The sequence below is a fragment of the Chamaea fasciata genome, unplaced genomic scaffold, assembly GCF_029207755.1.
Source record: "Chamaea fasciata isolate MVZ Bird 193981 ecotype frontalis unplaced genomic scaffold, bChaFas1.0.hap1 SCAF_2, whole genome shotgun sequence".
NCBI classification, from domain to species: Eukaryota; Metazoa; Chordata; class Aves; order Passeriformes; family Sylviidae; genus Chamaea; species Chamaea fasciata.
Window position 1 is genome coordinate 52,671,659 of NW_027094087.1, and position 72,089 is coordinate 52,743,747.

The 72,089-nt window shown below is 40.2% G+C and overlaps 1 protein-coding gene across 5 annotated transcripts; it reads right to left on the reverse strand.

The window, feature by feature from the left end:
* Window positions 1-5,309: 5,309 nt before the first annotated feature.
* On the reverse strand, window positions 5,310-48,259 carry RNASEH2B (ribonuclease H2 subunit B). 5 transcript variants are annotated; one of them, XM_066176120.1, is made up of 11 exons: window positions 48,107-48,259; window positions 37,035-37,106; window positions 33,997-34,104; window positions 31,604-31,680; window positions 28,951-29,068; window positions 22,954-23,018; window positions 21,617-21,722; window positions 18,434-18,512; window positions 17,597-17,639; window positions 12,538-12,618; window positions 9,836-10,578 (listed from the first exon to the last, which is right to left on the reverse strand). In XM_066176120.1, exons 1-11 carry the CDS (start codon window positions 48,186-48,188, stop codon window positions 10,471-10,473), a joined length of 939 nt encoding a protein of 312 aa, XP_066032217.1. In that variant the 5' UTR covers window positions 48,189-48,259; the 3' UTR covers window positions 9,836-10,470. The 5 variants fall into 5 exon arrangements, with proteins under 5 accessions (XP_066032220.1, XP_066032217.1, XP_066032216.1 ...); XM_066176119.1 differs by having other exon boundaries at window positions 28,951-29,071; XM_066176121.1 differs by lacking the exon at window positions 48,107-48,259 and adding an exon at window positions 42,400-42,467 and having other exon boundaries at window positions 28,951-29,071.
* Window positions 48,260-72,089: the final 23,830 nt, after the last annotated feature.

Here is a 72,089-nt window from a genome sequence, read left to right on the forward strand (position 1 = left end):
GTTGAGGTTCTGGTAAAAGAGATAGGCCAAATGCTGAAAGAGTACATTTCCCCAGCTCATAAAAAACCCTCCCCCTGCCCCGAGAAGGCAGAAACTGATGGTGCAGCAGTGGAACCCACAGATGTTACAACTGTCCAGGTTCCAGCTAAACCACAAGGGCAGCCACAGCCAGCAGCAGTCGCCCCTGTGGAAACAAAGAAGTGTAAAGTGAAATCGTCAGATCCTGATATTAAGAGTAAGAAAAGAGAGTCCTCACAGTCCACAGAAGAGCCACAGGTTAAGATCATCACTAAGTCCCTGACATATGAAAGTCTACGTAATCTGCAAAAAAATATTGCACGACGAAGACGTGAGGCTTATACAGCCTGGCTACTTCGAGTCTGAGACCTTATGGGTACAGGTGTGCAACTAGATAGTGCTGAAGCAAGGAATTTAAGACCCTTGACCCAGGACTCAGGTATAAATCAAGTATTTGTAAAAGAGCAAAAGCCCCTTCCCCTTTAGAAACGACTTCTAATGAGTGTGAGAGAGAGATTTGTCCACAAAGACAGAATGCAAGAGCACAACAATAGAATGCGATAGAAGACCCTTGAGGAAGGAATCCAACAGTTAAGAGAAGTGGCAGTATTAGAAGTACTTTTTGGGAAGACCGGACAGCATGATAATGACCCCGACAAGGTTAAATGCACAGGGCACATGTTGTAGAATCTGGCAACTCATGGACCATCCCAATACGCCACATTCATCGCAACAATTAATGCCGAAGATAACCGAGAAACAGTGAGTTCTGTTGCCAACAAGCTCAAAAATTATGAAAGTATGATCAGTGGCCCAATGCAGGCTCATGTCTCTGCGGTAATGAAAGAACTCAAAGAAGAGATGAGGGAAATGAGAGAAAAGATGAGAAGGAACAGTTCCCATGTAGCACCGGTGCGAGTCACAGGCCCCAGAATCAGAGCCCAACATTCCCCAGCGAAAGAGAGAAGGTACACCCCTCGAGCTGACCTGTGGTTTTATCTGCAAGACCATGGGGAGGACATGGGAGCGTGGCATGGGAAACCTACTTCTGTCCTGGCAGCACGGGTACGTAAGCTCAAGGAGAGAAACGCTAACAGAGGGAGTTCCACTAGAATGAAAGTAGCCTCAGCCTCCCATGAGCAAGCTGCCAAGTATTACGGAGGTGAGAATGCTGTGTCAAATTCCCTCGAAAGAACCTCTACCATGTACGTCCAAGAAAAAAATAATAACCAGTGCTAGAGGAGCCCTGCCTCTAGCCAAGAAGAGGCACGAGAAAATCGGGTTTTTTGGACTGTGTGGATTCGATAGCCTGGCACATCAGAACCACAAAAATATAAAGCTTTAGTAGATACTAAGTCGCAGTGTACTCTAATGCCATCAAGACATGTGGGGGCAGAACCGATTTCCATTGCCGGAGTGACGGGGGGATCACAGGAACTGACTCTGGTTGAAGCCGAGGTAAGCCTGACCAGGAAAGAGTGGCAAAAACTTCCGATTGTGACCGGCCCAGAGGCTCCATGTATTCTGAGCATAGACTTCCTCAAGAATAAATATTATAAAGACCCCAAAGGACTCAGATAAGCTTTTAGAATAGCTGCTGTGGAGACAGAGAACATTAAGCAGTTGAACACCTTGCCGGGACTATCAAAAAACCCATCTGCAGTAAGACTCCTGAAAGTAGAAAAACAACAAGTACCTGTTGCCACCTCGACAGTGCACCGTCGGCAGTATCGGACAAATCGAGACGCCGTGATCCCCATCCACAAAATGATCCGTGAGCTAGAGAACCAAGAGATGGTCAGCAAAACCCACTCACCCTTCAACAGCCCCATCTGGCCTGTGCGCAAGTCTAATGGAAAATGGAGACTAACTGTAGACTATCGTGCATTGAATGAAGTGACTCCACCGCTGAGCGCTGCTGTGCCGGACATGCTGGAACTTCAGTACGAGCTGGAGTCCAAAGCAGCGAAGTGGTATGCCACTATTGACATTGCCAATGCATTTTTCTCCATTCCTCTGGCTGCAGAATGCAGGCCTCAGTTTGCTTTCACCTGGAAGGGCGTGCAGTACACCTGGAACCGGCTGCCCCAGGGGTGGAAACACAGCCCCACCATCTGCCATGGGCTGATCCAGGCTGCACTAGAGAAAAGTGAGGCTCCGGAACATCTACAGTACATTGATGACATCATTGTGTGGAGAAAGACTGCAGCTGAAGTGTTCGAAAAAAAAGAGAAGATCATCCAAATTTTGCTGAAAGCCGGGTTTGCCATCAAAAAGAGCAAAGTCAAGGGACCTGCCAGAGAGATCCAGTTCCTAGGAGTAAAGTAGCAAGATGGACGGCGGCAGATCCCCACTGAAGTCATTAATAAGATCACAGCAATGTCTCCACCGACCAGCAAAAAAAAAACACAAGCTTTCCTAGAAGCCATAAGTTTTTGGAGAATGCACATTCCTGAATACAGTCAAATCGTGAGCCCTCTCTACCTAGTTACCCGCAAGAAAAACAATTTCCACTGAGGCCCTGAACAGCAACAAGCCTTTGCCCAGATCAAGCAGAAGATTGCTCATGCAGTAGCCCTTGGCCCAGTCAGGACGGGACCAGATGTGAAAAATGTGCTTTATTCTGCAGCCGGGAACAACGGTTTGTCCTGGAGCCTTTGGCAGAAGGTGCCAAGGGAGACCCGAGGCCAACCACTGGGATTCTGGAGTCGAAGTTACAGAGGATCTGAAGCCAACTACACTCCCACAGAGAAGAAGATCTTGGCCGCCTATGAAAGAGTTCAAGCCGCCTCAGAAGTGATTGGCACAGAAGCACAACTCCTCTTGGCACCCCGACTACCAGTGCTAGGGTAGATGTTTAAAGGAAAGGCTCCCTCCACGCACCATGCCACCGATGCCACATAGAGCAAATGAACTGCCCTCATCACACAGCGTGCCCGTATTAGAAACCCAAATCGCCCTGGGATTTTAGAAATAATTACAAACTGGCCGGAAAGAGAAAACTTCAGTTTCACGGACGAAGAGGAGCAAGTACAAGTGACACGAGCTGAAGAAGCTCCTCCATACAACCAACTGCCAGCAGAAGAAACACACTACGCTCTCTTCACTGACGGTTCCTGTCGCATCGTGAGAATGAACCGTAAGTAGAAAGCAGCCGTATAGAGCCCCACACGACAGGTTGCAGAAGCCACTGAAAAAGAAGAAAGATCAAGTCAGCTTGCTGAACTCAAAGCTGTTCAATTAGCCCTTGACATTGCTGAAAGAGAGAAGTGGCCAAAGCTCTACCTCTACACTGATTCGTGGATGGTAGCCAATGCTCTGTGGGGCTGGCTGGAGAAGTAGAAAAAGGCCAACTGGCAACATAGAAGAAAACCAATCTGAGCTGCTGATGAATAGAAAGACGTTGCCACTCGTGTAGAGAAGCTGCCTGTGAAAGTCCGCCATGTAGATACCCATGTTCCCAAGAGTCGGGCTAATGAGGAACACCAAAACAACAAGCAAGTAGATCAAGCTACCAAGATAGAAGTGTCAAAAATAGATTTAAATTGGCAACACAAGAAAGAGTTGTTCCTAGCCCGATGGGCCCATGATGCCTCGAGTCATCAGGGCAGAGATGCCACCTATAAGTGGGCCCGAAACCGAGGAGTGGATTTAACCATAGACAGTATTTCTCAGGTTATCCATGACTGTGAGACATGTGCTGCAATCAAGCAAGCCAAGCGAGTGAAGCCCTTATAGTATGGTGGGCGGTGGTCCAAATATAAATATGGGGAAGCCTGGCAGATTGACTACATCACCCTTCCCCAAACCCGCCAGGGCAAGCGTTATGTGCTAACCATAGTGGAAGCCACCACTAGATGGTTGGAGACCTACCCTGTGCCTCATGCTACTGCCCGGAACACCATCCTGGGCCTAGAAAAACAAGTCCTGTGGAGACATGGCACCCCTAAAAGAATCGAGTCAGACAATAAGACTCATTTCAAGAATAGTCTTATAAGCACCTGGGCTAGAGAACATGGCATTGAGTGGGTGTACCATATTCCTTATCATGCACCAGCAGCCAGGAAAGTTGAACGGTGCAATAGCCTGCTTAAAACTACCTTGAAAGCACTAGGTAGGAAAACCTTTAAGAATTGAGATACTAATTTAGCAAAAGCCACCTGGTTAGTGAACACTCAAAGTTCCACCAACCGAGCAAGTCCTGCCCAATCTGAGCCCTTGCAAAAGACAGACAGAGATAAGGTTCCAGTGGTACACATGAGAAGTATGCTAAGAAAAACTGTTTGAATTAATCCTGCCTCCAGCAAAGACAATCCCATCCGTGGGGTTGTCTTTGCTCAGGGACCAGGTTGCACCTGGTGGGTGATGCAAAAGAATGGAGAAACCCAATGCATACCTCAAGAAGACCTTGTTTTGGGGTAAACTATCCATGACAATGTGGCTGCATCCATATTTGCATATATATATATGTATTTTTAATAGTTAAAACTCAATGTAATATGTTTGTATGGGAAAAAAATTCAGGGTGGATAATGTTGGGAGTTGGGTTTGTTCCTTCTTTCTCTGGGGAATTTTTTCCCCACGGGTTGCCAAGGGGACCGGGTGTTAGATACTTGAGAGTGCTTGGCTAAAACAAAGAAATGGACAAAAGGTAGAAGAGAGAGATAACGCAAGTAAAAGACACAGCTTGAGGCAGCTGCGTGCTTTTTCTGCTTCCGAGTTCGAGAGACGCGTGTCGGCCGCTCCTCGAGGATCTCAGCCGCCGTTTTTTCTGCCTCGCCGTCGAGCTGCTTCAGCGCTGCTCCTCTTGCTGCAGCGTGACCCTGCACTCCCTGCGCTGCCGGGACATCCTGCCCCTGCCTGCCGGGACACCCTGCCATCCCAGCTACCAGCCCGGGACTTTTCCACTGTTCCAACTTGGTGCTCTGAAGATCCTGCAGGGACACCGAAACCAAACTGCTCTGGGTTTTGTGAAACAAAGCCCTCAAAGTTCTTGGTACTGTTGTCGTTTGTCATTAATGCTGTAGTTGTTTGGTGGGGGGGGGAGTTTTTTTTGTGTTTGTTTGCTTTGTATTACATACTAGTAAAGAACTGCTATTCCTATTTCCCAAATCTTTGCCAAAGAGCCTCTAATTGTAATTTTACCTAGCAGATACCTGTCTTCCTAAACCAAAACAGAGGGTAACAGCATCAGTAGCCTGACTGCACCGCCTTCTTCTTTGCATTTCTCTGTGATACTAGTGAAGAAATAATCAACAAATTATTCCAAAGGCATTTATTTCTTTCTTGTACATGAATTAGAAATAAAATCTTACAAAAATATGGAACCACATACTGAAATATATCATCTTAATTCATATACCAAGCATTTTTTAATGTAAGCTAGAAAAATAAAAATTTCACTTTGGACCCATATAATATTCCTGCAGTATTCCTAAAAACAATGTTAAAATAAATATTTTTTCCTTAAAAAGGGAAAGTGCACACTGGTTCACCAAACTAACAAAAATACTTCAGTGCAAATTCCTAAAATAGGCATTGAGATTACATTTCCTTTCATATATGATTTCTAAACAGGTTTTTCATATTCTGAAACAGAGGTGAATAGAATCAATTGAAAAGAAAGTTGAATAAGCTATGGCCTCCATCTTGGAATTCAGTTTTCAGCAAGGTCATAATAAACTCTTCTTGGAATTCTTCTTTACTCAAAGTTAGGCAAAATTTGCTACAGTTGATGTAAAATATTCTTTACATTTTACCTAGAACACTTCAAATACATTCAAGCTTTACCAAGCATTTCAGTCACTTGCTGTAGGTGTCTGTGAACTGGGGTCAGAGTTGGAATTTACAGAAGTAAATATTCATTCTGTTCAAAATCCTGTCAATTATTAACTTTAAAAAGTTCTCTAGCAAAGAGTCATATATTAATAGTAGTTTGATATACAGTTATTTAAGTTAAGAACATCAGACTGCATTTGACACAAATCTCTTCAGGATCTCATTAGCATCCACTTTCCACATGTTTCATGTAGACTCAGGCTGACATTTTGGTTTAAACTCACTCCACAGAAAGTGTCACTTAGATCAATAAAAAAAGGACAATAAGGTTTTTTGTTTTGTTTTTTTTTTTAACCTGAAGAATTACATAGGTTTTGATTTAGTTCTTAAAACAAAATGCACCTTATTTTATACATGTTTGTAATGCTTCAATCCTTTACAATAAAAGAAGTAAAATAAAAATTACAGCATCTCCATCTGCCCTTCTGAACACACAACCTACCCGAAGCTTTAGCACTTAAGAGTCAGACTGTCCACACAACCTGAGCTAGGTGACACCTTCTGTAAAACATGTTAGCATTGGAAAAAAATTGTGTAAATCAAACTCAGTTAAATAATTTTTAAAAATCTAAAGGCCCTAAAAAGAGTCAACATTGAGGGTTTTTTCCATTTTGGTTGATTTTATGACTGAAAACTGGACCTCTCATCCGAAAAGGCCACTTTTCTGAATTTGGATAGATTTTGAAAAAGAAAGAAGAAAATTGCATAGAACATGCTAAACAAACATATTTTGCTATACAGCTTCTAAAACTTGTGATTACGGTCACTAAAAACATCAATTCTATTACAAAAATAAGTACAAAAAATTTAATAGAAAATCAAATATTTAGGACTTGCTCAAGGATGCAGTTGGTCTGACCTTGCAAAATACTTGGGCAGGTGCTTAATTTTAAGCATATGAGTCATTGTGCCAAGAGAGATTTTATGGTGAACACTAATGCACAAATATTAGACTGGGTCTTCCACTTCAAGATAAGCATGGACCTAAGTGCTTTGCTGGATATGGATCAGGATGCTCAGCACCTAACAAGGCTTCAGGCACTGATCCAGCAAAGCACTTACTCACACGAACAACACGTCTGACTTTAGGATCACTGCTCATGTGCTTAACATTAGGCGTGCTCGTAAGTGCTTTCCTGGAAGGGCCCGATAGACCAATCGTGTGTAAGCTATAAAATTTGAAGCGGTGTATGTTTAACACACCGCATATTTAACAATGCTAATCTGCTGAGATTTGCTTTTTCTTGGAACAGGGCATGTCTGATGTCAAGCATTTATTTTTCAGAAAGTGCGTAAAAAAAGCCTTCAAAAGCATCTTTGTGATTATGGCAAGCTACAATAATATAAGTGAGTCTCCTTATGCTCCTTTCATTTCTTCTTTGTACATCTTTTCTCAGGCATCTACAAAGGAAAGAGAAAATCCTAGTCAAAAAGATTACTTTATTCAAATAACCATCCATGCATTTAATTTTGCTCCAATAAACATCACATCAGATGCAATTGAACACCTGAAAACAAGCACAACTGAACCCTTCCAGATTTCAGATCTGAATGCAAATTCTGCCAACGATGCCACCTCTTCCACTGAAAATATTCAAATCACCAATCACTTCTAGAAATAGAACTACGTTTATTACTTAAGACTGAAAATGATGTGCTAGTTTGACCCTTACAAATCCCTAAGTCAGCGCTTGTATTTCCCTGTTTTCCATGCCCACTCATGACAACCCATTTTTCATGCAAAGTCTAAAAAAGTGGAAATGTAAGAGCTATTTAATCCCAGATAAACAGCTATTAAAGCATCACAGTTCATCAGATATTTACATGAACATGCAGAGATGTCACGTTAACCCAGAAAAAGAAATAAAGTAAGACCACATTTCTATAATAATGCTGGCATATTGCTCCATACTACGCTAATCAAGGAAGAAATAGCAAAGCAGCACTTCATAAAGACCTACTGCTACTGCTGGCCAGGCAGGGTAACTATATTTAAATCCTTATTGTGGTAGGAAATATTGTTTTATGCACTTGGTATCATATGTTCTTCGTAACTTCTTACAGCTACAAGTTGAGGAAGTTTCAAAGTTACTAAATGTATTTCATGCTTTCCTAAAGGGAAAAGAGTTTTTGTTTTCATGTGAATGCTCTAATGGTTTTTGGAAATGGCTTATTTTTTTTGTCATGCACAAATTCCTGCTCAACAAAAAGCAGAGTCACTAATAAAATTACTATTGTGGTAAGTTACAGCATAGCTGACAGCTGAAGTCGAGATGTGGCACTAAGGCAAAATGCATCCCCGCACAGAGGAAGAACTCTAGACTTAGTCCTTGAGCACAGCAGCAGATGTGAAAGGCATGTATAGAGCAAGGAAAGAAAACAACCTGGTACCCCAGATCAGAAGTCAGCACAAAGGCCTCTCATCTCCATCAGATTTGTTCTCTCTCTGTCCCAAATTCTGACCAGAGAAACTGGGACTTCTTCATAGAAGGTTCTTGAACAGTTCAATGAAAAGGTGCATTTGCAAAATTTATTTCACAAAACTTCTGAACTGTTAAAACCCAAACCTCTAAAACTAGCATGTTTAAATATCTAGAAGAGCTTCTACCATGTATCTGTTCAGCCCCATACTTCCTGTATCCAACATAATTCTCTCCCATTCTTGGTTTTCCAACAAGCACCCATCCAATGCTTGTCTGCTTTCTCAGCATCTTCTAGTGCTCAGAGGTGGCTTTTCATTAATACACAACTCTTTTTTTTTACCAAAACACTCCCTAACTTGTTGCTTACTGCACAGAACTTCTCCATTAACAGGACAAAATGTGCCAGTTCTTTTTCCTTTTTTCCCCCATAGCATTATCCTGCATTTTTGACAGGTGTTTTTCAAAACTGCATCCCTTCTGCTCATATGAATTTGGGAGGTTTAATGTTTTCTAAAATAGAGCCCTTCCAGTTCATAACCACAGTTGCTCATTCTGCACTCATCAAACACTATTTATTATCAGAGATAATAATTCTGTAGATTTCCAAGTATTTTCTTCTATCTGGAATTCTAACCGTGCTGACCCTCTGCGCATTTACAAACTACATCTGACACTTTGTAAAAAACACCAGTTTGAAAGGCCTACAAAACCCAACGATGACTACAAAACTGCACAGAACACACAGCAAAGCTTCACTTTCATTTCTGGTTGGAAGAGAGCGCCACAGAGCTTCTTAACCTAACAGACACCACTGTAATCCCAGGGTTGTAAATGACAGCAAGTAAGTCTGAAGCGGAAAAATGGCATAGTTACTCAAAAAGGGGGAATTCCCAATTTCTCGGAAACTTGCATTACCAACAGATACAAGCAGATTCTCTACTGAGCTGAAGTAGAAAAGAATGATGTGTTTTAAGAGTGTATTTCAAAAACACACATTGTAGTTGAGCCACAGTAATGGCTCAGTACAACAACTAGTGGATGACATTGAGTGTTGTGCAGAACTGGCTAGATCTGTACAAATGATCCCAGTGACTCCATCTCTTTTTCAATTCTGTGATTGAAGGAAGCTGCAACATCAGCTATCACTCTAAATACACAGGAATACTCTGTAATGATGAAAAAACACAGAAAACAGTGGATTGTGCACTTTAAGTGTATCCTACCTTGTGCAAAACTTTGTAAAATTAAACCTTATCTAAGACACTTAAGCTTTTGCATCCAACGCCAAACAGGGTTCTTAAAAAAAAGCTTCACCCATTCTTGCCTTTAAATCAATTTTTCCCTGATTATTTACATAAGAACCTCTTGACCTTGGAACTAAACATAAAAATACCCCCATATCAATATGTGCTAAGAGATTTATCATGTAAAGCCAAAGAGATGCCAGAACTCTTAAAGGATTAAAATATTTACACAGGAAAATACCAAAACCACTTAAAAATGTGCTGAAACCCAACCTAACTCTTGAAGCATACAGCAAATATAGCAAGCACAAGTTTGTTACACAAAGCACTTTATTGCATTACATGCACACTGACATTCATTGCCATTTGTTTCCAGCATATTGAAAACCACCCAAATCCCAATACAGAGAGTATCTTTGCCTCAATAAAATGCCACCAATGACAATGCTTACATCAGCACTTTTACTTCTGTCAAAATAAAAATGCAATGATCCCATCCTACTCTGGTGTAATACTGGGTAAAAAACTTCAGAAAGTTTTAAAAAAATAATGCTCCTTATGAATTAAAAAAAAAAATCATCAAAGGTGGGCAAGTTTTCAGCCTAGAATGAAGTGTAATGGAGAAAACTGTGGTGGGCTTGACTGGGCTTGCTCTAGAAGGAGTAACAGCCCAGTATGGTACCCTGCTAAGCCTTTCTTCTCAGCTCACAGCACAATGCAGCTGAGCCATCTTCCCAATCCAGGCTGGAATATCTGATATCATGGTACTGCCTTGTCCCACTAAGGCCCAACAGCTCTGTGCTCTGCCAGCTCACAGACCTCTCCATCACACTCCACCACGTACCCAGACATGCCCTGCATACACTATACTAACAAAAAACTCCAGGAGACATCTTCAGATTAACATAAAAATAACCACTGTATAAAATTCTTTCAAGAACAAGTCTTTATTTTGATGTTTTAGGTTTGGAGCTGAAGAAAGCAGAAATGGATTTCATTCCACTCTTATCAACTTTGGCAAGAGCCTTCTGTGCTGCAGACATCTTGGTGTTTGCCTGTGAGTGAAATGATAAACAGAAACAGTTAAACAGCATCTCCATAGGGGGGAAACAGATGCTACAAACTCCTAAATACAGAAGTCAAGCAATAAGCTGAATTGCTTTTTTAGTATATAGCCGTAAAGACAATGTTATGCAGGCTTTGAATTGTAGGCGAAAAACATTAAAAAACGAAATTGAGATTATTCAAACTGAAGAATACTTGTCATGAATTACTTAACCTCAAACAAAGACAGAAAACAAACTACAAGGACAAGGAGGCGAAACATCTCTCCTTTCTGCAGAATGAGGTATCCCAAATCAAACGTTTACTTTGGGATAAACCCTGAGTGTATGTTAAGAAGAATAATGCATGCAATAGAACAGATGCATTCTGTACCCTCCGACTCAATCTCATGATTATGCTGTCAGCAGGCTGAATTACAGACCTGCATTACGGATGATGAATAATTCACACTGATTTACTATCAAAGACTCTATGCACAGTGAAATAAAGGGAAAAGAGATGGAAGAACTAGGAATGAAGAAGGTAACTAATGTTTGCAAAGCACTTTTGAGGCCACAGGGACAACTTCCCAGACCTCTACACCTAAAACACATTTTATGAACCACATTTTATAGAGCTGACCTCTTTTCTTTCTTGTATTTGAAAGCGTTATGTTTTAAATCTCTAGCTGCTTTCCCTATTAAGAAAACTTTGCATTGACCTTTCTTTATGATACTCCTCAGTCTGCAGGACTTCACAATAACAGTACTTGGGATCAGCTAGATGGTTATGGATATGATGGAGATAGGCAACAACTGTATGATTGTCTGTGTTACTCTACAAACAAAACTACTGCCAAAGTATTTTAAAAAGAGTAGTACACTGTACAGAGTCCAAGGGCTATCTTTTCTTTCCCAGATTCCCTCATCAATGTGCTTCATTATTTCAGAAGTAAATCATATTTAATGTTAAAATGAATTATCTCTCCTCAGTTTATTTCTATCTTTATGCTAAGTTCAAAAGCTATAGTATATAATGTGGGGAGGGGAAAACATGCATATTTTAAACTATTTATCACCTTCACTTAGAGGGCAATCCTCTTACTTCCAAACAAAAATGTGCAATGAGTAAAAAACAATAAAATCTGGGCTTTTGGGGGGAGGAAAGAATGTATCTGTCACCAGCTGCTTCTCTTTGCAAAGGGATAACGAGTAGTCAGCATTAGACTGAAGGTCACAAGACCAGCACAGCAGGCCTTTTCAGTTCCCCACGGATTGGAGGAAGATTCATTTTCTTTCAATGTTCAGAGAAATAAGCCAGTACAAGCCTCACAGCTTTGGCAGACACAGAGAGGATCTATTTCTTTTCACATCTCTGTTGCTCTCCTAAGAATAGTACAGTGGCAGGCAAAGCTGGACTCAGATTTGGATTGGCCTCCAAACATGCACTGGAGCTGGCAATCAGTAAGTTCTGTGTTGATTTAACTTCATTAAGTTGACATAAGTAAGTGCATAAGCAATATTTCTATGTAAAAATAAAGCCTGTCCTAGCATCCCTTGGAATTTAAGCAAATGTTGCCATCTTTGTTTCTTTTTTGAGTAACTGAAATTTAACAGTTGTTATCAATAAACCATAGGATTTCTCATCTAAAGATCTCAAAGAGCTTTGCAAACATTAGCTGAACACCTTAACAAGTGTGTCTGAGTCTGCAAGGCTCACTGGAATATTCACTGGTGAAATACAGCCCAGCAGTAATAGTACAAAACAGTTCAGAATAGGAAATTAAAACTGTCAAAGTCACACTAAACCTGAAAGAAAAGTTCAAAGAGATATAATTAGAGATGTCAGACAATTTTGTATTTGTTTTGTATTTGTGATGTGTTTTGAAGGAGAAAGTTAAACACTCAGTGCTAGTATTTGGTATTAATCTACACTTCAGCAAAACATGTATGAATGCAAGGATTGCTTACCTTTTTGGTTTTCAGATTGTCGCTGTTAAATTTAGTATAGTCTTCTTCTGGTTCCACAGGGACATCTGACAATTTCCTTTTCTGAAATGTTAGAGTGAGGAAGTTGCTCTGTCAGCCACTTTTATGATGTACACACATGGAAGTTCAAAGCTTAGGCTTTAAAATGTAACCATAGCACCAAAACAGGACTGGCAATCAAGTGAAGAATCTGCAGCAAGAGTGGAAGATTTCTGTATGCAATCGTCTTCTCTACATGTGAATATAAACCATCTTTACAGCATTCAGAAGAGAGCATTCAGTGTCAGAGGAAGCATTTTCTTCCTAGCCTTCTGAAGAATGACTGTTAGAAATCAGCCATGATTGTGACTTTGGTGTCAGTCTATTTAGAGAACTTTCTGGAACAGCTGTTGGAAGCTAGCGCCTGACAGTCAAGGAACTGTGGTGCTCATGATCTCATGGACCTGTGCAGCAACTCCAGTGTTGTAGCTATCTGCCAACACAAGTGGATCATCATCTAGTCCGCTGTCTGTTTGTTCACAGCCTTTAGAATTAATTAGTTTCTACAGGCTGGCAACAGGGAAACACTGCCACAGCCCCACTGACTGCTTCATCACTTGAATCCAACAGCATAGTAAGAAGTTTGACTCTGCATGTGCTGTGTGCCTTCTAACTTCAGAAATAACGCACGTGAACGGTTCTCGGCACTTCACATGATCAGGCCGTAAAAATGAATATTTCTTTCCATAAACTGTGAGCATGTGTTTAGTTTAAAGGTGAAAACTTTCTGGTATGTTTCCAAAAGGGAAAAAAAAAGTATATAGTATTTTACAACTGTATTTTTATTATTATTATATATCTGATATTACTACCCTGTCCTTAATATCCTGTGAAATCTAGACTGTGGCCTTCCCAGCTTTTGTGCCAAAGAAAGTGATTTTGCAAGCAACTTGGATGGTACCGTACATTTTAAGATCCTGTTTTATTCATTGTGTTTATGGTGCTTGTGATATCTTTCTCTCTCTCCCCCTCCCTCTCTCTTTGGCACAGAAGCTAGGTCTGCAGCCTAGATTTCTCAGTTCTTAGAACCAGTTCCAACTGCAGCCTTTTCTTTTGATTTCAATGGAATCTGGATCAGCCTCTTTAGGAGGCTGTTTACTGTGCTGTGATTATATTTTCAAATGACAATCTGATGAAGAATTACTTTTCTCCTCTTTTTGGAATCTGATAAACAAGTTTTTAAAACTTACAACAAAAATGTTTGCATTTCAGCAAAACATTTGCTGTTTAGTTGTAGCAAAGCCTGCATATTCTTTGTAAATGTCTCTCATCATCTGCCAATAGCCAGACTCCCTGTGCTGACAAACCGGACAGTGCGATGATTACAACACATGATCAACAGCTTACAATTAATACAAAGAACATGCAATTTTGATTTAATCATCAAATCACAAAGTCCAGGCTGTACCCAGCTTGTTCTTGTTCAAGAAAGAGAATGTGTAGTTGCTTTTCAGCTGATCACTGAAATTTCTACATCTCTCCTTCCTTCAGAGTTTAACATAATGTCCAAACATGCAATTATTTTTCCAAAACAGGAAATACATGTTAGAACCTTATTTTACAATGATCAGATATTATGTCTGTTAATACACCTTGCCCTCACGAAGAGAAATGTCAACACAAGTGATCAGAAATGGTCTGAAGGAGACTAGAAGTTTTCATGTATAAGCCTACCTTGCTCCTCTGAGATTGTGAAATAAAGGAGTGTTTTAATCTCTGAAGTTGCAAAGACTTAAACACAGAAACATCACAGACACCCTGGTCAGTGCTCTGGAAATTAATCAGATCCTCAGCAAGATCTCACTGCTCAACAACTGAACAGTTCTAAGCCTCATTTCCTCTGCAACCAAACTGCTGAAATAAAACTGTTTTTAAAAATAGATTCCCAGAACTATCCCAACGGTATAAAAGCTATTCGTACACAATATGGAATGTACATCACACGCAGTTTAATACAGTTGTTTTAACATGCTTATATAGCTAATGACTATCAGTTGGCTCCTGATGTGTGCTTAATATTTCTTACAACGCATAAAGATAATTCTTAACTGAATCAAAGGGCCAAGTAACTGTGCAGCCAGAACAACAGTCCAGCCACATGGAAATAACATATCTATGGATATCCATTGGGGAACAAATGCTATTAATAACAGTAGGGCTCAATTACTCCTCTATGTGCTAGCTGACATGCTGCTAAACAGAACAGTCACTGAACCAGCCAGAAATGAGGTTATTTTAGACTTTGTTTCAGTAAGTAGCAGGGACATTGCAGGAAAGGCCAGTGTGGTATGTAATCTTGTTTCAGTAGACATAGGCTGGCCAGTTTAAATTACATGGAAAGGATTATCAAAAGTGGGGTTATTGGTTCTAGGGGGGCAAACTTTGCAAACCATATGCCTTACTTGTCTAAGGCAAAGCAAAGGGATTTGATGTGTGAGGAAGACATTTGGAAGGTAAAAGAAAAAGAATGAAGAAGTGATTTTGGATCTTTTAATTCAAACAAGGTGAAAATCTTGGAGGAAAGAGCTTCTCAGACTAAACATAATAAATGTGGCTCCTTGCTCACAGATTCACACATATTCCACCACCTCCCATCCATCCCCCAAAAAATCCAACTGACACTAGATGCAAGCAGAATTCTGCAATGGATGGGGGAAAAAAGACTGGGGGAAAAGAAATATTAAAAAAAATGATCGGTATAGGCGTCAGGTAATACTGGGACTAAGTACTGCCAAAAAGTCAAATGGAGTTAGACCTTGGAAAGGAAATTAAAACAAACAGTACAAGGTTGTTTAGCCACAGAGGCAAAAAAGGGAATTAAAAAAAGAGAAAGTGAAGGGATTGGATAGATATTAAAGCCAACCTATGTGTGGACTCCAAACGAAAGAACTCCTTTGCCTCAGTAAATTGTTTTCAACAAAGATGAAGAGGTTAACCATAGGGACAGAAGAGAGAATAGAAATCACTCTATTCAAGACAGAAGTAAAACTCAATATGCTGATCCAGCTGGAAGGCCGTATCAGAAATTACAAGATGAGAGGCAGTACCTGGCATATGTTCCATCAGGCAGGGACCATATTAGTGCAGAATAGCCAAGGACCCATCTCTAATGTAAGAAGGAAGAAAATGCTGTAGTAGGACTCAGGAGAAGAGAGCGGAGAAAAAAGTGAAAGAAGGAAGAATAATTAAAGAATAAATGAAACACAGAATCAGAGTGGTTTGGGTTTGAAGGGACCTTAAAGATCATCTAGCTCTAACCCTCCTGCCATGGGCAGGAATTCTTTCCACTAGACCAGGTGGCTCAGAGCCTCATCCAACCCGGCCTTTAACACTGCCAGGGATGGGAGTTCACAACATCTCTGAGCAACCTGTTCCACTGCCTCACCATCTTCACATCTAATTTAAACCTACCCTCTCTTTAAGCTTAAGGCCATTGCCCCTTGTCCTGTCACTACATGCCCTTGTAAAAAGTTTCTCGACAGCTTCTCCTGTATCCCCCATTAGGAACTGGAAGGAGCTCCAAGGTCTCCCTGTAGCCTTCTCTTCTCCAGGTTGAATAACCCCAACCCTCTCAGCCTGTCTCAGCCTAAAAACTAAACAAGGTAATGCCTACTAACTCGTCTTTCTAAAATATAACACATTTTCTGGCGAGAGAATGTGAAGGATTGCCAGAGGATTTGACATGGTGCGACTTAAGCAGCTGTAACGACAGAAAACAAATATTGCATAAGAAGTTTAAGGTAGGTGAGAAACTGGGAAAAAAGCAAATAATGCAGAAAGGAATGCCATTGGATCAGATAGAGATTAATAGTGAATTACTAATTAAAAATAAGAGAATGCTAACATTTGCTGAATGTACACCACTGAGTAGCATTATAAACACCTCAAGAGCTTATAACACTGAAAAAAGTCAGGGAACCTTCAAGATTGGAAACATTAAAATGAGATTAAATGTAAAGAAGTAAAAGATCATGAACACAGAAACTAACTGCATGAGTTTTTTGTAAATCTGAGAACTGATCAAGTAAAAACTGCAGTGGAAAAAACCCCACAACTGTGTGTCTTAACTATTCACAGCACGACAGAGAGCTATCTAAACACACATCAATAGAGGCAAATGGGATTCTAGCCTGTAATGGGACAAAGTATTTCTAGTTAAGACAAGAAGGGAAGAATGTCATCATATTGTATGAGTAAAGGTTTTATCAGAAATAATTACACATTTTTCTGGTCATGTGCTTTGAAACAATTCAATTCATCTTGGAACAGGTGTAAAGAAATGTTCCCACAATGAGGGAATGGAGAACCAATCTAATACAACCAAGCTGACTTCTCAAAATGAAAACACAAAGCATATATGTTTTCCCTTTAAATACTGAGAGAACTAATGTTAGGGAGGGAAAGGAGCCATTTCAATTTCAAAAACAATGATAAAGTTAGCACAAAAGGACAGGGGAATAAATTTGCCAGGAATAAATTCAAGGTGGAATTTACAGAAAGGTTTCTGAGCATCAGAGGAATGAGGTTATAGAACACTCTTCCAAGAGAAGTAATGGAAATAAAAACTCCTAATGAGACTTACAGTGAAGAATGGTCAGTGTATGAGAGATTATCCAACATGGTTGTCTGGGAATCCATGACCCAGGAGGTCCCTTTCAGGGTCCTCATAAATTATATATGAAAGAAAACCTATGAGGTCATATTGTCCCATCAACCTCAATAAAACTAAATAAGCAAAACACACATGAAAAAGACTGTTGACCAAAACCATAAAATATGCCTCTCTCTTTCCTTCCCCTTTTTTAAGCAGGAAAACCAACCAAAATATTCCTTATTAAAAATATGAGTTACCTGGTAAATTTCTTGCGTTGTTTTAGACTGGCTTTTCACAAGACCATCTTACTTAATGTATTGTACCCAGCGCTTGGTCTCGTCCAGTTTCAATAACAACTCAGAAAAATCAACTAACAACACATCTATCAATACCTTAATGTTCTCCTACCTTCAGTGGTGGCTCTGGTGCTGGGCTTCTAAGTTCTGGGAGCCTGAAGAACAAAAGATTTTAAATTAAAAAATTAAGACAGATGAATTGCACAACCTAAAGTTCGGAAATCCTTCTTAATGAAAGCTGTTTTGGTTATCAGCTGCTCACACATGGCAAGAACTTGCAAAAAAAAGCAGTTCATGCACTGAATTTCTGACTTATGAAACTGTTCAACTATGGGGCTTCAAGCTGCACATTGGACACTTTTCCAAAGGCCACTATAACAGAAGCCTTTGAACAGAACTGAACAGATGAGTAGGTGAAGAGTCCCAGTGATGATCCAAGCCAAGTCTGCTGCTGGTGGGGAACACCAGGATGAGGATGTTGGCTCACCTTCCAGATTTAAATACAAACTAACACAGGTGAGATTAGTAAGTTAGATCCAAGCAGCACTGAGTGAGTAGGGAAAAGGAAAAAGGACTGGGGATAAAGACTCAACTCCTGGCTCTGCTGTTTGTGCTTGACAATTCTGGACAAACTGCTTTATTGGATTTTCTTCCCACTTGCTTTAAAATACGATACATTACTCAGGGTTTCATCATGCAACGGTGGTAACAGACATATCCAACTTTAATATTATATCTCCCTCAGCTCACAGTCCTTAACACCACAGGAAAGCAAAAAAACCCCACCATAATCTACATTTGAAAAATCCCATTTAAAGTGTGGCAAGTATAATCTCATAGTGTCATTCACTGAAACCATGATGAAAAAATCTCAGTATTCAACAGAAATGACCAAATGGGCATTAATCCATGCCACATAAAGCTATAGGCTAGCTGGAACAATACTCACCCCAAGAATTTTAACAACTCCTTACTCAGATCTTCAGGAATATACTCTGATATTAACCCATGGGCATATCGTACATAGTCTTCAGGAAGAGGTCAGGGAGTGGGAAGGAAGAGAAAAAGAATATTCATGTTACATAGTCACTGTTGCTTTAGCCATGTTGCATGTGCTACCATGAGGCACAAGGTTGAATCAATAGTAACACACTCCTAATGGATACACTGTGATGCTTCTCTGTGTCGAGTAGTTTATGTTATATGACACTTGTAGGTTTATTTAAAAAGTAAAGACTCACTACACTCACTCTGTCAGCACATGGTATTAATATCTGCTGCATGTACTTTACAAAAGCTGTTCACTTTCTGAGAGTACTAGATATCATGTATTTTTCCGGAGAAATTAAATTTTAAAAACCTGCAAAAGTAAAAAGCTGACTCAACAGAACATGCAATCATTAATTTTAAAGCATCTGGATCTTACAATTATTTGGCAAGGGCTTCAGTACCAAAGAACATTTTCTGGCTTCAACTGAAAACAATTAGATGAGACAATGAGTCTATTTCCAAGTCTTGTACTTAATTTTCAGTACTTTATAGAAAATGCCAAGGCCTATCTAAACATCACTGGCAAGACAGGATAATTATCTGTGGAAATATGAACTACTAGAAGCTGTTTTCAGTACAGGGCACTCCTGCTATAAATGTTTTTCTGAGAGACTGGGGAAAAAAAAAGTGACCCTTTTATAACATGAAGTCCTAAACCAGATCTTTTCCGGTCACGTTCTACACAAGTACTTACTGATCGTGGGCTGGGCTTTTTTAACTTGCTGTTGTTGAGACTGCAAGGGAGTAACTGCACCCATGCACAGGAAGCATTTGCCAGACAGATATTAATGAAATTCATGTCTTAATTTCAACTCCAATTGGCCAGTTTATCTGCTCATATGCCTACGCACTTAGAGAGTTCAGACACACACAGTATACCAACCTTAAGGTGGCAAAGAACTATTTCTTTAGTGCCAGAGATAAATTTCTCTTTTATTTTTTCTTTACCATTTTCTTTTTTTTTAACCTGAAAAGCCCAATGAAAACTGGCATTGAAGGAAAAAGCATTAACAAACTGACAACAGCATACACATTGCAACTATACTGATAATAAATTCTTACTATCACCTATCTGCACTTCACCTATCTGCACTTCTCCTTCCTTCACTGCCTAGATTCATCAAAGATTTTTCACTCTCTAAGCCCACTTTAGGGTCAGGAGAGAACAAGAAATAATTCCAACCCAAGACAATTTCACCTCAGCACTTAATTTATTGCTTAAGAAAAATATTCTCATCATTTCACTCTTTGCATTATGACACTGAATGGTGACTCCAAGTCAACTGCTACCATTTCATACAAAATAAAAAACCCATTCCCTTTGCATTTCTGACTGAAAGCAATCTTCACTGATTTCCTTTACCAATTTAAAAATACCACGATTTGCCTCCTAGGGAGTCTGTGTTCTCACCCTAGCCTAGCTTTGTTATTAACCTTTTGTCAAACATCACGAATACTTGCACACCTCCCTTCTTTGTCTTCTGAATGAAATATTCAAGTCTCATATGATAAACCTCCCCTACTTCTCTGTTTGCTTTCATTATATCCTCCCCTATTTTTGCCCTACAACATCTGTAGATGCTAACTACATATACCCACCTATTTTAAGACACTGAAATTTCAAAATACCCCTATGAAAGCAATTCTCTACAGAAATAAATTGCACTGTCATAGCAATGAAAGGATCAGACAAGAAAATGAGTCTTATTAGAAATAAGTATTGAGTAATGTGTCCATTTGACTTCTTGTCATTCACCTTGCCATATACAGTGGGACTACCTCCAAAACTCACCTACTTTAAACCCCAGTATTCCCAATTTTCAATGCTGCTCTCTCAAATATGAAAACCCAATGTTTTTAAAAGGACAAATATAAACATGTCACTATAAATAAAAAGCAAGGTGGAAAAAAACCCACTGGAGATGAAATATTTAATGATAAATTTCAGAGAAAAAGTATTTAAGCATAATCAAGATGGTTGTTGCCAGGACACTTTCCCCCTTCTTTAAAAAAGCAGGGGTTGGGAAAAAGATGAAAAGCTACTGTGAAGTCACAAGTTTGCAACTTTGTCTCTTTTTAAAACAATATATTACAAACTCCGTTCTATAAAAGTGTCTATTTGCCTCTTAAATCTTATTTATGTTGTTTCCTTGATATCATTACTTGGTAGCTCATTTTCCACTTTGTCAGCAAGCTGCTTTGTTTCTCCCTAATTTTCAACAGCATAAAGACTCCCGAATGTCTTTGTAGTAAGAAACAATTTGCTTTGGTTCACCTTGCTCTAAACTATTCTTAATTTTCATTAACATTGGAAAATTTTATTCCATTTTCAGGTTTCTCTACAGAATTTCATATCAGTAACATTCAGGACATTGCCCTCCCCAGCAAAATGGTGAATAGAAACAAACAGGATCCCACCAGACTTTCTGGTAACAGGATTGTTACAATTAAATACACATATTATTAAAATTTTGCCCTTAATAATTACACATGTGTGTATTTATAGTGTTTTGAGGCTGGTAAAACACCAGTGCACCCACAAAAATCATCCAACTCATACATTTGTTGCATAAAGTAATGTTTGGACCAGGAGCCTTTTCTCTGTAACCATGACTTCCTAAGATTCCTTCACCATTTTGAAGAATTCTATGAATGCTAATGTGCTAATATTCCATGCATCCTAATAAATAAAAAAAAAATGAAAAGAAGTACATTCTAATACAGACACACTTACTGGGTGAGAACTCATCTATATTATAATTATGTCCCCTGTTCTTTAACACAGTCTCAGTCCAGCAAAGCACTTCAGCATATATTTCACTGAGAAAAATGCTTTCTTCTTGAACTGTGGAGAAGTTAAGAGAACCCCAGCTGAGACCGACTGTTAATTACAATGATGCAGATACCAAAGAACCTGGAAAAGTCAAGGCACACAGTCTTAGCTTATATGGAATTTTCTGTACAGGGAATAAATTTACTGCAAAGGCCAATTTCAATGTATTTTAGTTTCTAATCATGTGTTTTATCTCTACTTATGTGACTTCACAAAAATGGAATTCATTACCACGTTTAGTTTTCTTACCTTCCTCAGCATCTGTGATCTGTTTACTGTTGATAAATGTACTTGCAAGCACCTTTTCACCTACCAATATATTGTTGCTTTTAAGTGCTTTCACTGTTTGATTAACCTACAGAAAACCAAAGAATGAAATGCCTGTATCAGTATTGTTATGCACATGTTAATACAGTGACAAAGCTCTTGTAATTTTGTTTCAAGCATATAAAACACTCAAGTTATGGACTGTGGTGAAATTTAATATACATTTGTAATGACTAGCAGATGAGCTCAAAAAACCCAAAGAAACTAGCTTGTCTTTGAACATGTTTCCTTGGCAACACAGCACCACTTCTGCAGCACCCTAAGATGAGCTTGAGCTACTCAGACCCAACAGCCATGATTATACAGGTGAGAAATACACCTGCTCAGAGAACATTCCTGAGCTCAGCAGGATGGCAAAGGCAGACCTTGGTGGAAATCAAAGATTAAGGACTTTACAGAGCACTGCTGTGCTGGATCCAACAGAGAGAGAACTGTCAGATGAAGGTATTTTCAGCAACACAAACAGGTACCTGTTCACATGTAAATATTCAGGTAATCATTGCAAAATAGGTATTCATTCCCAGGCCCCATCACTGCAGAAAGTGGACCAGATTTTGTGCTTGTATTGATTAATTTAAAAGACAAGGCGTCCTCATCATGTGATGCATACCATCTTTTTCTAGAGAATGGCATCATATTAAGGGCACATGTGCATGAATAAAATGAAATTCACCTTCTTTACACCAAAACAAAGACCCCATCAAGCTTAGCTTTAACAGTAGTTTATTCCTGGCATACTGTACTGTACAGTACCTCTTGAACGGCATGATTGGGTCAGGGTAACAGCAACCAAACCAGGACCATTCTGAGTGAACTCTGCCAAAACTTCAGGAAACACATTTGTAGCACAAAACCAAGGCAGCTCTGTCCAGCTTCAAAGCATGGCAGAATTTAGAAGCTGTAACAACCAAAACTCTCCTCTAGCCCATCCAGGAAAAGGACAAAGCAAAAGCAAGCTCCTCACCTTATGCAAAGCCTACAGCAATAAGTTGACAGCTTCTTCTTCCTACGCACACCCCATAGGCCTCTTTCATGGCCAGTCCCGTCAAAAAGAGAAATGCAACAAGCTTGTTAATATCCCTAGCACCTGATCACATTCCCAAGTGGAGCAACTTTACTGTGATGTTTGTCCTTCTTGGACAGGACACATACCTTGAACTGAGGCACAGCACAAGGCTCCAATGCAAACATGGACAAGCTAATAAGCATTTTCATTTTAAACATCTAGCAATTTTTAAAGCAAAAGAGAAACACAATACCTTTTTCTTTAACCACTTCAGTGTCTTCTCTTGGCTGTATTTGTGGAATTTCTGACTGTCGATCTCTGAGAAAAAACAACCAAGGGGAAAAAAGTCATGTCTGGTTTGGATTGCATTTTCAATACCTTTAAAATCTTTTAACTTGTAGATACAATATAAAAGTTAATTTGCATCTTGCTTGTTTGCATCTCGCACGTGTTTGATATCAGGGCAATAAGTTCCAAAAATATTGGAAGCAAAAAAAAAATAAACAGACTGAGCTGATATGAACAAGACTTAACAATTTGATAGTTCTTTAATTAGGACCTAATGCAGCAAAACACAGATTTTATACATTTATGTGTAATCTTGGTTTCCCTTAATTCACTAAGACTCTTCTCAAGCCCTTGTAGTTTCACTTCACCTTCACTGACTTATGTCACTGGACTGGTGATTTTAACTACATAGTTCACAACACAAAATGTTGGTTCCATGATCCTCCCCTCTCCTTTCTACAACAGATTATCTTGAATCTTTATGTACTGAATTCCAGCACCTAGTAAGGGGCCAAGACAAAGAATTGGTTACTGAAGCTAAACCATCCACCTCTTCAATAAACCCTTTCCCTACCTGTTCTCCTCTCCCATGTCAGAGTGACTAAAGCAGAATTTTTACTCCTATCCCACTTTTACATAATTCAATACAATGTTAAAAGAAAATACAGAATCCAAAATAGCGAAACTCACTCCTTGTGGGAGGAATTATGATTCACTCATGAGTTATGGAGCAACACAAATTAACTTGATGATATAAGAATTTCAGAGAGTGCTTCCCCTGTGATAATGAGGGCATCGTGAACACTTGCCATTCACATGTGATCAGTTATCTGGAGATACATGAGTTCAAAACACCCAGGCAAAAGAGAAAATTATGAAGGCTTAGGGAAATTGCAGTATAAAAATTCAGTATTAACTCATAGAAAGCCACATTTGGGAAACAGAATCAGATGCCTAATAAGATTTCACAGGAGATCTTGGAGCCTGCTGCTTCAGTATTTTTCTTTAACAGGTATTTCAATAAGTTTTAATCTCCTGTATACCATTCCCATAAATACCTACATCTGTTTCATGTCATTTACTGATAGAGAGTCATATTCCAACGCTCATTTCATGGATTTTCCTTCTCCCCTGGCAAACAACAACATATTATTTATGATTCCTTCAGCATTTCCTTCTTTGGGGTTTATCTTGGCTCTTCCAAACTGCACATAAACACATGCACTATTATGTGCTCTTTCTGTATGCATGGCAGGGGGTATGGAGAGGTCGAGGAAAGCTGTTTGCAAGATAAAAGTTTAAATCTGTCTCAATAGATGTACAATAGCAACATACAAAAATTCTTCAGAGCAAAAATGAAAAATACACTAATACACACTTTGCTTTATGATGAGCTGCATGTAAAGCTGTGAATTGTTGGCTGCAGGCTTTAGAATTTAGAAGCTTCTAAATGGCTCTGAAAGAAGAGAAGCAGAAAATGGAGAAACACTCGGGATACTTGAACCTGCTTTTCAAAGGGCTAACGTGGTTTGGGTTCAAGTACAGTGAGTGCAATTCATGGATTCCTCTCTTATCTAAGAAAGTTCGAGGAAGGGACATCCTCTGGGCACCATCCCCCAACCCATGCTGAAAAGTAATTCTTGTCTGGATGCTCAGGCAGACTCCCCCACAACAGCATGATTCAGAGTGACTCAGGGAAAGGAAATGTAGAACTGTGAAGCCATTTTCATTAAAACATGTGAAAAATAATTACACTGAACCCTTCAGAGATCACTTTGTTTGAAAATATTTTGTGCACTTGACAGTTTTGACTATTAAACTCTAGAAACTGACAATATTTGAGACCTCTGAAGAATTAAAGTGAGTTATGAAAGTCGCAAACTGCTGACAAAAGGATTCAATATTGGAACGTGGATTTAACATGTGATGCACATTTGATATTGGTGAGAGTTAGTGACTACGTTTGATAATATGAGTACATATTGGAAAGCCTTTTGTTCCCTAATGTGTCTGGTGCCTATAAAACTGGTCTGAGACATCTGGAAAGATTGGGTTTGAGAAATACAGATGGAATATAAGTGGTTCTACAATTAAATAATATGTTCAGTGATCGGGTAATCGCTATGTAGACTTGGAAGTTTCCCTGATGTATTGTTGAGCAAACTGCCTAAAGCACATTTTAAAATCTATTTTCTCAGTGTTTTCCATAACTCTGAAACCTATATGGCCCCTTTTTTCCTACCTTCTGGGAATACAAGCTTGGCAATATTATTTAGTTATTCTAATCAGGTAAGTTTTCTTGGCTCTTCATGTTAATCACATCAGACAAGATCACAGTGCAGCTTTTGCCTTGCAAAATGAAACAAAGAGTAACACTCCAGAAGTGGAATTCATAACCCTTTCTTAAGCCTTCTCTACTGCACATTCAATCCAATGTCGGAATTCATTAGCAAACAACTTGCCTCACCCAGACTTAGTGAGCTGTAACACGCCCTTTCCACAACTACTAAAGCAGGTAATTCAGAATTCAATTCAGCTAAATGAATTTTCAGTGCCCTTCAAGACTGAGGCCAGGAAAGGTGGATTTTCTGCTAATACAGTAAGTGTAAACTGTGAGTGCTCTGGGGTAAGAATTTGTTAGACAGATGTTAAAAGTCTTAAGACTAAATGAAGAGTGAAATAATTATGTTGTTAAGTTCTGTCAAGCAGAAAAGAGCTGCAGAAGCCTTAACACAACTGATATTTCTTGCCCTAATGCTCTACTCCTTAAATGAGAAAGGCTACAAAGTGGACAACAGGTCTTAAGAGCCAGAAAAGAATGAGTACCTGAAGTCATAATGCTGGAATTTTTTACAAGCAATAAAAGACATGAGAATATGAAACACATAGAAGTGGATTAAACAAAAAGGTGATGTGTGCATGACAGGCAAGGAAGTGCCAATGGGTTTGTTGCATAACAGTACTCTTGGTGTTCTAAAAAAAGAAAGAAATCCCAAGAACAAGCCCCACTGTAACCCAATCCAAACCTGAACAAGAAAAGAAGTAACATGTACATGCAGGTACATGCCTGGGAAAATCCAAGAACATCACATAAAGCTGATGTGTGTGTACAGCTTTTATGACAAAAGCATTGTTCACCTCACATTTCAAAACAAAACCCAGGAAATGAACACACCTTTATAACAGCCAATATAATTTGTTGGCAAAACAACACAAACTTATAGGTGTACATAATACATTACTTAAAATGGAAAAAAAACAAGCGGTGAAGCATCTTCTCCACTAACAGAATACAGTTTATGGGAGGATGTATTTGACAACTGCAAATACAGTATCAAAATGGATAGAGAAGTTATGCCAAGAGACAGGATCTTGTCTATAGCAAATATTTTTAAAGTTTTTAACTTTTTTTAAGGTCTTGTTTTGGGAACAAACACTGTCCAAAGGCTGTACTGTTGTTTGGAGGAATTGCCCCTTCAAAAAAATAATCCAGACCTTGTCCTAAATTCCTATGCAGACTTAGGTTTGACAGCCAAAAGGATGTGGCACCATTTTTTACCTTCTCAGATGGGTGACCAACCTGACCTCCATTATGACAATGTAATCCACTTAGTGGATAAGGGAAAGGTTGTGGATGTTGTCTACCTAGACTTCTGGAAAGCATTTGACATTGTCTCCCACAGCACTGTTCTACAGAAGCTGGTAGTTCATGGCTTGGACAGGTACACTCTACCCTGGGTAAAAACCAGTCTGGATGGTCAGGCCCAGAAAATCATGTTACATCCTGCTGGCAGCCAGCCACTAGTGACCCCAGGACCAATTCTTTATCTACTATCTTTATCAATGATCTGTATGGGGGGATTGAGTGCACCCTCAGTCAGTTCACAGACGACAGCAAGTTGGGCAGGAGTGTTGATCTGCTGCAGGGTCGGAAGGCTCTGCAGAGGGATCTGGAAAGGTTGGATTGATGAGCCAAGACCCAATGGCATGAGGTTCAACATGGACAAATGCCAGGTCCTTCACTTGGGTCAACAAACAACAAACCTCTGCAGCACTACAGGTTGGGGGCAGAGTGGCTGAAAAGCTGTACAGCAGAAAGGAATCTGGGCTGGCTGACAGTGGCTGAACATGACCCAGAGTGTGCCCAGATGCCAAGAAGGTCAATGGCATGCTGGCCTGTATCAGGTAGTGTGGCCAGCAGGACCAGGGCAGGGACTGTCCCCATCCCTGTGTCCAGTTTTGGGCCCTTCACTACAAGAAGGACATTGAGGTGCTGGAGCATGTCCAGAGAAGGTCAGCGGAGCTGAGGTGGGCTCTGGAGCACAAGTCTGATGAGGAGCAGCTGAAGGTGCTGGAGGTGTTTACTCTCAATGAGGCTCAGGGGGGATCTTATTGCTCCCTACACCTAACAGAAATACAAAGGACTTGCACTGAAGTGGGGGTCGGTCTCCTCTGCCATGTCTTAAGTAAAAGGACAAAAGGAAATGGCCTTAAGTTGCACCAGGAGATCTTCACATGAGATATTAGAAAAATCTGTTCACTGTAAGGGTGGTCAGGCCTTGGAATAAAGTGCCCAGGTCAGTGGTGGAATCACAGCCTCTGGAAGTGCTCAAGAGAAATCTGGACGTGGCACTTGGAAATACAGTTTAGGAGTGATTATGGTAGTGCTAGGTTGACACTTGGACTAAACCATCTTGAAGGTTTATTCCAACCTTGATGATCGTTTCATTCTGTACACAGAAGTTTAACAGCTCTTCTTTCACCCTGGCTACTTATCCCACATAAGGCACGTTGTAGGGCACAGCAATTGCCTGAAAGCTTAAAAATACTTTTTAAATGGAAATACTTGTCACTTCATGAGAAGGCAAAAGGGGTTTTGCATTTCACATACACGTCCTAAAGAAGCCTTCTCAAAAGTCGGGACTCACCCAAAGGAAAAGATTGTTTGGTCTACATGATACAAAATGTAACTAAATGTTTCTGTAAGTTCTTCTGGAAATGCAGGAGGAATAGTTATATTTCTCCACAATTATGGGTTTATGGAAGCACATAATTCCAACTACCCCAGTCCCAAATAGAATGTGACAACAACCCTCCTACCTAGATTTTCTGCTCCCTTGTGAAAGTGAGCATTTTCAACAGAAACATGTCCTGTCCTGAAGTTCAAATGCAAGCCTAAGTAGAATGCTACTTAAAGGACTGACAAAAAACCCCTGAGGTCTTGCACATTTTGCATATCTGCAAACCTGCAAAAATAATGTCATGCTCCTGTCCCTTTCCTAGAAAGCATATATTGTCCTCAAATAAAATGAAAGCCCCCACTCCAATGGGAATTCTGAGCAAAGGTTGAGGAAACTATGTACAGAATTGATAGCTTGCTAACTTTTTCCATTTGAGTTTCCTCTCTCATATACTTATGCATCCCATTTTTTTCTATTTTAAAACAATTAAGTCTTTAGCTTTAACCCACAACACTAAATTATGCAAAGCCAGAAAACTTGTGCTCTCCTTTCTCAGCAGCATATTTATTCTTCTCCAGCTTCTTTCTACTCATTGTTTCAATGCTTTGTGACAAAGGATGAAAAAAAATAAAATGGACCATTTCCACACCAGACTATTCTACACTAAATAAAGAGAGATGTAAAATTCTGATCCAAGGTAAAGAGAGTTCACAACATATACAACATCAAGAAGCCAGTTCTGATTGATTTACCATTTGTATGACACCTAGCAACAAGACTGCATGAGTGTTTCAGAGTTGCAGCAGATAATATGAGATCCACACATTTCTAATGACAAGCTATAAGCCTAAGCTTCTGTTTTTGAAGTACAGCTGTGTCCAGCACTTTGGTTGTTTGGTAATGCAAAAAACAATATTTAAATCGATCTTGTAATGAGGTGACACTAACAAATTGAGTCTTTTTTTTTTTTGTCCTCCCTCCCCCACACCCCTTTTTTTCACCTTTTTCTTCTGTCACGTGCTGTATATATTGTTTAACATCTGCACACTTCAGCAGCAATGGGCAGCTAGGGTATTCTGAGTCTAGCACAACTTGATCAAGTGGCTGGAACTTTCCTAGCTGCTGAAAATACATCAAAGAGATTACAAAAGCATTACTAAAATGTTAAGACACATATAATACACACTACACATATGTATATAAATATATATGCATGCAACGGTCATAGTTTCAAAATAAAGGACTTAAAGAAGATCGTATTTTGAATGGTAACACATGACATATTCAGAAACTGATTACAAAGCAAGCTATAAATATTTATTTCAGACCAGTAAATACCTGCAAAATGCTGAACTCTTCAAACACTGCACTTAAAAAGCCAAATTTAAAACAACATGGGGAGAAACTAATGTGAAGTACAGCGGGATTTTTTGGAAGATGACATAAGACACAGCAGACAGTGTGTGCCAATAGTGTTTTAAACCAAAACCTGTTGGATTAAACCCAGTGTCATAACTTCCATTCAAATTTTGCTTTTCCTTCCACAAAAATAAATCTCAAAGGAGCAGGGCAGCTTCTGGAACACAGTATTAACCTTTCACCTCTGCAAAGTCAATTCCAGTTTGGCCAGAGTAGGGATATAAAGTGATTTTGGCACAACTTAAATAGCCCAACACATGACAGAACCATCAAACAAATTTTGCCATTGCCAAACAATGCATAATCATTCAGCATGGTTTGGCACAACTGGCAACCTTCCCTTTGGAAAGATCCTTTAGTGCATCAGTACAAAGACTCTGTGAGCTTCTCATGCTTAGCGAGTGCGTGGTCTCTGGAGCCAAGGCTGAACTCATTATACTGGTCAGCATGAAAAAACCCACTTGGGGTACACTGCTTTCATTATTAGTTAATTCTCTTGCTAGACACTCAGAGGCTTAATAAAAGCAACCACCTATTGTTAAATCACAAGAAAAACAAGAAAAAAATCCCAAAAACCACACAAAAAGCAGAACCAAGAAAGTATTTAGAGGGTTTTCTCTCCTTAAAAGGGAAAAGGCACAATAACTGTGGCAAAAATAAATTAGGAGACACAAAAATAAAACTGCAATAAGCTCTTTCTTATAGATAACTTACCTGCTTGTGACACAAAGCAAGACAGCTACACTTACATCATGCACAGGCACAGAGCTTAAGACAAGAAAAGTGCTGTATAGGACATGCCTCTGCTCAGAGACACACCAAGCAATCCTGCATCACACTCTCAAATGCAAAGCATGATTCTATGGTATCTTCCAGTGATATCCATTAGTTCAAGCTGGAAGTGATTGTGCTGCATTCAGGCTAACCTTGCCACAAGAATGTAGAATACACTAACTTAGGCAAGGCACTGCAGGAATTCATTTGCCCTTTTTTAGGACCCAGTACTGCATGTATCTGGCATCATGCCTGGCCTAGAAAACCAGAAAACAATGTACTGAAAAAGTGAAGGGCAGCACAGAACTCTTCCCATGCACAGAAACAGCAGCAGTAGCTGTCCTTTACTCAGGCTACCTCAACACCCCTTCACATAAAGAGAGGAGATTTACTACTCCCCTAATTCAAGTTTGGCATAAAGCTTTCAAAGGGATGATGAATTCAGAGTGCAGTGCCCAGGGAACAAGATGAAGTACTTGTGGAATGACCTTGTCTGATGGACCATCCTGACCACAGAAATACAGAATACATCTGCACATCCTATACCTTAAATAATTAAAAAATCACTACAGAACAGTAAGTTACTACTGCAAAGGTACAGGAAGACTTTCTTTTTTCACCATAAGAAAACTGTTCACCTGCATTCTCCACTTGCAATCTAAACCAGAAAATAGCAAGCAACCTTGTAGTAATTCTTTTAGAACAAAAACTCTTAGGATGCATAAAGTGAAACCACTACCTCCACAAAACAAAAAAAGCAAGCAAAAAACCAACAAAACTGCCCAACATTTCCATTTTATTTTGTGTCCCTTTTTTCACAGGCTGCTTATAAAAAAACCCAGTAAATTTGCCTATGACTTTTGATACATTTCAGAAATTTAAGTGAGGTTTTGCTACACCCACAAAAAATCAATGAAGCCATTTTTTAATTACCCAACTTTTGGATTCTTGATCGTCCCATTGCTGTTCAATGATATGGCATCCTTACAAAAGTTGTTGTTTCCTTTCAAGTTCAAACCGCCACAGAAATGCTTCTCCTTCCTTCTCTCTAGCATCCTAATTTTTCTTTCTTTTTCCCTTCTTTCCCAAAATAACCATTTTACTGATGCCTCAGAAAGGGCACTGGTTTGTTTTGATCTGATGACATGTCAGCATTTTAAATTCAATAGTTCTGGGACGGGCTCTCACAAAAAGACAAAAGAGATTCTCTTCTCTTAAAAAAGAAGGTGACAAGTGCTTGTAGAGATTGAAAGCTGACTCTTGCAATATAATTTAACGACCAAAAACCTTGATGCAAACAAAAATACTTCTAGGTATTAAGATAATTCTGCTTTAAATGCAAATATATTTCCATTATTATGGAAGCCACTCTTTGTAAAATTAACATAACTTTGGCAGAACTGAAGTCAGAAATAATGTTTTCTCCTGAGAATTTCAGAGAAAAAAATAAAGCAGGCTTACCTCTTTGTCTGCCTTTATGAGGTAGTAAAGTATCAGAAACAAGGGGTCCATTGGTGTAACAAACAGCAGGCGCCCATCTAGGTGACAGATATGCAAAACTAAGCTTACACAATATATTGACTTTTTGGGGCTTTAGGATGTTTTTTAGGAGTGTGAACAATTTTTTTTTTTTAGTAAGTATCCCAATATTTTAATAAAACAAACAGAAAAACTGTATTTGTAATTTTATATTAAAAATGCAGAGATGACTCAATTCTCTACCCTGCCAAACCAAAGCACAAGCTCCACTTCAGGACTTCTGCTTCAGGTACTCTTGAGTTTTGGCTTTTTCCTGGACTGTACTAAAACCAGCAAAATTGAAGCTGCCCTCTATTGGCAGATTTGGGGGCAACAGAAATTGGTTTGGTATACCAGAGATATTCAGCAATACTCCACCTCTAACACTGGACAGGGCAAAACTGCTGGCAGAAGCCATAGACAGGACAAGGAAGAATTTCAAGGGCTAGTTAAGTGAGAGCTGCCTTCATCTCCAAAGGGAGAATCTGATGCAGTCTTCTAATGGAACAAAATAAACTTGGGTCAGAAAACACGGCTCAGTATGTTGCATTCAAGGTTACGCACAAAGGAAAAACTTGGTCTCCCATTGAAACAGACACCTCTGCCCATCTGGAGTTCATTGCAGGACAATGGCTTAGTCAGGCTTTTTGTATAACTGCACATAATTGGAAACAATGTAACATCAAGGAAATTCACTAATGAGACAAAATAATTGATGACAATTTGACAGTAATTAGCAAACCAAAAGCAAATAAATGTAATTTTTTTGTTTTAAATCACATGGTTAAGATAATTAAAGAAAAGAAAATCCTATTATGATGGCCCTAAAACTAACAAAAGATCATGTGGGAAGAATGTGGTTTGGGAAAAGCTGATATCCAACCTACCATGTGTATTACCAACATGATGCTCCACATGAGGCAAAGCACGCATCAGGACTACTTACAAACACAAAAGCTTTGAAACTGAAATCAGAAGGAAAAAAACCCACTAGCCACTTTCTCAAAGCTTCCATTTAAATGCTTTCCACCAAACCTCCAGAAAGTGTTATTTTGGTTTGTTCTAAAGATTCAGACTCACTAGAGGTGCATAAAGACCTCTGCCCCTTTCTGCAGATAACCAGATAACTTGTTTTAACTGCTAACACACAGATTTTTTTTTTTTTTTTTTTTTTTTTTTTTTTTTTTTTTTTTTTTTTTTGGTGTTGTTCTTCTCCTGACCGTTTCAGAGATACAGCAGCCCTAACATTCAGGAACAATTTTTCCACTATATTTTTTAAAGAAAACCGAGGGCATGATTTCTTAAGGCAACTGTTTCCCAAGGGCCAAAATAAAGGTTAGAAAGGGAGAGAGAGAATACAACGTGAACCTAATTGGGTGCAGGGAGCAGACCCAGGCTGTTGGCTCACCCCCAAGACAGAGCAAGGAAAAGCTCAGAGACATACTGCTTGCATTGCTTTATGTGCCTGCAGAGGATGTTTAAAAGTTAGCACACACTTCGGGATATTACTGTTAAAGAAGGCATATGTCTGGAAGGGTTGCTTTTATTTATTGCTATAAACGGGCTTTTCTCTAATGAAAAGGAATAAAATAAATATACCTTAATCTCCAGAATTAATACTTATGGACATGCTGGTCTGTGAACATGCTGGCAGAGAAACACTGCTACAATAACATTCTTACTGAAAATGGATTGTGAAAGCCATCACAAGCAAGTTACACAAGCTTCCTCCTCATTACCAGAAAGGTGAGCAGGAACAGAGAATGTCCAGGGCAGTACAGACCAGCTCCCTTCAGAGAGAATACCGAAACGGCAGCTTCAGACAGCAGGCCTCTCCTGAGAACCCAGCACTCAGGCTGAGGACTGCAGAGGTAATTTAAAGATTGCAAGACCATACATTCCAGTGCTTGGAGCTTTAACAAACCACTTTGCTCAGCTAGCTAAGGCCCTCCAGCCCTTTCTTTTCCTTCCCATAGGATAATACATATTAACTTACACAGAGGACTTGCTGGTGTGATTGACAAGGAAAGCTAGCTATTTTATGGCACTTCAGTTTAAACACAATTGAATTACTTACTCCTCCTTCCCCCTTCAAAAAATGACAAATGAACATCTGTCTAATTGAGGCTGCCAAAATCAACCTTTTAAGAGAAATGACAAAGCCCCCAGCCCTGGTTAAATCCATATGGCAAATGAGTCTATCAGAAGGTGGGGATATGATGCAGCATGTCTCAAAACAACTAGGAAAATCACCTGTAAATTTACTAGAAGAGAGAGGGAAGGTCTGTGTACAAACATTGGTTAAAGATGGGGGAAAGACACATTATCCAACTCACCTTGTTGAACAGTCTGACCTATAAACCAGGAACGACGTTCCTCATGAAAAGCTTTTACTTCAAACAGCTGCTGTGCACCACTATTGAATAAGTAAAGGGCTGCTTCCCCTGTTGAAAAGAAATCTGGTTTGTGTTTGTAAGCTTTCAGAAAAATCAAAAGAATACCCAATATGTTTGAAGAATGTGCCTTATATACATACAGACACACAAACATACACACAGTCTACATAAACTCACTACAAAGAGAGCTCAGACAAAAAACACTATTATATACAGATGTTCATTTACCAGCTCTATAAACGAAACTGAATTTGAATCAATAAATAAGATGTGTGAATAGTTCATCATACAACACAAAGCCTTTGATCCAAACCCAAATCAAAATCACTCAAGAAATCAGCTTTTTTCTGCAGTGAAGGGGGAAGGTGGAAAACAGAGAATTCCCTCTCCTTCCATCATGTTTGTCTTGAGGATATCGGACTCTGGGTTAAGGGAACAAAAGCCTCAAACCTTTCATGGACAATTTGAAATACTCTTTTTTTGGGGCACCAAAATGGATTGTGATGACTCTGTATAGGAAGACATATGAAGTAAACAAGGAAGGTAGAAGAAGTTGGTTTGAAGTGCCCATCAGAACCTTAACAGTTGAGAAAGGAAAAGGAAAGCTTTATTTTAGGTCATCCCATAACACAGCTCTACAATTTCACATTAGTTTTGGGTTACAATGAAAGGGTGACAACACATTGCAAACAGGACTGGCATTTTCCATATCGGAAATAGGAAGTTGCCACAGCTACAGAAGGGGCCACTGAAATGTGGTCAGCTGAGTCTATTGGTTGGACTGCTTCTATCTTGGTTATCAATCCACCTTCAAGAAACAAGAGCAACTATAGCAGGGCTGTCCTGCTCTGAGCACATGAATTGCAAAGCTGCTTGCAGATCCATGGGCTGGCTCTGAGAAGCCTCAGTGTAAGCCCTGAAAGCTGACATCAGCACTGCTCTTCTCAGTCTGCAGACACCCCCAGGTGTGGAGGGAGGTCAGCAAAAATGGGCAGACACATGAATTCCCAAAAATGACTGATAATGCATTTTTTTCCCCTTTATTCAAAAGGCTGACCAGATGTTTAACCTCACTTAAGGATATAATTTCAGTACTCCGATAATTTTTCTTTTGGGTAGGGGAGGAGAGGAGCAACGAGTAGTCATAAGGGGGAGCAGAGCTTTAAACCATTACCATGTGCACCCTCAACAAGGGTCTACACTACAGTTTGATCAGCACCATAACAAACTACTCACAGAAGTGCCGACTAAACAACTTAAGACTCCTACCAGTGAGTGTGCTGGCCAAATCCAGTGGTGAGCTATGAAATCTTGGGAAAAGGACCCTTCTTATTACTTAAGTAAAGCCCCTTAATTTATGTAATTATGCTAAAAGGACAGTCACCACAGGTTCCCTACGGTATTGTTAGACAGGAACTCCAGGGGATGGAGAGAGTACTGGGGCAGCTTTTCTCACAACTTCACCGATGCCTCCTGTGGTACTTCCGAATTGCAGTCTGATCGTGATTTATAGTCTTTGTAAGGGATAGAAATTTTGTCCTTTTAACCTGTCTATATAAAGGACATATATTTTATTAAATAAAAGCATGCTTTTATTTAATAAAGTGATTAGCATGAATTCTACAGTGTGCTGAGTCCTTCAGTGCCTACTTACACAGTATCTGGCATCAACAATCCATCTGCTAGACCCAAAGGTAAGGAAAATACATTAATAGTGTGTTCTCAGTTCTTCCATTTTCAGGCTTCATATTTATAACAGGCTACATAACTGAAAGTCTATGCAGGCCTATAAAGAAGGTCCTGTAAATTCTAAAGGCACACACCCAGGCAATCATTGCACTTTAGGTTTTCCCCAGAAAACTTTCCCAAGATCTCTGATTCTACAAGGTAAACAGATCTCTTTTTACACAGAGAAAAACAAATTAACATCTATGCTTTTATAAACATAACAAACTACAAAGCCAATATGGTACAGCAGGAAATAATAACACAGGTGGAAAATATATGTGGCTTTATATTCCCACTGTCAATCTGAGCAACCAAGAACCAGGTAACATGATGAGTAACTGATTTTACATTCTGTATTATTATTTCTGACAATTTTCCTCTTTCAAGAACAATTATGGTTCCTATATTGTGACACTAAAATGCATCTGAAGACTCAATTACACACACATATGTAAATACATATAAATACAAGCAGTCAATTTCAGACCAAAACCATAAAACTTTAATCTATGGAAAAGAAACCACCTGAGGCAAAGAAAAAAAAAAAATCGGCATGAAAAATGTTTTTCCAACAGAATGTTAATCCTAATAAAAGCTTACCTCAAGTTTCTGTTGCAGTATCACATACTACAATTATTAATTAATCACAGAATAATTACAAATACTTGACAAAAAGAGCAATCTGACTAGGAGAAAGTAACCGTGGGACAGTGGTATCATTGTATTGACTGCATTTGCTGGTCTTTCCAATGCATTTTGAATTCAAAGTGCCTCATCCTCTGTTAAGGAGAAAAGAGACACCATGATCTGGGCCAGGAAAAGAAAATTAGATTTAAAAATGAAAAGACCCAAAAGGCTTGGTAAGTACAATTGAATCACTTCTTCTAACTCTATTTTATAGCATAAAATGAATGCTAAGAAGCCTAAATTTGGATTTAAAAAAAAACTTGGACTCAACACCCAATACTGTAAGCTCCCCAAAACTAATGCACTTGAAAACAGGACTTAAATTACACCCCTTTTTTGTGCTGCCAATATTCCTGATGAATAAACAGTTCAACCAATTAAAATTATAAAAGAAATCCTAAATGTTTGCACAGCATTAACCATCTGGCATAACCAGCAGTATCTTTGGCACTTAAGACTTGTACCTATCATCATTATTTCAGCTTTGTGAAATATGAAACTTTTGGTGGTGGAAAAAATCAACCAGAATTTTTAGAGGCTCATGTCACAGCTCCAGAACTTGCCTGTGCTTGGGTTGCGCAGTTTTGTAAACAAGGGTTCGCTCTCAGGTGTCTTGGGGGGGTCAATAGCAGCCTCTGCAGGGGGAGAGGAAAAAGTTATGAACTTCTAAATTGTGAAGTATTTCACATCTGTTTCTCCAAGACATTCAGAATTAATTGGATTGACACTTTTTGAAAACACACACACACATCTGCCTAAAAATTATATGCCTCAGCCCAAATTCATCCTACCTGATCAAGGCACTTAAATTATGATTCCAGACTTCCTGGCACTCTCTATCTGTCACAGGAAAGATATGCACCTGGGGATGATTTAGATTTTGAAAACCATTTCCCCCTAGAGAGCCTTCAGGCAAAAGAGCTCCTAAATTTGACATCCCAGTTAAGTAAGATGAACTGATATGCTGCCCTGATTAGTCACAAAGACAATGAGAATGCTTTGGTTAGCTAGGCCAAGCACAACGTGGACATTAAAAAATTGCAAAAGGTAAAATACACATGGGAAGAAACTATCCTTTAAAGCTTTCACAAAGCCAGATTATGCAGGAATTATCTTACTCTAGTTGTTACTTCTGTGAAAAACATGCACACTTATTTATCTGTCATGTATAAACTTGAAAAATAAAGACTGCATTTAATTCTCCCCACAAGAAAAAGAAGCTGAGAGAATGCAGCACCTCCGGCTGAAGCCCCTTACAGTTATTCTCTTTCCTCTATCTTCGAACAAACAGAAGACAAAAAGAAGAGCCACAAAAGTATAATTTTTTTCTGTGAAACTGAAAAAAGAAGGAAACAGCTACCACAAGGACGCTGACTCAAGTAAAAAAACCCACATCTATAAGTATCCCAAGTTAATTATATTCTAGCCAAGTTCTCTTTGTAGGGAAAGTCTAACTTGTATTTATGAAAACAACTTCCCACATCTCAGTAAAGAGCACCATGACAGCATCATCCTTCTTAGCCCGCACACTGCCAGTTCTGCCCCAGTTCCTTTCACACAGGCATTCATCAGAGCAAGGAAATTTACTACAACATTTCACATATATAATGAGTATCCAGACCCCAGAGAATGGACTGACAGAGATCAGGCTGATGTTTGTGTTATGGTGCTGCTAAGGAAAGCAGAGAAGAACAGTAGAGGTGGACTGCATGATTATTCAAAGAAACAGAAGTGCCACATTGTCCTTCCCCTTTCAGTAGCATCCAGCAGGTTTGAGAAGATGAATCTGGCACAATTCTTTGGCAAACAGGGAAGTAGGAACAACCGAAAGTAGCTGTCCTCCACCCTGCCAAATCTTTAAAACCCAACAAATCTTTAAAGGACAAGTGGACTTCTCACACTTAACTGTTCACTAACACCTCATGGCCAAAAAAAAAAAAAAAAAAAAAAAAAGGTCCAAATAACTCTCAACCTTCATATCCACTCCTTGTTATTCAGTTGTGCCACCAACAGAAGTTGCCCAGATAAAGACATATGCAGGACACAAAAAACAAGTGTGTTTAGTGATACAAGTGTGAGAGGGTAATAATTCTCAGAGTTGTTCAGAGAATTTAAAGTTATTTTCTTCCCCTCAACTGAATCTTCAGGTGGCTTGAAAAAATGCTTCAAAAAGTTTCAATATAAGCTGAGGGCTTTAAATGGAAAAAGCCCATATTTGCTAACCAGACTTGCTTCACATGCTGATACATAAACGCATGGTTGTCAAGCTACATTTGCCCTGGCAAAGGCAACTTTCCAGTTTCTGAGCTGTGTATATTTCAATTCTTGACCACATTTTAACATTAGTGTATTTTTTGTTACTTTTTAAAACACTGAAGTGATTAATGATAGTGAAAGAAACACACTGCATGTGTTTGCTTTGATGTGTTTCACATGAACATGTTAAAATATACACAGTAAATGTGAGTTTCAAAATTTAAAACAAAAAGCAAAACAAAAAAACCCCAAAGGAACTTTCAGCGCTCACTTGTTCTGCTTTCTTCATGCATAGATTGATGAACCCTGGGAATGAGTCCAGCTGAGCCCAAAGTTGCATCTTGACAGCAATTAAGTCAACAATCCTTCCTTGTTTTTTGCTGTTTTTAATGACATTTGCATCTTTACTGGGTTGAGATGCTCTCTTCCTAACCTGCAAGTAACACACTGAATGCATCCATCTCGGCTAAGCCTGGGAGACACCTACAGGTAGGGGGCCTAACAAACCCAAGGGATACAGTGTCCCATCTCTTCCTCACCAATCCTCTACCTTCCCAAGGCAGATAACCACCCTCCTTCACCCAGGCCTGCCCCACACTACCCCAGGCTCAGCACTCTCTACTCTGCCCCTCTGGCCCTGCCAGGAGCTCTTCCCCATGCCAAGAGCAGCACAGCTCTGCCCGCGGAGAGTTTTGGTGCTCCACAAGGCTCCAAGGGGTTCACCCCTGCACAGAGGGCACCAGGGATCAAACCCTAACAAGCAGTCTGAGTTGCAGGCTTGTCCAGCATCTCATGGAGATGGGATCAGAGTGTATGTCACACTTCCCACACAGCTGCCACAGGAAATAGTTTGTCTGAAGGGACATGCACAAGGAGAAGGAAAAGACTGGGCAAAGGCAAAAGTGGTTTCTTTGAGTTTCTTTCAGTTTCCTCAAGATGTAGGCAATATTCCACTCCATTTCCAGGGGCATCTGAAGTATATTTTTGTTATAGATTGGCTTTACTATATGTCAAGTTGGCAGACAAAAAAAAAGAGGCAATTGGGAGAATGCCCGCTTGGAAAACTGGATGCAGTATTAATATGGCCTTAAGGGCAAAGAAGGCCTTATTTGTCTGAATTGAAATACTTCATGACTAGGAAAATGCTGAGCAAGGGATTTTTGATGTTAGGTGTCCAAACCTAACTTATTTGTGTTCTGGACTTTAGCCAGGAAAGGTAACTGGATTTCTTTAATGCCATTACATTTATCAGTCCTTGTATTTCAGCAAGGATCTCTTAAAGTTAAGTAAACACAGGCTTCTTAGAAAGCAGTACTGTAGCCATTTTCTAGCAAAACTGAGAGTTAAACTAGGTTGGGATTTTTTTTTTTTTCAATTTTAAGGTTCACCTCCAGATAAGAAATCACCTTAGAGAAAATAAACAGAAAAAAAGTAACATTACAGGGAGAGCTGTTTTGTTAAATTCTAACGGAAAACATCAGACGATTTCTACCATGCTTATTGTAACAGTTTCCATAGCTCAGCCCTGAGAAACTTGTTCATCTACAAGAATACTTGGAGGGAGAGAGGTGAGACCTTTCTGAACAGTACACCCTCTACCAACAGTGACCCACAGACAGGTCAGCTTACTAACATGTGTCATTACAGCATGACTTTCTCCTAGGATAACGTACATGATCATGATACAAAAAACTGACAGAAGGGTACAGAGGGACTCAACTAATCCTGTCTCAAGGAGGCATCTCAGCCAGAAAGTCACTCTTTAACCTGTCTGGGAAGACAGAAGGCAGACAATTCCAGGAGGCAGCTGGAGAAAAGGAGAAAAGATTATTGTGTTTCGTGGAGCACAGACATACAACCAGGCAAATTCTCTAAAACACATAAACACAACGAAGTGAAAATGAACCAGCTTTCAAAGGACTTCTGGCAATAATTTCTTCCACAATGGATAGATATGAGGCACTAATGAATCTCATCATTAAAACAAAGAAGCGTAACCTGGTACAGTAACATAAATAAATTGAAAAACAGCAAAAAACTCCCACTAACAGTTATGAAACTGTTATGGATGATGCAAAGTCTATTCACCTTCTTTTTTAAAAAATGCTTGTAGAATACTATATATAACAGACTAATATCAAGTTATATGGAATTCCCATGCAAAAAGCTGCCAGCCAAGCAAGCAAAAAGGCTGTAAATATCTGTCAAATGCGTAAGAGGAAAAAAACCCTCTGAGAGCACAAATTTCCCAACCATCACCACACTGCAAAGAAAAAGAACTATTTAAGTCTGGAAATATAAAGTTAAGATTTCATTTAAAAACAGATATTAAACCATACGTCACCTACACAACTCTTTTCCATTCCCTTCTTAGCTTCTAACTGCATGAAAGGTGTGTCAGATGGAGACATTATGATGGTGCCCATTAAACAGACATTTTATGGAAGACTTTAAACTATGAAGCCTAAGGGTACAGATAGGTTAGATCTAATAAACATTTTATTTGTGTTCTTTTTAGAATCTCAACCCTCATAAAAACGGCTTTAATTCAGTGTCCATATCCTTTGTTGTGCAGCATGCCCTGAAAAAAGCCCAGTGAAAAATAACTAATAAATCCAGTACTTTGTAACACCCAAATTTTTGATGATTTTTTTAAGTTACAAGGTCATTAACTACAAGCATAATAGAAGAATTCAGGTATGCACAGACTGAGGATACAGCTTTCTAAATGGCTTCAAATGACCAAAGATCACAGGCCATAGAAAAGTGCAGTCCAGGGGACCCCAACTCTGCTCCCTTCTTGTTTTGCATCTCAGCTGCTTTTTTCCACCGAAACCAGCAATCACATGGCCTCACAGCAAGTCAGCTCAGTTCACTCATCCAGCTGTGAAGTAACCAGCCACAATGAAGAAGTAAAAATCTTTCATTCCTACCAGTTATCTCACTGGAACAAGAGACAGAACCCAAAGCAGGAGTAGATGGTATGGAATGTATCCTACTCCACATGTGACACAGGTGTCTTTGACCAGTGCACACTTATTAGAAAACCAGATCATACATAAATTTACAGAGTTGAGAAAGCAGGAGATGAGCCACAGGTCTACCCTGGTGCTTCCTTGGCTCACAATACTCTGGGATGCATTGAACAGAACACAGCTCGATTCACCCCTGCAAACAGACAATATTTTCCAGGTGCTTACATAGAGGGTATAGGTTTGTACATGCCCACACTTGATTTTTGGAAATAATCTTAATTGTTATTCAGTTATGTAAACTTGATGTTACCTCACCACCTTACTCCTTCTTTGACTGTACATAGTACTCACTTCAGTGAGGGGACTTTTGTCATGCCTATTGTAAAAGACAGAATGATTATCAGCTTGGTAATCATGGCATTTATTATTTGGTGACCTAAGACAACAATGTTCATTGTAACATAATTCAGAACATTCTACAATAAAACACAGTATCTAAAAATGGCATTGTTTTCTATCTTGACCACAACTTCATAAAGAAATGATACTTGACAGTTTGAATAGTCTTTTGCTCCAGGACACAGCTATACAGCTAAATTTTAAGACTTAAGTCTGAGAGGATCTTTTGGCTTCCTCTTATGCTGGCACAATTAATTTCTTAGCCAAAAAAAAAAAAAAAAAAAGTTCATGGACTTACTAGCAGCAATGGACAGTACTAATTCATCCATTACTGAAGTCTAGATGCTTGGCAGAAGATGCAGAGTTTCAGCTCAATAAAGGGGAGGTCAGTCCTGAGAAGTTCAAGAACTGGTTATCACTTGAAAGGATAAAAACTACAGACTTCCCTTCTCAATATTTATAGGGTCAGCACTGGTGCAGCTGTATTACTGGCTGAATCAGCCCTATTCCCATATGCAGAGAGGCCTAAGTTGGCATAAGTTGGTCTCTTCCAAGCCAGATGGCAGAAAGCAGAAGTGGGAGATGGTGTTACACATTAAAACATCTCTTTTCAGTTATTTTATTTGCTATGCTTCCTTCTGGCTCCTTAGATGGCCAGTTATATCTGCTTTATTCACAGCAGAGCTCAGTATGCCTTTTCGGAGATGACATGTAAGAAATAGTGCAAATTACCTGCAGGCAAAAGGCTTTGTTCAGGAGACGCAAATGCCAGTTTAGGGGGAGGTTTAGTAAAATAGGCCCACAGAGTGCTAACTTCTAAAATAAGCATATTCGCATTCACCTTATTAAAAAAGGTATATAAACATGTGCACATATTTTATATAGGCTTTCTGATGTTTTCACTCAGCTGTTAAAAAAAACACATACTTGTTTATTGCAAACATTATTTCCAAGTTCTTTACCTAGATTATTCTGGAAAGTATGAACGTTCAATTATTCTGCGCAATTTTGACACTCATTACAATTTTTGATTCAAGCACCCTAATAGCCCAGCCGTGTGATGTATTTCATAGCAGATAAACTGAACTTCTTTTAAAACACTAAATGAAAGCTGTATCAAAGGACAAGGATGGGAAAAAAATTAACGCAAAACCTGTCTACTTCTGTTTTTAAAACCAACTACTTTCACGAATTAAGTATTCTACAGCTTCTTTTCCTATGACACCGTCCCTCACTATGACTCAAAATTTTCAAGTCAAATACTTCCTCGGTTAATGCATGGAGACAAAAGTTCCTTAGTCTCAACTGAATGGATGGAGGATTAATTTAATGTGTGTTGATGCCCCATGGTTTGCCATCACAGTCCATTTATTTCTGCCTCCATTTGACTTTTGGCATATATGAGATTTGTTCAAACAATTTGCCAAGTCTAATGTGAAACTGCTCCTTTTATTTTTGAATAAGTAATTCCTAAAAATAAAAGAATTGTTAAACTTCCCTCCCCCACTGCAACCCTTCCAGTTCTATTCATATGGCAGTTCCCATAACACAATAAAAGACTTCGTCAATTTACTGTTTAAGAAAACAGTAGACTGAAAAAATGTGCTCAGCTAAACTTGTCCAGCTCAGAAAATTAAAGGTTGAGAATAATTTTCAGCATGCAGATAACCCCTACTTATTTTCCTAATACAGATAAAGACAGAACATATTAAATACATCAGTCTTAACTTTGGGTGTAGAGTGGAACGCCACACTTAGAAAACTGCCTTCAATTCCTGACCTCTTTGCTAAAACCAGTGAAGGATATAAATAGTTCCAGTTCTGACATAACACCTATCCCTCAGGAATACTGAAAAAGAGACTGTCCTTCACACCAATCCTGTTAAGCAGCTAGTGTGATTTTGAGAAGACCAGTTTGAAGCCATTATGTAAGAATGTTTATTTGTTATACAGAGCCCAGATCACATCTATGTCAGATACAGTGACTTTACCACAGTATTTGAGTGTTCCAAAGTCCTGTCTTTAGATTTAGATAGTCCTAAAATTAAAAATCTTTAGATTTAGATAGCCCTAAAATACTGCTGAGTCTCAGCAGTATTTCTCAGTCTAGAAAATAACTTCTAGCTCTTTCGATTTTCAGAGAACACATAAAAAAATGGTAGCTCCATGGGCTGAGCTCAAAAGGTAGGCAGAAATTTCCTACATCCACATGAAAAAGTAGCAGGATTTTTTTTTTCAAGCACATGGATACTCAGTAAATACAGACAGAATCTGCTCTACTAAAGCACATCATTAGTAACTTTGTAGCCGTGAGAGAGCCAAGGTTTAATCCCCAGGAGTTACTACTTTTCTCTTGTACCTGTTCAGTAGCTAGACCAACAACAGAAGGCCAGTACAGGAATTTCTACATTCTCAGGGGTAAAGAGTTTGAATACATGGGCAATGTAACAGCCTTGACTACCCAACTACCCCTAGAAATGCAGGAAAGCACTATCTAGAAACTCAGCCATCCACCAACGAAGCCCGTATGGTCCTTCAGGACTCGTTAGCACTTTGGTGTCTCCATACCATGACTCGTCCAGAACTCCAGATTTGGGAGGTCTTCTTAACCATCGACGTCAACTACTCTGCACAAAGCAAGCTCAGATCCAGATTCCCAGCCAAGCTAATAAAATCCCCTGGAACATGGAGCACAGCACAGAAAACACCCAAGCGGGTCTACACAGGGCCAGCTTGGTCCATCAGGACTTATTAGTTCAGACACTGTCAGAAAGCAGCTGCACTGCAAAGCTGGTTCTAGAAACAGCAGAGATGTGTTAACATGGCACAGCACTTGAACTAATAAACTGCTAGTTCTGAGCTGAGCCTGCCCCAGGCTAAATCTGGTGCCTGTATATCCACTGCACAGTTAATCTGCAACTGCAGAAATGGCCCTAAGAGTTGACTCTGTTTCAAGCCCAGCATGCACAGCTCTACTTCTACCAACATGACCAAGTTTTCTCTCCTTTCCTCCACAACACCCAATCCCTCTGTCTACCCTCCTCCTGTTTGTTCATTGTTTTCTCTCCTGGCCACTCACATCCACTTCTCAACCTCTCACTACATAAGGCTGCACAATGTCCATCAGCAGCTTCCAGCCTTTCTGGAGTGATTAACATGGTTACCACCCTTTTCTCACCCTGCCTGAGCAGCACTTCATAACTCCTCTCCCACTACTTCTGGCTTCCCTCTTTATCCTGCCCTTGGTGGTTCAAGCCCTAACCAAAGAACCATTACACTTACAAAATCATAAAAATATGATTGGATTTGCATGTCAAATTGTCCCATCTTTATGGAAATAAAAACAAGTATCAGCAGAAACACCACCACAAGACCTCTCGCCAGGCCAAGGGCAGGCTACCATCTCTAAAGACAAAAATTACTATCTCACACAGAAGCTGCTTAGCAGTCAGCTCAGATATGACTGTCTGAGGCTCTCCTTTTCCCTTCCTACTTGGACTGCCCTTTGTGTGATTCTCCCATGTCAAACAGCCCAAGTGTCTTGGTGTGGCAGAAGGGCTGGTGAGGGCAAAGACTGCCTCCGCCAACCGTGCTTCCCCTCCCTGCCTTCACTCACCTCTACAAACACAGAATCACACAGAACCACGTACTATGCAAAGTAACTGCTGAGCATATGGTTTGTAGCTCTGATGTGCAGGCATGAGAGAAACACTAATCACCAAACTTTTACAGTACTGGAAATACGACAGAATTAATCACTTGCCACAGAAAGTGACAGGCTGTCCCTCTAAAACCAGTTCACACCATTGCTAAAAAATCCACTCTGACTGCATTCCTCTAGCCAGAATCACGACTTCAACAAAGAACATGCGCAGTTCTACCTGACACAAGAGATTTCTTGTTTCTGAACTGTTTCCAGAACACTGAAACCGATATAAAAACTACAAAATCAGAAATAAAACTGAAATTTGTCTCCTCAGTCATCACACATGCTCTGAATAGCAGAGCAGCAATTTATTGTCCATGCAACTTAACAGCATATAAACGTGTATTTAAACAAGGAAATTAGTAGTAATTTCATAACCTTCAATACTAAATCAGACAAGCTTCTTTTAGTAGACTTGGGAACAAATGGCATTGAACTCACATCCAGAAACAGATCCTGTACTTATTTGCACCAGCCGGTTTTATGTATGCATGTATCATAATGCCATACAGGTATTATGAAGATATTAATTGTCGTATGAATAGAATTTTACTGTCAAAGGACATTTTTGTTCTAAATCCAACTGCAACCATCCTCATTCCTGAAAGCAATCAGGTCTTCCTACTACACATTCTGCTAAACAGCCAATGAAAAATTTCTGCGATTCATTCAACAGGGCAGTTATGAAATGCAAAATTCTGAAAAGTAGTAACACGTTAACTTAAAAAAGCTTTCCTGAAAATAATGCTAAAACAAAACTAAAATCATGAAATGTTTCATTTGGCTGGCAAGTCTCATCAGCTGTGGAGTTCTGAATTTATCAGCCACAGACTGTTTTTTAAAAATCACTACGCGCTTTGAAGTTCAACTAAGGCTTAATAAACTTTCTTACAGGTCTGGAGTACTATATAAATTTTGTCAGAGCTGTGCTGGCATAACTGGTAATACAAACTGTCTGGCTTCATGAAAGTTACAAGCTCTGGCTCCAATCCTGCAAACACTTACTGAAGAATTTAACTTACTGCACAGAACTGACTACTCATGCATAAGCTAAGCATATTTGTAAATATTTGCACAGTATGGACATCTGTTGGCATAGCCAGCCATCTAATACAAGATTCAGCCTTAAATCCTAGTCTGCCTAGAGTCAATTTTAAAAAAAGAGGAGTTCCTCACTTTATAAATTCCTTTCTTAGGCATCAAGGATGTCAGATACCAAAGGGTGGAACTGAAAAGTTAAAAGTAGAGGAAGAGAGGAACCAGTGAAATCATAACAATCGGTTCTGTTTCTTATGTAACTAGAGAAGCCCGGTTTCTTATGGGTGCATGTCTCAAGATTGAGCTCCTGACTTATTTTCAACCTTTGCTGAACAAAGCTCTTGCTATACCTTTCCTTCAGTGGTGCCATTTACAGTATTTCTCACATCATCACAGGCAAAGCTCAGAAAACTACTCCAAAGAGCTCTTCCTTTTTATCAGGTTTGGTTATTAACACTTTTTAGTTATGGGCGAGCTAAGAAATAGCCACAGTATAAAGCTGGCCCACAGATAATCATAAAGTGGCATTTCCTTAAAAACCAAACTAGAAAAAGACAGTTGTCTCCTTCCTCTTAACGTCTTGGCATTTGAACACATCCTGTTTCACTCATCCCCTTTAACAGCAAAACATTTTGTGATCTGTTTGTTTAAACCTGATACCAGGCAGAAACACATGCAAAGGGAGCAAAGGCATCCTCCCACTGATTCAGGGCTGCACGGAAGAGAGTGAGCCCCCACGACACAGTGGATATTGCACTTGCAGAGCTGCCATGTGGAGCTCTACTGCTTCAGAATTAAGAGCTGAGGAGATCTCACTCTGGCTTAGGACTGAAGTCTGTTTGACAGCTGTGGCTTAGGGCACTAAACCGTTTCCTTCGAAAAATACAGGAAGGGACTGCGGGGACGGAGGCAGGGCGGGCCGCCAGCTCCGGGGCGCGGACAGCGAGACCCCACGGGGGCATCGGCGGCAAGAGCCCTCGGCCAAACCCTAATAACACACATAAATTAAACGCACTGATCCAGCGAGGCAAACGGGGTCCCTGGAGAGGGGAGGGCGGGTACCTTGCGGGGCCTCGTGTAGGGGCCGTGTTTCAACCCGCTGTTAGCACACCCGGGCAGGGCGGGCGGCCCGCAGCAGCCCCGGCAGCCGCCCCAGTCCCCGGGGCCGAGCGCCCGCCTCCTGCCCGAGCCGGCCGGCGGGGCGGGCGAGCTCGGCGCTGCGGCAGAGCCGCCCGTCCGCCGGGCGACCCCGCCGGGTTACCTGGGGCAATGAGCACCCACTGCGCGGGGTGCGCGCCCGCGGGACGCCGCTCCGCGCCCTGCCCGCTCCGTGCGCCCCGCATGCTCCGGGCGCCCCGCGATCCCGCAATCACGCCGCTCCCGTTCCCGCCGCCGCGCCAACATGGCGGGTGGGCGGGGCGGGCCGCCAGGGGAAGGGGCCGGGCGGCGCCGCGATGACTCGGGCTACGCGGCCGCTCCGCCTCTTCCCTTCCAGGCGCAAGGAGGTCGCGGGGCTGCGGCCGTGGCGGGAGGGAGCGCCGGCGGCGAAGCCTCTCTTGGCCCCCGGCCCGCAGGGAGAAGGGAGCTCCCCGGGTTCCTAAACGCTCGTGGTCCAGAGGAGCGACAGAAGTCACAGGGTCCGCAAACGATAAGAGGGTTTAAGTAGTGAACTGCACACTTGGCGTGGAAATTGTTTTGTTAGTCCCTGACCTACCGTGTAAGCACGCGGCGGTGGGTTTTGGATATAGGGGCAGGGTGAAAGGGAAGAGAGAAAGGAAGAGATAAGTTAAAGAGGGGAAGAGAGAATGAGAGAGGAACAAAGAGGAAAAGAGAGAGGAAAAGAGATCGCTAGTCCTGATTCCAGCATTGATCCAGCACGTGGTCCTAGGGGCATCTGCCCAGGCTTTGGAGGGGTACCTTTTTATGGGTAGGTTTTCTGCACCCTGAAGACAGGTTTCTCATTTTCCATGTAAATTAGTTACCAAGTGCCGTTCGATCTTTCAGATCTTTCCGGAAATGGGTCGGAGGGCTTTGGGGGGGCTTGGGTGGTCTTGATTCTCCCTCTACAGTCCATGCCCACTTCCTGGCTTTATCATTCCTGTGCTTAAACTGTACTGTGTTATGCTCATCTCCAGGAACTAGAGCAAGGGTGTTTGTCCATGCCCTACCTCTGCATGGCCCGCTTCTCCAGCCACATCTTGTTCTATGTCATGACCTGACAGTTCTGTAGTAGTTACTTCTTTCTAACAGTGTGACAGGGCTTGACACAAATGGCGCGAACTGAAGGAAATTCCATTTAAACGTAAGAAAATGTGTCTTTAGGGGAGCAGGTTGTCCTGAATGACCGCGGCGTCTCTGCCAGTGGAGGTGTCAAAAACCAGGCTGGGTGTTGCTCTGAGCAGCCACTGTAGCTGGCCCAGCCTCGAGAAGGGGGCTGGACTCAACCCTCTCTAGAGGTGCCTGCCAGCCTTGGCCATTGAATGGAACCTCAGTCCTACAAGCTGGTTGATGGCAGAGCCACAGTTCTCTCATAGCTCTCATCCTACCCAGTGTACAACATGATCCTGGTGAATAGGTTATTTGCCTCCAGATCACACTGAGGAGCCATAGCCACAACACAAAATGCATATTTTCATGCACATGTATATATATGTAAACTTGGCTTTACCCACACAAGACAGGATTGATGGCCACCTTCCCAGAGATTTAGGAATGAATATTATGTTATCAAAAGTATTAAAGTATACTTATCAATTGTAAATCTCAGAGATATGAAGCAAATATTAAAAACATACTAACATCTATTCCCCAAAACAGAGCGGAACCAACCAAGGCCAGCATATGCAAAACAGCTGAGCTGATGTAAGGCTGAAAAAATAATTTCCTGAAGTTTGAGCATATACCTTCATCACTGAGATTACATTAATCTAAATTTGTTTTATTTTAATTTTTTCTGACGTTTTTCCACTGATTGAAGTAAGGCAAGATACAAGTGCCAAAGACCTCACTGCACCATGTGTTTTGAAGTCCCCAGAGAAATCACTTGCTCTCAGAGTGATTGCAATTTGCCATGGTGTATGCCTGGATTGCAACGCTCACTGATGGGTCTTGTAAAGCTCTCCTCACTTTGTGTTAGCAAAGAGAGAAAGAAGCTCACCAGTTCCACTGTAATTTGTACAATACCACTGGAAGAGCAGAACAGAGCTGATTGCTGTGTTTGAAACCTTCCTGGAAGGAAAGCCTTCCATGTGGAAAAAAGGGTTCTCCATGAGATTTGGCTTCTAGTCCTGAAAATGACGAGTCTTAGCATGTTGTACACCACTGAGCTTAACAAAGCTCTGGAAGAGCCAGGAATCCAAGTCTGCAAGCCTCCACACGCAGCGTGTGTCAGGATCAAGTCTAGAAGCATAAGGTGCTGTTGTTCCAGAGCTCCTATTTCGTCCCCGAGCTCCTATTTCCTCCCTGACTGTAGCAGGTGATGGAAATGTTGTAGCAAACATTGCTGTATGTTTACAAAACTGACTTATTAAGCTCGCATTTTTCAAAGCACCAATCTATCCTTATTTAGGCGCCTGGTAAGCAAGCTAATTTTCAGGGGTGCTGAGTACTCCTACCATCAAGTGAGCAGAATGGACATTTCAGCTGTTCATTTCTTTTGGTTTACGAGCATCTCCCACTATCTCTATATGTATATTGGCCCTGGGATTGATAATGTCTTTTTCCAGGAACTTTCGGATAGAAATGTTTTTCTCAGATACTTTGAAATGCCTCAAACGGAAATTCTCAAATAGGCCCGGACAAGGCTCTAGAATGACATCAGTTTTGGAATAAAAATAATGCAGTAATTTATACATATTAATTATTTAAAACTTTCTCTTGTTACTCATGCACACTTGATATATACTGTTCCCCTTTATAAACAGAGGATATACTGTATCATTATAAGCAAAAGATAAACTAATTAGGGATTTCTGTCTAGAGCTGATGATAATAAAATCTTATTTACTTAAGAATTAAATGCTTTACCTTCAGGCTTGCCAACACTTTTAAACTGTAGTGGTGTCTCGCTGAAAGGAAACGCTGGCGTTTAAAACACTAGACTGATCTGAACTTCTGCGGTGATATCATTTTAAATACTCAAGTCTTAATTTCGTGCACATGGGTAGTCTCATTTGGATCCATATGACTCATTAAATCCAGAAAGTTAAATGCATCCAAGATGGGACTAACCCTAACCCAGTCTGAGGACAATTGTTTTCCACATTTCAGAGCCGTTTGATTTGCATTCAGACTTCACCTGCGTGCTGTCTGTTCATTAATTTCTGCTAGGCCTGCTTCTTATAATTCGAATATTTGTGCAAATGCAAGCATCCCTTTTTGCCAAAAAAATTACTTCATTTTGGTGCCAAAGAAATGCTACCTCTTGTCCACCCTCAGCTGCAGGATATACTCCTTCCTCCTCCCCTACACTAGTTATAAGTGAAGGCAGTTCTAAACTTTGCTCAGAGCAAGGAAAAAAAAAATAAAAAGACTGTGTAGAAAGAAGTGTGATTCATTGTTAAGTAGATTCTTGTTTAAAAGACAAAAATATTTCCACACAATTATGTTTCATTTTACACTGTTTCAACAAATACAGGCCAAGTTCATCTACTTTATGCTTCAGTGGTTCAAGCATTTATATGAATGGCTTTAAATTCACTGCTCTGCACATTTAAGGATCACTTATACGTAGGGGTGAAAGGGTTACATTTAATCCCAGTAAAAGGCCTAATGATACATGTAACTTTAGCTGATTTACCACAATAATTATGATTCATTTTAAGTTATCTAGTTTAAAATACTAAGTTAATCACAGGCCATATTGTTGCTTTGTTTGGTTTTATAAAAAACAAAGCATGTGTGGCATTGAAACAAATTGAAAATATGGGGGCCAGACACAGAGATGGCATTGACCTGAAAGAACACATTCTGGCATTGCAAACCTCTGTTGAATTTCTAACTGAAATTTCAAGTCAATCTGTCAAGATGAAAAATAATTATTTTCAATAGTTGTTCATGACAGCATTTGTCTAAGTAAGTACTTCTCTTATTGAAAATAGTCTGTTTCGAGGAAAATAACAATATTCATTTCAAAGCACTCAAGCAATGGCAAAAAATATTCTAACCAGCTCTGAGCAGAAATCATTTTGTCCTTTGTAGTAAACAAGGTTGCATCACCTTGTGCACCTATAGGTAACAATTATAGTTTTTGGCCTTTAAGAAATAACCTACTGAGTTCCAAAGTTTGCCAGTATGTCAGGTCATATAGCAGTAAGAGAGAGAAAAGGAAGAAAGCAGAATTAGATAGGAAAATGTAGACACACCCACAGAAACCATGGGATTCATATTGCCTAATTTTATACTGTAAATGTATAGTTTCAGTCTGATTATATAGTGTCTTTTCATAGTAAATGGAGAGAAACAGAGTAGCATCCCTTCCATCTGGCCTACTTCATAAGTTTATGTCAGAGTTAGCCCACCTATCTAGAGGTAGATATCCAAACTGAAGATACCTCAGATGAAAGGTAAAAACTTTTCTCCACTACTTTTTTTTTTTTTGGGGGGGGGGGGGGGTTTTGTGGGTTTTTTGGACTCCCTTTCCCCCTGTTTCTGGTGGACCCATTGCACTAAGAATGGGTGAAGACCTTGTTGTGGGGTTAGCACAAGCAGATATTTATTGATACATGTTAGCTGGATATGAGAAATGTTCCTGTTCCTCTGTTTAATCAACCAGAAAATTCACGTATTGGAGGTGTGTTGCTATAGCAAGCAGGCCATGGTCTGTTTATAGAAGCTGCTCAGAGTGATATATACTGTTTAGCGAAAAAAAGTTGAATGAGTATACAGATAGTGAGCTGGCTTGAAATGAACAGTAGCAACACTTGTTTAATGTGCTTGATACATTTATCCAAAGCAGTAAGTTACTGCAAAATATCGTCATTATGACTTAGACCCTGGGAAACAAACCCAAAACACACATGCATACAAAAAAATCCCCAAACCAAAAACAACACCCCCCCCCCTCCAAACCAACCAACCAACCAACCAAAAAACAATAAACCCCCACACCCCCCAAAAAACCCCAAAACCAACTAACCAACCAAAAAAAAAAAAAAAAAAAAAAAAAAGGAAAAAGCCTACCATGCCCTTGAAATATTTTTTTTCAAAAAACACAAAACATGAGATTTTTCTAATGTTATCAGATTAAAAGTTGTTGCATCAAAAGCATTATAGCAGCCATATTAATGCTGCCTTCCTTTACTGTGTATTTCAACAAATTTCTCAGCCCCATTAGGACACTCTCAGAAGGCAAATGTTCACTTGAAAACCAGAGCATGAAAGCTCTGAAACAAACTGTCTGTGTTGGTGAGATAGAAGGTAACATTGAGATTGAATGTTACAGTGAACCATGGAAGTGCTGTGCAATGGCATTATTATTGTTATTTTTGCTGGTATTATCACTGTTGTTGTTGCTAGTATTAGCCAAAAGTACTTTGACAGTCTTGATGCTGCAATTTTCCTTCCAGAGCATCAATGGTTAGAAATGCAATATCTGTAAGACAAAAAAAAGTTAACAATACCTTACCACAGGTTGTATACATGGATACATACACTGTATGTATCTGTGTATACTGACACAACCATTTAAATACAAATATAAATATATTCCATATAAAATACATATATGCATACGTTTGTGTGTCCTTCTATTGAGGCTTCATTCCTTTGATACTGAGGAACAGAAGTCTAAATTTTTCAGACATTTGTGAGAATACTATTTATCCTAGAGCATCCATCCTTGTGTATGCTAAAGTACTGCTAATCCTAGGATACTATCCATATAGTTCAGAAAATTCCACTTGTTCTTTTCCTCAAACATCTTTAAACATCTGTAATTTCTCTTGATCTGTGGTGTTCCTACATCTGCTCACTGAGGAATTCTCTCTGAACAACCACTGTGTGATTAATGGTTTTATTTCTGCCATTTTCCCCCTCCCTTACTGTAACAATTCTATTTTTAAAGCAACACATTCATAATTCTTTTATCCAGCAACACCTAAGACAGCATTACAGAGGTCCCTCATGGTTAATTAAGACATTTCAAATAGTTAACTTCTGATTTCAGACATACAAGTCTAAACCAACACATTTATGCTTTTGCAGAAAACCCACCAGGTGGAATCTCAAAGAAGAGAACTGTTTATAATGCTGTTTTCAGAGAGATAATTCCATGCAGACCTAATTTATTTCCTAGCAAATACTGTGTGCCAATCTGGGAAGGACAAAGGATCGTCAATTTGCGCACCAGTGATGGTCGTTTGTGCACTTCAAACCCAGACTTAGTCTTGCAGCAGACCCACTGAATTTCTGTCATTTCTGCTGCCATAAAATGTCTCTGTCCTTTACCATGAATAGAGTGGGACAGGGAACCAACAGCGACAGTAAAATAATTATGGAAACTCTGAGTAGTGTTTATAGCCCAGTCTCCTAAGGAAGTAGGGCTTAGAGGAGAATATTGTTTATTTTTATTAATGTCTGAGTCCTGCCTCAGTAAGTGGTCACTGACTTCAGACACATTTGATTCAGGTTCATATTTTATGAGAGTGCACACCCAGGCTGAGGAAAGAAACATCTTTCAGGTGACATTCAGCTCCCCCTAAAACAGATACCTATCTCTGGACAGCCCATCAGCTTTCTAAAATCCATGGCATTCGTTGACTGTAGGCTCAATATGTTTGCAAAGTGGGAACAGCTAGACAGCCACTTCTGGTCCAATAGGGCACTGTCTCTTACAGGTCTTTTGTTATAATCTCTAGTTGCATGTACATGTGTCAGATACCTTAGGGTGTCTCAGATGACATTAGTGACCCTTCTAGGGAAGAAGAGGATTGTGAAATAAAGAAACACAAATTCTAAATGCCTTAGTCATGAGTATTTTGATGATCAAATGCCGTAAGGCAGTGGAGTATCAACATCATAGCCAAGATTTCTCTCTCTTAATAATTCCTTCTTGTTGTCATGCTGGGATAGAGTTAATTTTCTTCTGAGTAGCTGGTACAGTGATGTGTTTTGAAGTTGGTATGAGAGTATATCTCAGTGTTGACAACACACTGACATTTTGGTTGTTGCTAAGTAGTGCTTACTCTGAATTGAGGGCTTTTCAGTTTCCCGTGCTCTGCCAGCCAGCAGGTGCGCAAGAACATGGGAGGAAATGTGGTCAGGACAGCTGACCCAAACTGGCCAAAAGGGTATTCCATACTGCAGAACATCATGGTCAGTATTTAAACTGTGGGAACTTGGCGAGAAGAGGCAGATCACTACTTGGGGACCAGCTGGGCATCAGTCAGTGTGTGGTAAGCAAATGTATTGAGCACTGCTTGGTTTTGGAGGGGGTTTATTTCTCTCTCTCTCCTTTTCCATTATGAATATTGTTATTATTATCATTAGTATTATTAGTATTATTAACATATTTTATCTTGTTTGAATTGTTGAACTGTTCCTACCTCAGCCCATGAGGTTGATGATTTTCTGATTCTCCTCCTGACCAGGGAAGGTGGGAGTGAGTGAGCAGCTGCAATGGTGCTCAGCTGCCAGCTGGGATTAAACCACAACACATGTAGGTGTGAATATTTCTGAAGACTTCCCAGCTTTGAATAATAGCATTTATAAAATGGCTAACATGTGCATGGTTTATGTGATGTCTAACAAGAACTTGAGCTTATGCTACAGTTCAAAGGAAAATTCAGTCACCTACAGAACTCAAATTCATTAGAAAATGAGCTTCACTGGTGAATTTGGAACATTGTTTTGCTGTTGACCCAAACAGGTTAGAATGAGTTGTCTGCCAACGCCCATCTGTGGTCATGCATAGAAATCCCTCCATGGGGCCAGAAGTGTGGGCTACAGAGTTGTGTGAGAACTGAACTTTGCCTACAAGTGAAAGCAGGGTGGGCTGTAAGCAGAAGGCACAGGTGCGAGTGGGGTTAGAAAGAACAGGCAGGTCTAGAGCAGTTTGAGACACCTGAGTTTTAAGTCCAAGAAGCCTCATTTGACATTTAATTTTTGCATAATTCCTGGTTGTGGCTTCTTTACTGTAACTGTGGGTCATATCAGGAGAAGTAAAATAAACAGGGTAAGAGCATGGCCTCAAGCACTGTCCAGAAACCGTCTGTACCAACTAACTGGTAGCAACTCCAGTCTTAATCCTGTGCCAAGTAATAAGCTTCCCAGACACGGCACCAGCACAATGCCAGGGACAAGACCTTGCCCAAGAAGTAGCGTGAGCAGTGTGAGTTGGGTTTGCATGGCAAGGTTTTGGTAGCAGGAGGGGCTACAGGAGTCACTTTTGTAAGAATCTGCCAGAAGCTTTGCCCGTGTCTGAGAGATCCAATGCCAGCTGGCTCCAGGACAGACCCTCCACTGGCCAAGGCTGAGCCCAGCAGTGACAGTGGTAGTGTCTCTGGAATAGCAGAGTTAAGAAGGGGGAGAAAACCTGCACCGTTGCCGACAGAAAGAGGAGTGAGAGTATGTGAGAGCAACAGTTCTGCAGACACCAAGGTCAGTAGGGAAAAAGAGGCAAGAGATGCTTCAGGCAGCAGAGCTGAGATTCCTCTGCAGCCCCTGGTGCAGCCCATGGTGAGGCAGCTGTGCCCCTGCAGCCCGTGGATGTCCACAGTGGAGCAGAGATCCATCTGCAGCCTGTGAATGACCCCATCCAGGGCAGATGGATGCCCCCAAGGAGGCTGTGACCCCACAAGAACTTGTGCTGCATCAGGGTCCTGGCAGGACCCATGCTTCTGTGGGGACTCGCACTGGAGCAGCCTGTTCCTGAAGGACTGCATCCCATGAAAAGGACTCACACAGGAGCAATTTGTGAAGAAAGAACTGCAGCCTGTGGGAAGGATTCATGTTGGAGAAGTTTGTGAAGGACTGTTTCCTGTGGGAGGGACACTATACTGGAGCAAGGAAAGAGTGAGTCACGCTGGTGAGGATGTGTGATGACAGTGTGTGATGAACTGACCACAGCCCCCATTCACCATCTCCCTGCTCCACTGACAGAGCAGAGGTAGAGAAATCGTGAGTGAAGTTGAGCCCTGCCTGGAAGAAGGGAGGGCATGGGGTGTATGTTTTAAGATTCAGGTTTATTTCTCATTACTCTGCTCTGTTTTGATTTGCAGTAAATTATTTTCCTCAAGTTGAATCTGTTTTGCCCATGACAGTAATTGTTGAGTGATTTTTCCCTGCCCCTGTCTCTATCCACAAGCCTTTCCTTATATTTTCTTTCCCCTGCTCAGCAGGGGGAAGTGTCAAAGTGGTTTTGGTGGACATCTGGCACTCAGCTAGGGTCAACCCACCACACAGGGCCACCCTGTTTTGGGGGAAGAGTACAGTGTCAGCATCATGCGTCTTCCCTTGGGTCCACAGAAGGCACTCTGGTTTGTTTTATTTACTAGTTTAGACACAGCCATGCTTCACTATAGCTCATAATATGCCCAAGTGAGAATTTTTGCCAAATAGGACCACTGCAAGCAGGCACAACAGGTCAGTAGCCAAACAAATCTTGCAAGGCTCACCTGTTTCTAGAATTTATGGGTGAAGATTTCATAGGCATGGCCAGTTCATGCACTGTGAGCTTGACATTTCTGGAAGTGTAAGACTTACTGCACATGAAGAAAACTTACTGTAGATCTGCATGTGTGTGAAATAGACAGTGTAACAACTGCAGATGAGTGCAGGTACTGGTGCATGCAAGGTGTCCATTCACCCAGAACTACCAGCCCAGGCAAAGTGATTGCCATGGCTCCAAATGGACCGCCAGGCATGCAGAAATCCTTGGCCATGTTTTTTTTCTGACAGTAGAAATTTTCAGGAAGGAAAAGGGGTCTTTTCTGTGGAAATGTGAAGATATACCTGAGAATTCAGGATTTTCAGTTGTTTCTGAGTTAATGGTTTCAGCTCCTATACCAAATAAAACTTTTCGCTTCACAACAGTTTTTTGTTTATCTTTTAAAAGTCTCCTGAATTCATGTGCAAAATAAATCTTACTGGTAATTAGGTATTTGGTGAATTCTTAGCTTGCTGCATGTGTTAATCATACTGAAATTAACTATACTCTCAGGTTACTTTTAATTCAGAGTGAAAATCAGTATTCTCAGTTGAATTATGTATTGGCTTATGAAGTGTTGTGTCTTTGCTAATGCAAGTAAGTCTTATTTTGTGAGCACTGCAAAAAGATTATATTGTTAATATACATAAAATTTGATTTCAGCCAAGTATATTCTCAAGGGAAATTCTAGGAGGCAAAGGGTCCTTGTTACTTGGAACATCATTAACGGTATTTTGTGACCTTCAAGGCAGATAAAAGAATAACTTGTTAAGGTTTGTGTACCATCCATAGCTTTATTGAAACAAAGACCTGTGTGAGATGCAGTTTCAAAGATTCTGTACAGATCAAGAATTGTTGTCTTTGACATAACCCTTATCAAGAACATCATACCAGAAGTGAAGAATTTGCAATAAAACATCCCCTGTACTGGATTTGGGAAGTAACCAAACTGATTACAAAGAAAGATTGTAAATTGATTTAAAATGTGAAAGGGTTGTATCAAACTTAAAGACTGCTGTATTTGTTCCATATCTTTAGAAGTGACTGGCTGAAGACTGGCTTGCCCATAGTCTGAAACAGACCTTTTATCATCTGTCTGCCGGATAGAATAATACAGGCATGTTTCATTTATTTAGAATATGGCCAGGGGCCAAAGAAAGATTAAAAATGTAAGCAAGAGTCAGTGCAGTGGTTGTTCCTGTAAGAGTTAGGCATTTGGACTGCAATATCAGCAAATCCGCCCACAAAAGATATATTCCTACAACAGAGGATTTTCATTTGATGTCCTGGAAGAGCAATTGGTATGGTAAGGACAGGCTTACCCATTACTCCAACAGTTGAATTTGGAATGCATTTGGCATTTGCGAGAGTAAACAAAAGCAACTGACACACTTGAATAAGTTGTTTTATGTGCAGCAGAGCTAATGAATGCAAACAAATTCTAAAAGGAACAAATTGTTCCTTATGGAATTCTGCCTTTGTTTTTCAGCCTCCCTCGTCATAACCCCAGCTCCACTGCCCAGGTCCTCTGCACTTTTTGAGCCAGCTGAGACTCAGCACATGCTGCAGCTTACTCAGAGCTGGGGTATGCTGTTGGCCCCTAGACCCTGCCATAGCTGAGCTCACTGTGTCTGTGTCTCAGGGAGGGCAAGTTGTGGGTCCGCCAGAAAAATTTCATTGTTTTATAGATGCCTGAGAGGGGTTCAAGCCTGCCTAACTGTGTTACCTAACTTGAGCTTAAATTCAGGAAAGCCAGAGAGCCAGCCTTATTTCAGTGTTTCTGCCCTACCAAAGCAACAATAGATCATTGCTGCCTTTCTGAGACTAGGCGTCTGATTTTTGCAGACAAGGTCTGCCTTCAGTGAGATCCAAAGGTATTCACCTGTCTCCACTGACTGTAGAGGGAAACTTTGCTCTAGGAGAGCTTATTCTTCGGTTTTCTGAAATGTTTGCTCAAGTTAAAAACCTAACGTAAGACTTCAAGTTTGAGCCTTGTTCTTTCTAATTTGATTGAAACAGACCATGGAGGTCAGGAGAGGAAGACGGACAGATTGCCCCATTGTGGGAATTATGGGAAACTATGCTAAAAGTAATAGCAATTAGGAGGCATGTGTATGTAATATGGTGGTTTATGTGCTTTAATATTGCACTAGAAAATGTAGAAAAATACTACATAAATAGAATAAATTTTCATTTAGCTTCATTAAAGCTTCTTTTCAATAGTTGAAGACAAGTCCAAATCTTGTGTCTATCTGGAGCAATTTAGTTCAAAAATGTAGATGAGTTCAGTCCAAAATTTCATTTCAGGTGAGGGAACTGATTCTGCTACACACATTGTTAGTTGAACAGAAATTGAAAACTCCTTGAACACAAACTTCTGTAGAAAAGCCATGCATCACCAGTTGAACTCAGCTTTTCTGATACACCTGTGTCTTCTGAAAGTACCCAGAGCAGTGGCTGATGTGATTCCTTTATCTTTCTCCAAAATATGTTTTTAATTTTTCCTTGACACTCAGGTGGATCAGAGATCTACTCTTTTATGACTTAATTCTCTTTGACTGTTTTGAAACATGTACAGTTCATTACACAAAAAGCGCAGGAGAACTGCTGGTTCAAAGGGAGAGTAACAGAATTTGAAATTAGTCTGTTTGAATAAAAGAAGAAAGCAGCGGAGCCTGTAGTCAAAAAATCTGACTGATTTTAACTGAAATCTTTTGCAATTTTAAGTTGAAATCTTTTTGGATAACAAAGAATACACTGTAAAATGAAGGTCCGTGCCTTCTTGTCCTCTTGGGGTGAAGCCAGAGTGATGAGATACTCTGATGGCAGTTCCACTGTGCTAGCTCAACCACAAGTGTGACTGGGAAGTGGATGAGGTCTCACAGGAAACCTGTTTGGAGCTCAGTTGCGCAAAAGAAGAATTGAGCTGTTTAGGAGTAAGAACACCTAGTTTTCTTCAGTGACTGGCTGAAAACTTTACTGTAAGACCTTGACATTCACAAGATGGAATGCCTGTGTATTTGCCCAGCCATGCTCTTTTTTTTTTTTTTTCTTTAATTAAGTGTCAGTTTGGCCAAGGTATGAATTCATGAAAAGTGCTAATAAATCTCTGATCACCTGAGCTGGCTTTGTTTCATAGACACCACTCACAGTAGTGTTGCGTCCTCTTCTCTGAGCAGTGACATTGGCACAAGGAAGAGCAGTTCTCCTTGCCACAAACAACCCATCTGCCTTCAGAGAGCAGTCGGGTGAGTTCCTTCACTTGCAGCCAGGCTTTGCTTCTTTTCTTCTCCACCACGCAAATACTCTCTAAGCCTTCTATGGTCTGGCTCTAGACCCATCTGCAGTCACATTTTTCTTCACAGAGTTGAAATAAAATTTTACAAGTCAGTTTTGCTTAAGCAGCAGAATGTTTGGGGAACCATCCTGGACTCAGGGAGAGGTATTTCCACTGAGGTATTAAAAATACTAAAGTGCTAAAACTATTGTCTGAACATTTCTGAAAAGGAAGAAAGCCTAAGAAATATGGAAAAACCCACTGGGTTTATCTGTGAAATATACAATTTGTGAATTACATAGAACACATTAGGACACTATCAGTCCTTGAGGAAGCTGTGAATAGTTCTGCCTCACAGGATTTCCGCATTTAATGCACTTAGGAGTAGAGAGGTAAACCAAAGATAACACCTTTTTTGTTGTTGAACTTAGACTTCTATGCTCAACTCTTAAGAGATTTAATGTGGAAATTCTGAGGGACAAAAAGCAGAAAAAGGAAAGAGCAATGGTAAATAAACCCACAAGAAATAAGGAGGATTTTGGCAAAGGAGGATAAAAAGACAGAAACAGAGAAGCGAAATATGTCTAGTGAGAGAGAAAGGAGTAACTGCAGCGAACACCAGAAATTTCCTACCCATGGGATCATATCAGCAGCTCAGACAGAAGCAGCTGTGCCCAGCAGTGACCCAGATTTGTCAGAGACCCTAGGGCTGTCTTGAGAGAAACTAGACCCAACTTCCAAATGCCAAGCAAAACAGGGTTAGAGATGAAGAAAGCTTTTTACCTTAAATAAAAAGCTTTGCCTTGAAAAAAAAAAACCAAACCAAACAAACTTTCAAAGGACTGCCCCCCTTCTCCTCTACTGCATGAGAAATAGAAAACTTTAGCAGTCAATGGCTGTTGGGCTCTGTTGTCAAGGACTTGGTTATAATGCAGCTTGGACAGCCACAGTAGATGAGGCCAACAGGGGATATAAATGGAATGACCTTCTTTTGTAGTATTTTGGTTTTCAGTTTTTATTAAAAAAAACCTCTTTAGCTGAGGTCTATACCTAGGCTTTTTTTTGTAACTGAGATATAAAACAGTTTGGCTCCATCTAAACTGGCCAGCAAAACTTACAAGGTCAGGCCATAAACAAATTTAACAACTGTTGTTAATTAAATAGTTATTGTAGTATAGATGGGGTCAAACAAAGGGTATGTGTGGGAGGGGAGGGAAAGAGAGGGCCTAAGTGGCAAAAGTTGGGGGAATCTTGGCTCCTGACTTAGAAGGCGTGAACAAGCATGAACTCTGTGGAAAAGACCTCTGGGACATAATAATAACAGTTAGCATTTCAAATTTTGGTGCAAATATTAAGAAATTAATAGCAAAAAAACCTAACTCATGTTCTTTCATTTACACTTTCCTATTATGTGAAACCATCTTGGTAAGTCTTGGCCTTTCTCCAGCCAAGTATCTGCCTCTATCAGTGGTATCATTTCAATGACATATTAATGCCTCCCCATGCCAGGATGTTGTCCAAGTTCCAGCTGTTTGAAAGAGTTGTTACAGAATGGGAATTCCAGTTGGAGATTTACAGAACAGCAAGAGGAAAAAAAAGGAGGATTAAATTTAATTTTAATACTCAGAAATGTGCTTTCCTTGTCATGAAAGTGAACCCCTGCCTGTGTGTCTGCAGCCTGCCTTGCAAACTGATTTTGTGTGTGCCTAGCTAAAACCAGTGCCTGTGATACGATCTGATTTTGACTCTGCAGAGGAAAGTAGGAGGAGCAAAATTTATGTTTCAGGTCTGTAAGGCATTTTAAAGTTAATCGGGTCCTTTGGGTCTGATATAATTTGTGTAAGATTGCTGTTGATGATTAGAATAGCTATTTAAGATTTTTGTTAATAGTCTGTTACATGGACCCAGTGGAAAGATTCCAATAGCAGTCTGTTAGTTTTTCCCTGTCACATTCAGGTTACAGACCTTTCACAGATGTTGTAAATAGACATCAATACTTAAATGGAATATTACACAAATTAAAATCATAAGTGTGCTCGAACTGCCAACATAGACATTTTGTTAAAAACATCTGTCACATAAAAGCAAACATTTAAGGCCATTATATTTATAACAATTGTTTTCATTTTTAATATGTACTACATATTTTTCTTTTCTTGTGTTATTATTGATTTGAATATTTTTTCTTAGACTTTAATACTTATTTTTTCCAACATTACTTATGTTCTTGACCATATAAATAATAATGTGGACTTTTAATGAAAAGAAATAAATCTCAGTGGTTGGAAATCTAGTGTATACTTGCACAATGAATGAGTCAACTGAGAATCCAACACCATGTTCTCCAAAAAAAAAATATAGTTATCAAATGTTACAAACACAAGTATTAAGCTGGATGTCTGTTCAATTACATCCAGTTATTTCATTCTGTTCTGAAATTAATTTCTTAGGTGAAAAGAATAAATGACATATAAATGTCCTATTCTGGGCCTTTTTGTTGCATTACTGCTGATGCAGCTGTTCTAACTGTACAAGTACTCACCATAACACAGTGCAATAGAGCTCCCCAAAGCTGGACAGCCCACTGAGGTGCTTTCTAACAAACACACCTACTGTACTGATATTATCCACCCTTCCTTCCCCCTTTCACCTGCTGCCTGCAGTTTCTGGGTAAATCTGTGAAATCTCTAAGCCCAAGCTGCTCTAGGCTTGTCTCAACCATGCTCTTTCTACTACAAAATAAAAGAGGGTTAGAACCAATCAGTGCCCACATTTACCCTGCTCACAGCTCCTCTCCCTCTTATGTTTGCTTTGAGGAGAACTATTTGGAGCTAAGGCAGAAACGGAGCTAACAGTAAAGAAGTGGGGATGACTGGACCTTGTGCTCAAGCTCAACTTTATCTTCTTCCATTTGTAGCAGCACACCTTCACATTTCCCAACAGCTCAAACTTATCAAAAGATCATATAAACACACTGAATTGTTGCAATCAGGAAGAATTTGCTGCTCATGGAACAAGAGTCTTGGTCTGGTTAAAATCAATACTCGCTATTTTCTTGATTACCTGTGTTCTGAAAACCACTTAAGTATGAAGTTAAAGCTGATCATATATTTAGCTTTTCCTTAAGTTGGTGAGGTATTTATCTATGTAGGGCCTCCATATAATTAGATAATTAGTGGAAGAATAGTTTTAGTATCTTGAGACACTGTTACTTGCATGGCACAGAGGGTGTGCTGGACCCCTTACAAATGTACAGACAAAGCCCATGGTCAGGGGAATTGTTGAACCAACTTGGACTCAAAAAAAATAGTAATGAAAAATGTAAATACTGACTTCAGGTTCCACTCAAGAATGGAATAGATCTCGTGAAGAGATTTTGAAGGTGTTCTGTTGTGTAGAAATGAGTAAGCCAGACCCTTAGCATCATAGAAATGTCAGTTGGAAGAGATGCCTGGAGATTTCCTGGTCATGACGTGTAACCTCCTCCCAAAGCAGCAGGATTGCCACCAGTGCCAGAGCAGCCCTTAGTCGGAAAGAATGTTGGGATTTTTTTTTTTTTTTCATTTTATGTGCATCATAGGGTATCATTACCCTTTGAAAGTGTCATGTACAGCTTCTTCAAAATTATCCTGCATGTCAGGATCAGGACCAGGTCACTCAATAAAGGCACAATATATTAAAAAGTGCAGTTATTATGGCCACAATAAAGCCAAAACCAGAAGTCACTGGGCTTCACTGAGTTGTTGAAACACAATCAAGAGTCAGATAGTAAAGGGTATCTTTGTAGTATCCTGCTGCTGCAGGGTTCTGGTTTGCCCTAAGTCCTATCCTAATTCTCTGTCACATCTGCCAGCCTGTAAAGATGCCTCATTATGGAACCGGGAATCTCAACTATTCACCTATTTTTAGGAACTCCATTGTCAGTAGTAAATAGATTTCGGCTGACTGCAATGGGAGCTTACACAACATGCTCCCAGATAAATATCCGCATATAGACACCTTTAGGATCCAGATCCTACCTGGAGTGGCAAAGTAGGAGGTTTCTGGAAGAAGAATTTTGAACTCTGTTTTGAAGAACAATATGTTCATCAACCATCTTTATTGTGGAGGTACATATCCCATGTCCCTATTGTTCTAAAGGAAATATTGAGGAAGCCAAGCTCTAGAAGTGTATGCTCTAAACCAGCCTTGCTTCTCTCACATATTCTACAGGGTTTCTATGCTGTCTAACACTTGAATGTATGGCAATTTTAAAAATTTGAGTATTTAGTAATAAGCATTTAATAGTATGTCTTCAATTGTATTATGTTGTTATTTTTTATTTAACAGAAGATCCCTGAGAGAAACAATAAGGAAAGATAGTGAACATGCATAAAAAAGATGAGCTATTACAGTTTCACCCTCAAAAAAATCACATAATGTATTTTTAGGGGTTTTCAGTGGGAAAACAATGGAAATTGGAAACACAACACGTCACACAATGGGTCACAAATAAAACGTTGCTCTCAGAATAACTGCATTTATGAACTGCAAACCAGAACCACCAGATTTTCGGGCAGTGTGTAGAAAAGAACCATCAGCATCAAGGCACTAAACTGACAGATTCCTGTAAAGCACATAGCTCCTAGGTATGTGACCTGCATGGGATCCTGCATGGGAAAAATATACAATTCCTGAAATATGTCAGTTCCTCTGTTTTCTGGTAATTTTAATTTTTCTGTGTGTCTTACTTCAAGATGCCTAATTTGCTGTGTTCAGCATTAGTTTCAGCAATGATTTCTCAGCTTGTGAGTGTGCCTTGTCCCTTTATTTCCACTATTTTGCTCTGTGGACACAGTTACTGCTGTTTGCAACATGAGTTCTGGTAGTATTGTCCATCTCTGATTTTTATGTGCTTAAAAGTACATGAAGTTAGGCATTTTTCTACATGTCTTTCTAATTTATTATCGAATTATACCATCCTCTAGAATTTACCAGTATTTATGTCAGCAGAGATCTCAGAGAACAGGTTTAGGGTGCATGTAGTTCTAAAATATTTATTTAGATCTAAAGGAAAAAAGTTTTCTTTGCTGTTTTTTTCTGTTTGTTTGTTGGGGTTTATTTTTCTTCTTCTTCTTTCTGGGCAAATGAATTGGAAGGTTTGGCAGGAAACAAAATGTAAGAATCAAACTGCTAGGCTATTTTCTTCAGAAAGAATGAAACAATACTATGTTGAGAGGTAGCTGAGGGCCACTGTAACCTGTGTAGGGGTCTGGGGGAGATTTCTCCCCTAAGTGATTTAATAATATTGCAGCTTTGCCTTGCAGCTAGACTCTGCTGGGGTGGAGGTAAACTACCATGGGGAAAAGACAGCATGCAAATATTAGCTGCAAATCCACTGACATCATCTCTCAGTAACTCCATGTGCCCTTTTGTCTTGCAGAAAAGTGGTCCTTTGAAATCTCTTGCCTGTCAGCCAGAAACAGGTTGAAAAGTAACAGTCCCCTGGTACCAGAGGGGAAAGGCTGTGCTGGCCAGCACACTGGCAAAACACCGCTGCTAACTCTGTGCTCTGACAGGCTGGGAAAATACAATCTCTGGGGCTTGTTCTAGGTCCTTCCAGACCTCAGTAGGAATGGTCATTGCCTTTTCTAGTGCTGGCTGAGATCATCTATGCACAGATTTTGCCAGTACCCCATTCAGATCCTACTTCAGGCACTCCCTGGCAAACATGATTTTGTAAATACTTTGTAGCACTCTGCCTTTGTGCCTGACTGTTGTGTCTATGGTAGATCTCTTCCTTCAAGCATACAGCTGCACAGGAACCTGTATTTATCCTCATATTCATTGTGCTTTCAACTGTGTTCAGCTCTTACAAGTGTCTTCTATTTGTTATTTTTCTGTTGAAGCCTTTGTTCGCCTAAGTCTTTGATCTCACATATCCAAACATAAATATTCTCTCAAACACTGTGCTCAGATGGCCAGAGGAAGGAATAGTCCTTGCAAATATGCATTGTGTCAGTATCTCAAAAATCAGGCAAAGTCACATCCATAAAGCCAAGCATTATCCTCTGTTTATAAGACAGTAAAAAGTGGGGAAGCTTCTTATCACTGCACAGAACAGCCCTGCACAGGAGGGGGGAGGTTCCAGAGAGGGTCAGTCCTGTGCTGGTAAGGTATTTTGGTGACGTGGTGGGGGTGAACAGGGCACGGGAGGGAAAGAAAGTCATGAAACCCTTCTCTGCTCCAGTCTCTTCCCTAGCAGAAGGCTGAGGTCCCTTACAGTCCCCATGGTGTGACTTTGGAGTGGGTGTGATTAAGAGCAGTCAGGTGTGGCTGGGGAGTGCTGTGTATTCCAGGTACTCTTCATGGTTGCTACAAGGGAGGCTCTTAGAGGCAGCTGGTTCTTTGGTCTCCCCAACAGGACAGCTGCCACGTGGAGTGAGAAGATAGGGATCTGGCCACTGTGATTTACTTTTGGGCAGCAAATTTGAGTAAGAGACAGAGTTGTGTCTTGCTTCAAAATGCCTGGACACTCTGAGAGAACTGTAAAGGGTATGACTGAGCTGTCATTACAGAGGGGAGAATCAGAGGATGGGCTATTTTAGCTTCATGACTTCTGCTGTGGCATATTTGTGCTTTCCAGTAGAGGTCTCCTACAAAAATGACCCCCCAGTTTCTTTGGAACAGACAGAATGAGTGTGACTAAAAAAACTCACCCCTCCAAAAATGTTACCCACTTACTTCTGGTATGATAATAAATTAAATGCATGTTTAAAATTACATGTATATGTTTTTTCATGCCCAGAAGCATAAACTGAGATCTGTTTTGTTAAGGATCTTTTTAAAATGGATCAAATTCAAGACCCAGTTTCTGCTCTGGCATGAATTCCCATAGATGCCTATGCAAGCACATCTGCTTCCATAAATTGTGGATCTGCTCCTGGCAATTTAAACTGTAAGTTTTAATTTTTGAACAATTAGACCATGTTCTCTGGAGAGATCCTAAGTCTCTGGGGTTTACATGTTTTCAACACCTAGAAACTCTGCATCCATTCACTGGCAAAAGAGGGGGGGGCTCAGGGACTGGTCAGAAAGCAGTGTTTGTAATAAGTCAATTTTAGTAATCTCACCTTATTAGAAAAAAAAATTAAATATGATTATAACTTCGTTGGCCAGATAACAGGGCCAGAGAGTGTTAAAGAAAAGGACTCTGGTGGCCTTCAATACATAGTTGTGGAGGCCATTTGTAGCCTGCAAGCTTCTCTCCCAGGAGGATAAAGAATCATAGTCGTAGGATGATTTGGTTGGAAATGATCATCTACTTCCAGCTCCCATGCCATGGGCAAGGACACTTTCCACTAGATCAGGTTGCTCAAAGGCCCATCAAGCTTGGCCTTGAACATTTCCAGGGATGGGGCATCCACAGTTTCTCTGGGCAACCTGTGGCATGGCCACACCACCCTCATGGTAAAGAGTTTTTTCTTAATACCTACTCTAAACCTATCCTGTTTCAACTTAAGTCCATTCTCCCTTGTCCTAGCACTACATGCTCTTGTAAAAAGTCCTTGCCCAGGTCTCCTGAGCCCCCTTTTAGGTATTGGAAGGCAGGTATAAGGTCACCCTGGAGATTTCTCCAGGCTGAACATTCCCATCTTTCTCAACCTGTGTTTGTAAGAGAGGTGCTTCAGCTCTCTGATCATCTTTGTGGCCCTCCTCTCACTCACTCCAACAGGTCCACATCTTTCCTGTGTTGGGGGCCACAGAGTTTGGGGACCCATTCTCCCACCCAGTGCCTACCCCAGCCATGGCCCAGCATACATGCCATACTGGGCAGTACCAGTGCACCAGCCACGAGGAAACAAGCTATACAGAGAAGACAAGCTGTGTTTTCTTTGGCAGTGTACGAATTTCCCAAGTATGGTTGCCACAGAAACAGCTGTCAGCTACCTCATGAGTTTGCCATGCAAAGTGGGTAAGAAAATCAATCTTTATTTTGTGTCAGTGTCATGAATGAACTGCCCACCTTTACATATGGGATCCCTAGGGAGTGTGTTCGGAATCTGCACTGCCTGCCCATGGTGCCTCAACTCCCCTAGAGTATAATTTAATCTCTCTTCTGGCCTTATTCACATGCTGCCATTCAGGCTTTCCCTGAGTACCTCATCAATGGAGAGTAAGTGCAGCACAGGATTTGGTCCTTTCACTTCAATTTTTACGGTTTGTTCTTATATAAACACATTTCAAGGAGTTTTTAAAAAACTGCATAATTCAAGACAGCTTTTGGCATGATGAAAACAAAGAGAAAAGAGAAGAGAAAAGATCCTTTCACTCTGATTTCAAAATGAAGGAGTAAAAAGTGTCACAGACATCTGAGATGGGAAGGTCCAGAAAAGACTTCTTAGCAGCCCCCTTTCTACATAAATGGTGAGGCAAATGAGCCAGTATGAAGTGCTGTGAAAAGCCACAGCAGCCCTGACTGTACTTTTCAGGGTCTCAAAGATTGAAAAAACCCCATCACTTTTTCAACATAGAGTTTGTTGGAAATTTTTTGCTTGGGCTGACCTTCCAGATGAGAAATGGTACTCTGCAAAAAACCTACACTGGGAAGCATTGCTTTTGTTGAAGAAAAAAAAAGGGAAAAAAAGTTTTTGTTTGGAAAAATCTAATTAAATATTTCATTTGAGGTTATTTATTTAGCCAGTTAAAAGTTATTTTAAATCACTTGAAATAACAAATTGCAAGGGACTGTAAGAAAACATTAAAGAGTGCACATTGTTGCTTAAATATAACCATACAACTATGACTGAGATGTGTTGCTGTACCTCTCCTGCTTTCCACCAGCTGCCCTAGACAGGTGATGGTCTGCCACAGCCCTCTGTCTCATCTGTCACCCCTTTGGGGCTGTCTTTGGATCCTTTACATCACCCCACTCTCCTTAGAGGCTGCAGCTGACCCAGACCATTTCTTCCTTGGCACCTTTTTTCAGGCCCAAAACTGAAACTCATTCACCAGTGCATGTTGTGTGGAAGCCAAAGATGAAGTCACAGAAATCTGACATCCATCTGGCCATTCTGTCTGGTTCCCCACTCACCTGCTGAGCAGACTGCTAGGTCTGGTTTGGGAGCCCTCTTTAACTGGTTCTAGCTCTGCCATGAGTATGACCTACAGAAGTCATTTATTTCACAAACTCTGGGTGGAAAATTCAGAGCAAAAGCAGACAGATACCTGGATAGAGTCCCAGATCTTTGGGAGGGGTGAGGGAGAAGATTTTTGCAAGTTTTTTCTACTTGGGAAGAGATAGACTATGTATTGTATGCAGTGCACCTCTTTTTCACAAATGTTCTTACACTGAGTAACTATAACCATCCATAACAGAAACTCTAAATAACCCACCACGTGGTATGAATCTATAGGTAAGTAAAATTAGAAATGGTTCAAATTAAGTCTTCCAGAACCAAAAGTTTCCTTCTTTTTCTTTTTTTTTTTTTTTCCCTCCCTTTTGTTGGCCTGTAATGGAAAATAGAAAATTATACCCCTGGACTTTTTATATTTTCCAATTAATTTTCAGTATGAGCATGGGGCATTCAGGTGAGTGAAGATACAGAGAATTCATTGTAAAATGTCCAATAGCCCATTACAATTTCAAACATGCATGAATGAAGATCTGGCCAAGAAAATTAACCACTTCCTCCAACTATTCAAGAAAATGACAGCATCTTGCCTTATATGAACAGGACCAAAACATGCACACGTGTTTTACAATCCTGTTAACACATCTAATAGAATCTGATCCCTTTTAGGCACATTTCCTTAATAGAATCACAGAATAAAAATGAGACATTGTGTTTTGTCTAAATTTCCACTCTAAGGAACTCAGTGCTCTTTGGTTAGGGACATACCTTAGCAGTGCAATTTAACTGAATTATGATTTCTAAATGCTTACCTGTACAAACCATATTACATTTGATTAACAGAGAAGAAAAAATAAAATTGAATCCAAGTTAGTTTTCATATTATAGTAGTGGGATGTTAATTTATAATGACATTAAAAAGCAAATCATCTACAGCAAACACCAGGAAGTTGTTGGTAATTTAGGTGAGTCTTTTCCTATTGCAAGGACTATATTGTGAGGTACTTTCAGGGCCAGATATAGCTCTGATCTGGGAGGGGGCTTGCAGTGAAGCTACTCAAGTGCTCCCATGTGATGCTGCTCCTCTGGCTGGTGATAATGTTAACAGGACAGCCATATCATTTTCACCTTTCCTTGTAAGCCCATCCCTGACTTCTGTCATCAGTTTCACAGTCGTGTTCTGGGTTGTTTTTTCATTTTCTTTTTTTCCATTTTTCTTTACTATTCACATTCTGCAATTTGTCTATAGAAATTGCATATTTGATTGTCCCACCTCTGACTGAAAAATACAATGTGAAAAGAGATAATGCTGTATTTGTGGAAGGGCTGGCATGCACTTCCATGGATCTAAGCCCAGTCCTGTAAACTGCAGGCTCTTACCTAAGATGCAAAGCCACACTGAACTTAATAGCAGTTCATGACCGTGTTTGCAAAATATGAACATGCACTGCACAGGCCCCCCTCTTTTTAAAGAAATTAGGTTTGTATTTATAGCATTTGTAATAGTCTCCACTTTTACCTTTGGAAGAAAAACAAAAACAAAACCCAAAGTTCAGTATTTTCAGGAAATCTCTAAGGAAACTCCCAACTAAATTATGCAAACCATCAAGTTTATGGCTATGGCTGTTAAACTCAGTTGCTGTCTAATTGTATTAGTGCTTTAGCTTGAGCTGTAGGAAGGGGACTGAGCCATAATATAATTGGATTAAAAATATAGTGTGCCCCATGTAGAGACCCTGGTCCTCTCCAAGACTAGATGATAGAGGGATTTGGATGGAAGCAAACAGGCTGTCATCACGTCTTCCTATACAGAAAAGCTAACTGCACATACAAGATTTTTCTTCCAGACTGACCCTCTTTTTGCCTTGCCACTTCATCATGGATTCTTCCAGCCTTTTGTAAAAGGTACAGTCTTCCTTCTTCTCTGATCAAGCAATGGTGAGGCCCAGGGGTTTAGGGACTGTCTTTTCTGAAGCTGCACCAGCATGGGCTGTTGACCTCCATGCCCTATATGTAGGTACCAGCATGGCCCCAGCTGTAGGATCTGTGATACGTTCCTGGCAGTGACATCAACCACCACTCCAAGAAAAACGGGTTCATTTGGAAAGCACCCTAAGCTAAAGGGGTGTTAGGGCATCATCTAAAGGTTGGAACAGATATAATCTTTGGATCTCTGGCTTCTGTTAATCTGGACCCTGGAGAAAGATCC

What these genes read in the sequence shown, in the direction of transcription:
- RNASEH2B (XM_066176119.1), bottom strand. Translation starts at nt 48,188, where the DNA reads ATGCGGGGCGCACGGAGCGGGCAGGGCGCGGAGCGGCGTCCCGCGGGC. An exon ending in GAGTTGTTAAAATTCTTGGG is followed by an intron (nt 17,640 to 18,433) that starts GTGAGTATTGTT and finishes TTTGTTCTTCAG; the next exon opens with GCTCCCAGAACTTAGAAGCC. An exon ending in CACCAGAGCCACCACTGAAG is followed by an intron (nt 12,619 to 17,596) that starts GTAGGAGAACAT and finishes CTAACATTTCAG; the next exon opens with AAAAGGAAATTGTCAGATGT.